The sequence below is a fragment of the Oncorhynchus kisutch genome, linkage group LG29 (genome assembly GCF_002021735.2).
Source record: "Oncorhynchus kisutch isolate 150728-3 linkage group LG29, Okis_V2, whole genome shotgun sequence".
In the NCBI taxonomy this organism is placed as follows: Eukaryota; Metazoa; Chordata; class Actinopteri; order Salmoniformes; family Salmonidae; genus Oncorhynchus; species Oncorhynchus kisutch.
In genome coordinates, this window is record NC_034202.2 from 26,350,311 (window position 1) to 26,410,391 (window position 60,081).

General features: G+C 42.4%; 2 protein-coding genes across 5 annotated transcripts; one reads left to right on the forward strand and one right to left on the reverse strand.

Moving 5' to 3' along the window:
• The first annotated feature begins 1,940 nt into the window (after nucleotides 1-1,940).
• Nucleotides 1,941-5,683, forward strand: LOC109873768 (FHA domain-containing protein FhaA). Of its 2 annotated transcripts, none has more exons than XM_020465473.2 (2): nucleotides 1,941-2,079; nucleotides 2,753-5,683. In XM_020465473.2, exons 1-2 carry the CDS (start codon nucleotides 1,956-1,958, stop codon nucleotides 4,477-4,479), a joined length of 1,851 nt encoding a protein of 616 aa, XP_020321062.2. In that variant the 5' UTR covers nucleotides 1,941-1,955; the 3' UTR covers nucleotides 4,480-5,683. The 2 variants fall into 2 exon arrangements, with proteins under 2 accessions (XP_020321062.2, XP_020321061.1); XM_020465472.2 differs by having other exon boundaries at nucleotides 1,943-2,079; nucleotides 2,748-5,683.
• Nucleotides 5,684-32,195: 26,512 nt separating this feature from the next.
• On the reverse strand, nucleotides 32,196-59,602 carry LOC109874376 (calsenilin-like). 3 transcript variants are annotated; one of them, XM_031808676.1, is made up of 10 exons: nucleotides 59,456-59,602; nucleotides 49,694-49,874; nucleotides 48,158-48,160; nucleotides 37,359-37,483; nucleotides 36,437-36,506; nucleotides 33,617-33,687; nucleotides 33,404-33,511; nucleotides 33,130-33,234; nucleotides 32,835-32,897; nucleotides 32,196-32,546 (listed from the first exon to the last, which is right to left on the reverse strand). In XM_031808676.1, the coding sequence occupies exons 1-10, from the start codon at nucleotides 59,459-59,461 to the stop codon at nucleotides 32,499-32,501; spliced, it is 780 nt and encodes a 259-aa protein (XP_031664536.1). In that variant the 5' UTR covers nucleotides 59,462-59,602; the 3' UTR covers nucleotides 32,196-32,498. The 3 variants fall into 3 exon arrangements, with proteins under 3 accessions (XP_031664536.1, XP_020321847.1, XP_031664535.1); XM_020466258.2 differs by lacking the exons at nucleotides 48,158-48,160; nucleotides 49,694-49,874; nucleotides 59,456-59,602 and adding an exon at nucleotides 38,302-39,869; XM_031808675.1 differs by lacking the exons at nucleotides 48,158-48,160; nucleotides 49,694-49,874; nucleotides 59,456-59,602 and having other exon boundaries at nucleotides 37,359-37,766.
• Nucleotides 59,603-60,081: the final 479 nt, after the last annotated feature.

The following is a 60,081-nucleotide window of genomic DNA, read 5'->3' on the forward strand; positions in this document are numbered from 1 at the left end:
TGCCATCCCTAGGAGGGGTGCGTCACTTGAGTGGGTTGAGTCACTGGCGTGATCTTCCTATCCGGGTTGGCGCACCCTCATGGGGGAGATCTTCGTGGGCTATACTTGGCCTTGTATCAGGATGGTAACTTGATGGTTGGAGATATCCCTCTAGTAGTGTGCTTTGGCAAAGTGGGTGGGGTTATATCCTGCCTTTTTGTTCCTGTCCAGGGGATTGTGGGACGGGTCCACAGTGTCTCCCGACCCCTTCTGTCTCAGCCTCCAGTATTTTTGCTGCAATAGTTAATGTGTCGGGGGCTAGGGTCAGTCTGTTATATCTGGAATATTTCTCCTGTCTTATCCAGTGTCGTGTGAATTTAAGTATCTTTCTTTCTTTCTTCCTTTCTTACACATCCAGTTCTTTCTCCATTTGTAACTCACCCACCAAAAATCACAATATGCTGTTTTACATGTATTATTTGTGCTGGTCTAATTCCTAAAATGGAAAAGCAGAAGAATCTGTGTGCTCTTCGATAGCAATTAATAGTTCATATGGTGCTCTTCAATGTCCCAGGTTTGTGGCATTGATGAATACATTGAAATCTGACCATGGAGCCCCTTCCAGTACCCCCCTGGGGGTCCACGGACCCCACATTGGGAACCCCTGCTCTAGTCTACACATCAGTACTTCATCCACAGCCTACAGATATGGAGAAATGCTCTTTCAACTGACTGCATAAATCTAGCTCTATGCTTATTTCACTGTTTTGCATGATTCATTTTAGGCCTAACTACTTCACACAGTAGTTTGGATTGCAAAATATAACAAAAGGCCTCATTGTCTTATCAGGCACAAAATACACACTTCAAGCGACTTCTGTCAATATGTTTGTACAGTTCATCAAAACATTTTTATTTCCCCAACTCCATGTATGACCTGGGAATAATTCGTCGAGCACAAAAATTATACATTATATATCCATTTGTCGCCATCTGGTGTCCACAACCTAGACAATGAGGCCACAGAAAGAACCATACGCAGTTGTATTGGGTTCTACTGTGAATGAATAAATGACATTTTATTTCCGTGTCAAATCGCCAGTTGGCAACCCACCCCTTACGTGTTTAATTGACACATAAACAAACGTTACAATAATTCACTGTGATAATTCAGTGATAATTATCCCGTTCTGTTCAGTGCGCAGCACATAAACAGTGAAAAGTAAATCAATACATAATAGTAAATAAGGTTATCCAAGCAATTATATCCCAAAGCAGTTGAAAATTAGGATTTTCCATTACTTCAGGTTGTATGACACACATACACGATACAGTTAAATCCATTGGATTTGAGCTGAATCATCCATTGGAAGTGAATTGGATTTGCGCATAAATTCCCATTACAAGCGTTCAATTTCAAATCGATTGATTAGCCTAGCCTAAATTTGGACAAAATAAAATATTAATGAAATAGCTTATTACAGGGACAGAATGTGTTATATACAGAATGCGTTATCCTGTATAGCCTATCAATGACTCACTTACTTTCTCGTGTTCTTATTTCTATCTCGTGTGTTTTTGTTCTAATTGACTTGTTTATTTATATTTTATAGTAACGTTAGTACTGAATTGCTGGGAAAGAGCAAGCAAGAAAGGCATTTCACTGTAGGCTACGAGTACACGTGACAAAAAACGTGAAAATATATTATATGATTAACAAACCAATACAAAAGTAAATAGGGGAACACAAGTATATACAAAGGACAATTGGGCTAGGGGGTACAATATCACATTACACAAGGACTTTATGGGACATACACACATTTGTAATTATAACAGCTTTTTTGTTGGTAGAGTATTTAATTGTCTTAAAATATAGTTCAATTTATTTTTGTAAGGTAAGAAAATGTGGTGTTTTAGCTAGGATTGCTATGATGAGAGGCTAGCCTGGCTACGTCACTCATGTTCGGTGATCCATGATAAATAGGAACCCCTCCCCTCCGAATGAAAGCAGTGAGCGAACGACACAGAACCATAACAGAGAAACGGATGAAAAATACAACCTTTCTACAGGAACAAAATCGTCTCGAATCTCCAACGGTAGGTTATTTTACGATATTCACATTAGTTGTAAAGGGGTATCAGGTGGCCATACAGCCCGGGCTGTTCTGCGTGAGAGTGCTAAGAGCGCCATTTTATTGAATAAGACCATTACATTTATGCGAATAACGGGTCCGGTTCTGAAAAATAGAACTGCGCATATAGCCTAATTTGCCTTCACGTCTAGTTATATGTAGCCTATGTCATATTTTATTTTTCATAAAACATCCAAGCTGTCCCTGGATATGTGTTGTCTTTTATTCCACCGTGGTAGCCTATTTTCTTTATTATGTTTAGTTTACTGATTGGCCTAAATAAAAGCTACAAAATATAGGACTAACTACTGGAATTTTCTGGAATTCTATACAGCGTATTGAACATTCAGGGAAAATCTTATCCCTAATAATATTATGTTACATGTATTTTCTGTTAGGCTACTTTTAAGGATAATCTTCCAGAACATAATATGGTAGGCGTTGGCTTATACTTGATATCCAGAAAACGAATTAAGCAAATAAATTCTACAGTCCATGACAGGAGTGTCAGTGACATGAGAGGGTTAGCTCAGATTTAAGTAAACAGGAATTAGATTAGATGAGGCTTCAGAAAAACGATTGGACGAAGTCCAAGTACTTACTGTTAATGACATCACCATATTTTTCCCCCAGGGCAGTCATCATGGGAAAGCTGTGTGAGCTGGCCCTGGTGTCTCTTGTCCTCCTGGTTCTGCTTCATACTGACTCTACATGGGCCAAGAGAAGTGGCAGCAGCAGCAGCAAAAAGCCATCATCCAGCAACAGGGGCTCAGAAAAAAAGCCGTCGAAAACATCAAACACACAGACGGGAAGCTACCCTAGACAACCCCAAAGCCCCAATAGGAACCCCAACCCGTACCCAGCAGGAGGTAGTTATCCAGGGAGAGGTACCAATCAGAATCAGAACCCAGCCGGTGGATACCCTGCAGCAGGTGGAAACCCCAACCAGCAGTATCCAGGCCGGGGAACCAACCAAGGAGGATATCCTAACCAAAACCCTGCTGCTGGTGGCTATCCTGCTGCAGGTGGCTACCCCAACCAGCAGTATCCAGGCAGAGCCAATCCTGGGGGATATCCAAACCAGAATCCTGCAGCTGGAGGTTACCCAGCCGCTGGTGGCTATCCTGCAGCAGGTGGTTATCCCAACCAGCAGTATCCAGGCAGAGCCAATCCTGGGGGATATCCAAACCAGAACCCTGCAGCTGGAGGTTACCCAGCCGCTGGTGGCTATCCTGCAGCAGGTGGCTATCCCAACCAGCAGTATCCAGGCAGGGCAAATCCTGGGGGATATCCTAACCAGAACCCAGCAGCTGGAGGTTACCCCGCCGCGGGTGGTTATCCTGCAGCAGGAGGCTACCCCAATCAGAACCCAGGGAGAGGAGGAGTCAATCCGGGATACCCAGCCGGAGGTTACCCTGCTGGAGGTTACCCAGTAAGAGGGGGAAATACTGGCTGGGGGCAGGCAGGGGGCCACCCTGGTGGAGGGATGGGAGGAGGTTACCAACCCAACTGGAACCCAAACAATAAGATCCTCAGTCCCCGCTATGGTGGAGGCTATGGTTATGGAGGTGGGCACGGAGGTATGGGAGGTGGCTCTCCCTTCTCACGTTCAGTTCAGGGAATGGGGCAGTACCCCTCTACTCAGTCCAAGGGGTTTGCTAAGAAGGCTTTTATGGCTGCAGGGGTTGGGGCCGTGGCAGGGATGGCGATTGGCTATGGCCTTGGGCGTTTCCCTCGTCCAAACTTCAACTTCCGCAACCCTCAGGAAGAGCAGTCCTACAACAACTACATGTACAAAAAATACGGCGAACGCTCCACAGACGAAAACGACTATGGCCGGGACTACACCTACAAAGTACCTCCACGGGCAGAGTCCTACGACAGCTTCATGGATACCTGCATGAAGAGGAATGACCTTCTGCAGGACCAGGGCAGAGACTCCCAGGCTACACCTAACAACCAGAAGAACAACCCTCAGGGAGCCAACAGCCAGAGCATGCCCATCACTCCTGAGGTGGGGAACAGCAGTCCAGCTAGCAACCAGGAGGGAACAGACAAAGTGAAGCCTCTCACCCCTGCCCCTGGCGAGATAGCTGGAGAGGGTAAGGAAGAGGCTGATGGCCCCACAGTGAGCATTGAAGAGATTGGTTACCCTGCATTGGTGGAGCAGCTGAAGAACCGGAAGTGTGTGGAGCTGTACATAAACCACTCAGAGCGCTTCCTAGAGAAGCAGACAGCCGAACGCAGCAGTGGCAACAACAACAACAAAAATCTGAACAGTCGCAGCAACCCCCTCGGTCAGGGGCTGCTACAGCTGATAACCAGTCTCCTCATGGTCCTGAGCAGCACTCTTCTACTACACTGAGACATATAGTAGGTGTGTCCCAGTCGTCTGGAATAGCTTAATTTCATAGTCCCCCTTTCTCATCATGCCACTGATATCTTGTACGGATAGGTTAATTAAGTAAGGTGGAGATATAACCAGTACTTTCACTTATCAGTGGTCATGATGGTAAGGAAGCAAGTGGAAAATAACTTCCAGGGACAAGGGTGCACGATAAGGTCCATTTCCTCCACATTTTATGGTGCCATTTGAGCTTAAACATAGTTTTACTGTTTGTCTATTGGCCCATCTCATTTGTGTCTCTAACATTTGCACTGATCTGTCAATTTGGACCTTCGCTGTAGTACTTCTAGACTTCGTTTCTATTGCAATTTTTGTTTTCATTGCATTTTTTTTCAGAGCAGTTTCTGGTAGAATACTCTGTTGATCACTGTATTTTGTTCTGCAAAACACAAATTTGTTCAGGTCATGGCAAATGCATGATGCTTTAATATTGTATCTCCGCATCTATTACGATATCTCTGTATAAAACACTAACACACAAACACTACAAGTACATACAGTATAAAGCTTACTATTGACTCTGGATATCTATCAGGTTGTACGTAGGCACTAACCAATTGAAATTTTTGCTAATTGTAAACTCTTATGTGTTATTATGTGATGAGGCAACTATCATCTGACTGGGTATTCAGTGTCTTTTTGCCAGTGTGGTTCCACATGAAGTACATAAAGCATTGTCGCCTGTATGCCAGATATTAGCTGGAAATCAATTTGCTCAGAATAATTTTTGGGTGAAGTAAACAGTACATTATACTCTCCTGTGATATTTATATTTGTACTGTAAAGAGTCCATCTTATGTCGTCTTCAGCAATTGGTTTTAAAAGTTGCCTGTTCCTATTTTTCTTTAGTTCTCTCTTGTCCCATACCTCTCTACCTCCCCATCTAGTCTCCCTCTCCATTTCCTCCTTTCCCCTGGTTATCAGAAGTGCACTTATTTATCTTGCCGAATGGATATAAACAACTCTTCTTTTCCTTTTTTCCCAAGCATGTATTTAGTGATGAACATAAAACATGCATTGGTTTAATGTGTTTTGGAAATGTAAAATAACCCCTTTGCCATGCTAGAACTAAATGGTAAATATTACTTGGCATTTAAATATCGCAAAAGTCTTCTTCCATTTTCAAGGTACAGGATGAATAAAAACAAAATATATCACATGATTGGCCATTCTCTCTTTTAGAAAACATGAGGGCAGTTACAGTGACAATCTCACAGAGCACATTGAAGCTTTTAGAGACACATCTGTTGCTAGGAGTCTAATTGCCTCAAGGGAAATTGTTACAGAACAGTCACTACAGTGTGAGAAAATCGAACAGACAGGGTTTCTGCCTGCAAGTTGGCAGCATTACAATTCCCGTTACTGTCTATTAAATGATCCTTAAGCTATCTTTACAACAGAACACAAAGATCTCAACTCATCTCATACACAAAAACATGTATTTTTTTGTGAACTAAGGCCCTATTATTAAATCAAAACCAGTTTTTGTGTTTCTGGGATACTTTTAAAATAAAATCATGTTTTCTCTTCGGCAGAAGCCTTGTACACAAGGCTTATATTTGAAAGTACTATGTTGTGAGTTTTCCTTACATTCTTTTATTATTTCTTTGAATCCAAATGTAGAGGGGAAACACTTTTTATTTCATATTTACTGCTCCCCTTTACTTATCCATGTTGTCTCTATATGGTCCTGAACTTAACTACTGTCACATGCATCATAATGAACGTAATAAAGCAACACACACTGTCACGATCGTCGTATGGAATGGACCAAGGTGCAGCGTGGTGAGTGTACATTTTTCTTTATTTTGCAAATGTCGCCAACAAAACAATAATACAACAAAAAACGACCGTGAAGTTCCGTAAGGCTTTACATGCACAAACGAAGACAACAACCCACAACCACCAAAAGGAAAAAAGGCTGCCTAAGTATGATTACTAATCAGAGACAACGATAGACATTTGTCCCTGATTGAGAACCATACCCGGCCAAAACAGAAACAAACAACATAGAATGCCCACCCCAAATCACACCCTGACCTAACCAAATAGAGAAATAAAACGTCTCTCTAAGGTCAGGGCGTGACACACACACACACAAATATCTATTTTATTAGTGGACCAGAGTAGGTAAAGCAAGTATTATGAAGAATCCCATATTACCAAATCCATAGAAAATAATATTAAATTTGTTGATATTACTTTAATATGGGTTACAAAACAAATGTTTGCTATTTGCAGATATAAAAGCTAGTGAATAATGACACATTTATTGCCATGGCCAAATATGAGTAATAACATTAGCAAAATCACAGCAAAGTAGATGTTAATAGGAACATGTATTGTTTGCAGCCTCCTACCTTAGTTCATCCAGTTATTACAGTGGATGAAACTGAAAAAGGATCTAGCACAGTCCATTTTGACAGTAACAAGTGACACATGATTTTACAACACAATAAGATAGGAGCCCCCATCCGTAATGACGTTCCAATGAGTATAGCTTTGTAAAGGTGGTGGTGGGCCTATGCCAAAGGACAACAAGATCAGGACTTATTTAAAATAGTTTTGAAGTCCACTCACTGGTCTTTCGGACCAGTAATTCAGATAAATAATTTCCTAGGAAGTAGATTCTATGACCAGATTCCCCTTATCCAGTCTCCAAAAAAGAATGGTACCATTGATCCCAGTGTGAAGAGGATGTTACTCATGGGGCCATGTCCGGGGCCAGCAGCGTTTCTGTAGCGGCGCCAGGATTGTAGAATCTCTGGTCCTCCTCAGACGAGAATGCGTCGTAGCCATACCCACGCCCCCCGTTGCCATGTCTTGGCCTACCGAGTGACCCCAGCCCGTATTCAATGGCAGCTTCACCCAGTGCCCCGGCGGCTGCTGCCCCTGCTATCTTCAGCCCCTATCTGGAGGAGCCACCGCTCTTGGAGGTGGGCACTTTGCCTCATGTTTTGCTACCATGTTGTGCTGCTGATGTTGTTGTCTTAGGTCTCTCTTTATGTAGAGTTGTGTTGTCTCTCTTGTCGTGATCTGTGTTTTGTCCTATATTTTAATGAAATCTATTTTTAATCCCAGTCCACGTCCCCGCAGGAGGCCTTCTGCCTTTTGGTAGGCCGTCATTGAAAACAAGAATTTGTTCTTAACTGACCTGCCGAGTTAAATAAAGGTATAAAAAAAATCCCTGTACATTCTTTCCCCAGCCCCTGAATCCACCTCACGTTTGCATAGGGCACCTGGGTACAGCGCTGCCACCAGCAATGTCCATGCCCACAGGAGGAGAAACTGCTGCTGGCCAATCATGACTTGAGATTCCTGCAAAGACAAAATACACTGGTAAAATGTTATGTAAGCAAATATGAGCACAGTGTATTGTTCAAGTGTTAGAAAATCATCCCAGGTAAACATTCTAATATACTGTATTTCTTTTGGAGTTTTGTCAATTGTATCTTCTGAATGAGATGAAGGCACAGGAACAGTAGTAATGCACAGCTCAATTCAATGTACTATAGCTGTTGGGAACCAAAACAAACTCAGCACCACAGAGACCATCCATCAAGTCCATTGAAATCTATGTTATTCAGACAGGCATTAAAGCCGAGGATTATACACCCCAACAAACAAGCAAGACAATAAATGGCACCTCATCCAATGTGAGTTCTAGAACATGCCCTATGTTCTGCCAACACCAACACTACTATACAAGTGACCTCTTTGCCCAGTTCCAATCAACAGGTTAGGAAAGAGTATTTTGACTAATGAAAAATGTAGAGGTAAGTACACACACTAAGTAAAGACAGAGAAGATGCTCAACTCTAAATCCTCTTGTATAAACAAGTAATGTGGGTGCTTGGAACAAATGTATCAATCATATAAAAAATGGCAAAAGGCCAGAACTCATTTGAACATGATTTGCAATTGAAGCTTCTATTGCCAATCATATTCAATAGAAGCTTAAATTGCAAATCATATTCATGTGCGTGCTGACCTTTTTTAATTTGTAAGTGCACACACTAATCCTAGTCATGCTAACGTTTAAAATATATTAAGTCTGTTTTGAGTTTCCATCACAATGTGTCTATTAAAAACACAACATTTTGTGCTCTACAAAGGTTTTTCAGGACACAGCTTTGACCTACTACAGTAGCTATGTTGGTCTATTACTTCAAACAATGTGCATGCAGGTTTCTTAGGATTCAAACCTTCTCAAACATTTGTACCCCAGACAAGTTAGAGTATTGGATTCTTCATACCCGACACTAATCCCATTCCACTACCCTTTCAAGTTTTTTTTGTTATATGAAAACAAGCCACCATGCTTGATTGAGCGAGCTGTTTTGTCTTGTAGTAATGTGATGCCTGTATGTATTTACTTAAACCTTTTTTATTTAGCAATACATGTCTTTGAGATTTTTTTTCTTTCATAAAATAATTTTTGGGGGTTAGTAGGTGTCCAAATGCCTCTCTTTTCCGGCTTCAGACCAGTGCCTACTTCTCACTTAAAACGTAGTTTTACACCGGAAGGTGATTATGCAAAATTATTCTGCAACATTATAATACAGTATAACACAGTAATACAAGTAAAGTAAAAATACACAATATTGACAAATGGCAACAGAAAATTCATGAGCGTTCCAGTGCAGTAGGTGGCGGTAATGCGCTATAATGATGGATGCCAACATCCCGTGTGGCTCAGTTGGTTGAGCATGGTGCTTGCAACACCAGGGTTGTGGGTTTGATTACCACGAAGGACCAGTACAAAAAAGTATGAAAATGTATGCAGTTGCTACTGATAAACGCCACAGAAGAGTCAGGGGCAACAACACCGGTAGCTAGGGACAACGGTCGATGGTTTCCTTTGCCTCTCATGTCAGGCAATGGTTTCCCTCAGTTCTGTTAATGAGGGCAGGCGTTAGCAAAGGACACTGGTTGCTGGCTAGGACTCTGGTGCACAGCAAGCGGTATAGGTAGCTAGCTAACGATAGCCACTGGTAGACATTGTCCTTTGCACCAACCAGTCGGGCTCAACTTTCCCGCAGTTCTTATGACAATGGCGAGGGAAGGTGTTCAGCAGGCAGGAGTGATGGACACTGGGTGTTAGCTAGATAGCTAGCTAGGAGGACTCCGGGACACAGCAGTAACTTGACACTGTGTTAATCATTCAGCACACATTTCCCAAAATGTGAACTTAGTTAGCTGTGCTTTGTGGAAGAATGTTGGAGATATTGTCAACATTGAGTTGTGCATCGCGATCTGTCCGTACAGCTAATGTTACAGCCTTGTTGGTTTGTAGCTAGCTGGCTATAGCAGCCAATGACATTCACTATCTTACTTGCTTGTGCTCTGATTACACTTAAGAGTCAAGGCCAACATTTTACACAGATGACTTCAGCCATGTGAAAAACCTTCCATAGCAAAATATAGTTAGCTTCCTATGCTTGTAGCTTGCCTCTCATCCTACCAGTGCTATTGCTGCACAACCCAAATGCTTTGGTCCAGTTTAGAACTCTTAGAGTCGGCTGAAAAGATGTTAGCATTGTCAGAAATGATACAAAAAGGTAGCACGTTGGTTCTTATTGGACAGAAATTAGCATGTGAGAGCAATACATTTTTTATTTAATCAAAACTGTTGCCCCTACAGAAGTATTCAGTCCGAAAGGTGGCAAGTCTAATGGTCACTTTATGGATGCTGTAGTCTCGTTCTTATCCGATGCCTAGATATTGAGCTACGTCTGGGCAAGAAATTGTATTTTTTGCTAATGCTAACGACCCTGTTAAAAATCCGGTATGTGGTTCTTGGTAACAACCTGACAGCTCATGACAAGAGACGGGGAGTGTGTTTGTAACGATGTGTGCTGAGAGTCGGAAAGCAAGTTCAGGGAGTGAGGTAGTTAATGAAAAAAGGCAACATAATCCAAAACAAGAAACACGAACAATGCACAGACATGAAACAATGATGCCTGGTGAAGGAACCAAGGGGAGTGACATATACAGGGCAGGTAAAGGAGGTGGAGGAGGTGATGGAGTCCATGTGAGTGTCATATTACACTAAAGCCTGTAACGATGGTTACAGGTGTGCGCCTTAACAAGCAGCCTGGTGACCTAGATGCCGGAGAGGGAGCACACGTGACAGTACCCCCTCCCTGACGTGCGGCTCCAGCCTGATCCTCGGGATCGTCGTTGATTGACGACCAAGATGGCGATCCCGAGGTTCAGGAGCGGACACCTCTGCTAAGGCGCAGGAACCTGTCGATCCAGCTGAGGCACAGGAGCATGGCAACCTAGAGCGCCGGAGCGAGAGCATACGTGACAGTACCTCCTCCCCGGCGCATTCGGCTCCAGCGGCAGGACGCCAACCACAGGGACGATCCCGGGGATCAGGAGCGTACCGGTCGCCTCGGCTGAGGCGCAGAAATCTGACGAACCGGCTGAGGAGTGAGAGCCTGATGAGCCGACTGAGACCTCCTTGGTTGCCTTGGTCCTGACACCCGGACCCGACATCACCTCCAACACAAAAACAAAACAAATCCCTGATACTTCCCTTTGGTGAGGCGTCATTCTGTAACGATGTGCGATGAGAGTCTGGAAGAAAGTTCAGGGAGTGAGTTTGTTAAACCTCTTGAAGCAAGGGGGCAGTATTTTGATGTTTGGATATAAAGCATTCCCAAAGTAAACTGCCTATTTCTCAGGCCCAGAAGCTAGAATATGCATTTAATTGGCAGATTAGGATAGAAAACACTCTAAAGTTTCCAAAACTGTCAAAATATTGTCTGTGGGTATAACAGAACTGATATTGTAGGCGAAAACCTGAGGAAAATCCAACCAGGAAGTGCTGTTTTTCTGAAACTACTCTGTTCCATTGCAATCTTCCATTTAAAGGGATATCAACCAGATTCCTTTCCCCATGGCTTCCACAGGGTGTGAGCAGTCTTTAGACATAGTTTCAGGCTTTTATTCTGAAAAAATTTGCAAGAATGATCACATCGCGTCAGTGGATAGCCAGATGTCCTTAGATTTGTTCATACGCGCGCCACTGGAGCGAGACCTTTTCTTTCTCTCTTGTATTGAAAAGTTTACCGTCCGGTTGAAATATTATCGATTATTTATTGTAAAAACAACCTGAGAATTCATTATAAAAAATGTTTGACATGTTTCTACGAACTTTACGGATACTATTTGGAATTTTCGTCTGCCCGTCGCGACCTGCACAAGCCTGTGGATTACTAAACAAAACGAGCCTACCAAATGGAGGTTTTTGGATATAAAGAGAATCTTTATGGAACAAAACAAACATTTATATTGTAACTGGGAGACTCGTGAGTGCAAATATAAGAAGATCATCAAAGGTAAGCGATTCATTTTATTGCTTTTCTGACTTTCGTGACCAATCTACTTTGCTGCTAGCTGTTTGTAATGTTTTGTCTGCTGAGAGCTGTCCTCACATAATTGCATGGTTTGCTTTCACTGTAAAGCTTTTTTGAAATCTGACACACCAGGTGGATTAACAACAAGCTAGGCTGTGTTTTGGTATATTGCAGTTGTGATTTCATGAAAATTAAATAAAAATGCAACATAATCCAAAACAAGAAACACGAACAATGCACAGACATGAAACTGAAACAGAAACAATGAGGCCTGGGGAAGGAACCAAGGGGAGTGACATATAAAGGGCAGGTAATCAAGGAGGTGATGGAGTCCAGGTGAGTGTCCTATTGTGCTAATGCACGTAACGATGGTGACAGGTGTGCGCCTTAACGAGCAGCCTGGTGACCTAGAGGCCGGAGAGGGAGCACGCGTGACAGTGCTGTGTACCCCCAATCAAGTTGATTTGCACATTTTCATCGATGTTGGTGTCATGTTGGCTTAGATATGATGGTAGGGAGATTTGAATTAAAAATGTAACAACTTCAACCAATGTGTAGACTATTGTGGGGGATATTGTCCTCCCCAATAATTTATGCATATGTACTGTAAGGGACCTTTTGTACACACATTCTGTATTTGGATTTTGAACATATATCAACATTTTTTGGGGAAAAATCTTTCCTATTGTATTTTCTTTCATAGTAGCAACAGTACTACAGTGCCTTGCGAAAGTATTCGGCCCCCTTGAACTTTGCGACCTTTTGCCACATTTCAGGCTTCAAACATAAAGATATAAAACTGTATTTTTTTGTGAAGAATCAACAACAAGTGGGACACAATCATGAAGTGGAACGACATTTATTGGATATTTCTAACTTTTTTAACAAATCAAAAACTTAAAAATTGGGCGTGCAAAATTATTCGTTGCAAGGCTCTGTGCACAATTCCTGGAAGCTGAAAATGTCCCTGTTCTTCCATAGCCTGCATACTCACCAGACATGTCACCCATTGAGCATGTTACCCATTGAGCATTGGGACAACATTCCACAGCCCAAAATCAACAGCCTGATCAACTCTATGTGAAGGAGATGTGTCGCGTTGTATGAGGCAAATAATAGTCACACTAAATACTGACTGGTTTCTCAAAGTAACCACCCTTTGGACAAATTTGCACACTATTGGCATTCTCTCAACCAGCTTCATGAGGTAGTCAACTGGAATGCTTTTTCAACAGTCTTGAAGGAGTTCCCACATATACTGAGCACATGTTTGCTGCTGTTCCTTCACTCTGAGGTTCAACTCATCCAAACCATCTCAATTGGGTTGAGGTCGGGTGATCTAATGCAGCACTCCATCACTCTCCTTCTTGGTCAAATAGCCCTCACACAGCCTGTAGGTGTGTTTTGGGTCATTGTCCTGTTGAAAAACAAATGATAGTCCCACTAAGCGCAAACCAGATGCGATGGCATGTCGCTGCAGAATTCTGTGGTTGCCATGCTGGTTAAGTGTGCCTTGAATTCTAAATAAATGACTGACAGTGTCACCAGCAAAGAACTCCCACACCATCACATCTCCTACTCCATGCTTCACGGTGGGAACCACACGTGCGGAGATCATCCGTTCACCTACTCTGCGTCTCACGGCGGTTGGAACCAAAAATCTCCAATTTGGACTCATCAGACGAAAGGACAGATTTCCATCGGTCTAATGTCCATTGCTCCTGCTTCTTGGCCCAAGCAAGTCTCTTCTTCTTACTGGTGTCCGTTAGTAGTGGTTTCTTTGCAGCAATTCAACCACGAAGGCCTGTCTCACGCAGTCTCCTCTGAACAGTTGATGTTGAGATGTGTCTGTTACTTGCACTCTGTGAAACATTTATTTGGGCTACAATCTGAGATGCAGGTAATTGCAGATTTGAGGCTGAGGCTGATAACTCTAATGTGGTCCCAAGTGGCGTAGCTGTCTAAGGCACTGCATCTCAGTGCTTGAGGCATCACTACAGACACCCTGGTTCGATTCCAGGCTGTATCTCAACTGGTTGTGATAGGGAGTTCCGTAGGGTTGCTCACAATTGGCCCAGTGTCGTCCGGGTTTGGTCAGTGTAGGCCGTCATTGTAAATAAGAATTTGTTCTTTAACCGAATTGCCTAGTTAAAAAGGTTAAATATAAAATATATTAGCAACTGAGACTGAGGAGCTGGCCGTTTACAATGGGCACCTTTTCATCCAAGCTACTCAATACTGCCCCTGCAGCCATATGAAGATAAATAATAATGAACTTATCCCCTGCAGCAGAGGTAACCCTGAGTCTTGTTTCATCATAGCGCTGGATGGTTTTTACCTCTGCACTTGAAGAAAGGTTCAAAGTTATTGACATTTTCCAGGTTGTCTAACCCTCATGTCTTTAAGTAATGATGGACTGTCATTTCTCTTTGCTTATTCGAGCTGTTCTTGTCATAATATGGACTTGGTCTTTTACCAAATGGGGCTATCTTCTGTATACCAACCCTACCCTGTTACAACACAACATAAACGCATTAAGAAGGAAATAAATTCCACAAATGAACTTTTAACAAGGCACACCTGTTAATTGAAATGCATTCCAGGTGACTACCTCATGATGCTGGTTGAGAGAATGTTAATAGTGTGCAAATATGTAATCAAGGCAAATGGTGGCTACTGTGAAGAATCTCAAATATATAATATATTTTGATTTGTTTACACTTTTTTGGTTACTACATTATTCCATGTGTTATTTCATAGTTTTGATGTCGTCACTACTATTCTACAATGTGGAAAATAGTACAAATAAAGAAAAACCAATGAAGGAGTAGGTTTGTCCAAACTTTTATTTATATTTTTAATTTAAAAAAAATGTACCCCCTTTTTCTCCCCAATTTCGTGGTATCCAATTGTTAGTAGCTACTATCTTGTCTCATCGCTACAACCCCCGTACGGGCTCGGGAGAGACGAAGGTTGAAAGTCATGTGTCCTCCGATACACAACCCAACCAAGCCGCACTGCTTCTTAACACAGCTTGCATCCAACCCGGAAGCCAGCCACACCAATGTGTCGGAGGAAACACCGTGCACCTGGCAACCTTGGTTAGCGCGCACAGCGCCCGGGCCGCCACAGGAGTCGCTGGTGCGCGATGAGACAAGGATATCCCTACCGGCCAAGCCCTCCCTAACCCGGACGACGCTATGCCAATTGTGCGTTGCCCCACGGACCTCCCGGTCGCGGCCGGTTACGACAGAGCCTGGGCTCGAACCCAGAGTCTCTGGAGGCACAGCTGGCGCTGCAGTACAGCGCCCTTAACCACAAACTTTTGACAGGTACTGTGTATCTTCAAGAAATCTATGCAAACTGGTATTGTTCCTAAAGATTTGAACATTTCCAAAATTATCGACCTTCATCAATCTGGGGATCCAAGATCTTTTACAAATTATTGCCCAATTTCTTAAAATTCCTGGAAAAGTTTGTTTATAAGAGAATGTTGAAACATATAAATAAATGCTGTATCCCACATGAGCAGAGCCGGTCCTGACCTCCCTGGGGCCCTAAGCAAAATTCTGCTAAGGGGCCCTCCAACCTGACCCGTGAGCCATGTAAACCATTTGACATTGCAACACAGTCACACCTGACACCCGAGGGCTCCCACTACAATCCTCCCTCCTTTAGAACAGTTTGCTCCATCTGTCGGTCTAAGAATAGTTGACCTCTACAGAACGAGGTATAAACAAACAATATTTATTGAATATAGTATTTTTTGTTATAGAATCATAAGATAGTATTCACTTAACATTAACAAGAAAATGTAGAAAATATAGAATGTAAAAAATAATCTAATATAATTATGCCTTGTAGTTAGTCCATTCCTCACAATATTATACAATTAGCTTTGTCTATATTATGTAAACATAAGCCTATAGGCTATGGCTGCAGCTATATGTCTCAAAATAGTCCAATAAAACCTATACAGCTGTATGATAAACTTTGGTTCCCTCTATAGCCGGGGCATTTTCAGCATCAGCATGGGCACCAGTCTATCTGGACTGTCTGGAAGAAATTGAGAACGTATGTCACATAGTTAGTTAAGCAGTCATTTACACAAATTCACTTCTGCCACACAATCTTAAATGTTACTAAGTGTGTAAACATTTGAATGTTTAAATTAAAATCTTACCATCAAAATATTCCTCTTCTGCACTTTCTTGAGGCAAAATAATCAATGATGTCATCATAAGACATGTGTATCCCCACGTCATGATTTATGCTCATGATGGCCAGACCACTCAAACGTTCCTGTGACATGGAAGACCTCAGGTAGCTTTTGATGAGCTTTTATTTTGAAAAGCTCCTCTCTGCCGATGCTACTGTTACTGGTGGGGTGCCTGCAATTCCTAGGGCTTTCCAAAGATTAGGATAGAGTTCCTCCAGGTTTTTCTCACAGAGAAAGGAAAGCAGTTCAAAGGCAGTCATCTTATCTGATGGCAGATTAGGTAAATTCTGAATCTCGTGTACCAGATCCATTCCACTGATGTCACAGTCATCTCTGAAGGTTAGAGTGTTTAACTTCCATGCAGTGAGCCTTTAAAGATTCACTGAGGCAGTGCTGAAGTTCAGCAGCACTCCATATTTGCTTTTCACCTGGTTGAGTGTTTCAGATCTCTCATCCATGGATGTCACAGCAGAGTCGACCACAATGTTGAAGTAGTTGACTTCAAGGGTTTTCAGTGCATCAGTCATGGGTTCATCAGGAGCCTCATAGCTGAAATGCCTCTTGCTGTTTCTCAGTCTCTTCTCTTTCAGAACAGCCTCCACATTCATTTCTTCACAAATGCTTTTGGCTGATGTCTGGGCCAACCGATGGTATGTAGTGAGGGAGTGCTTGTGCCTCCACTTTGGCCACAGGATCGTTGATCATCTGTCTGACTTCCAGTAATGTCTCCTTAACCTCAGAAGCCTGATATCTGATTGCATGAACACTTTGGAGCCTACTCTCCCATCTTGTGTCACTCCATGACTTCGCGGTTATGTTCACGTGTTTCTTCAAAACACTCCATCTTTGTGTGCCAGCTGAAAAGAAGGTGAAGAGCTTTTGCACATGCCCATAAAACCCATCTGCATCTTTTGAAGATTTGGCAGCATCTGCCATGACAAGGTTTAGAGTATGTGCTCCACATGGGACCAACACAGCTCTGGGATTTTTTTAGCACTCTGGCTTATACTCCTTGGTGCTTGCCCTTCATGTTGGCCCCCATTATAAGCTTGCCCTCTGCAATCTAAGATGACAGTGGACAGATTCAGGCCTGTTGTAACCTCAACATTCACAAAGCTGAGGAAGTGCTCCTTGTTCTCTGGCTTTCCCTTTAAAGCCACGCTTCTTAGATTAATGGACATTTGCTCCTGGTGACTAATGTCAGGTGTACAGTCCAAGATAATGGAGAAGTACTTTGAGTCCCTTACTTGAGTCACTATTGCTTCCAGAATCTTGTCACTCACAATCTGTATCAGCTCATTCTGTGTGTGCTTCCCAAGGTAATGAGCATGTTTCTCTCCATCTTTAATTTTGCTGAGATGATTTTCCATAACAGGGTCAAATGTACCTCTTTTTTTCAAATGTACCTCTTTCTGGGTCCTAACCCATGTTATGGGTTAGGACCCAGATTGCAGTTCCTATAGCTTCCACTAGTTGTCAACAGTCTTTAGACATTGTTTCACGCTTGTATTCTGAAAAATTGGGAAGTGGACTGTAGAATGAACCAGAGCTGTTTGGCGCGCGTGAATGATTGCTTGCCGTTCGTTGTTTTTCCTTTGTGATTCCTTTCTATTGTCCAGTTGAAATATTATAGATTATTTAGACAATAGACTACCTGATGATTTAATTAGAAACATCGTTTGACATGTTTCGACGAACTTTACCGGTACTATTAGGATGTATTCGTCTGCCTATTGTAACCGCCTTTGAGCCAGTAGGTTACTGAACAAAACGCGCCAATAAAACAGAGTTTTTGGGACATAAAGAGGAACTTTATCGAACAAAACAAACATTTATTGTGTAACAGGGACTCTTGTGAGTGCAACCAGATGAAGATCAAAGGTAAGTGATACATTTTATCGCTATTTCTGACTTTTGTGACTCCTCTACTTGGCTTAAATGTTTGTATGCTTTTGTAAGCGGGGCGCTGTCCTCAGATAATCACATGGTATGCTTTTGCCGTAAAGCCTTTTTGAAATCTGACACAGCGACTGGATTATCAAGAAGTTAAGCTTTATTTTGATGTCTGACACTTTGTATTTTCATGAATGTTAAATATGACTATTTCTGTCAATTTAATTTGGCTCTCTGCAATTTCACCGGATGTTGTAGAGGTGTGCCGCTAGCGGGACACCTATTAACTTGGGTCAAACGTTTCGAGTAGCCTTCCAGAAGCTTCCTACAATAAGTTGGGTGAATTTTGACCCATTCCTCCTGACAGAGCTGGTGTAACTGAGTCAGGTTTGTAGGCCTCCTTGCTCGCACACGCTTTTTCAGTTCTGCCCACAAATTTTCTATGGGATGGCCACTCCAATACCTTGACTTTGTTGTCCTGAAGCCATTTTGCCACAACTTTGGAAGTATGCTTGGGGTAATTGTCCATTTGGAAGACCCATTTGCGACCAAGCTTTAACTTCCTGACTGATGTCTTGAGATGTTGCTTCAATACATCCACATAATTTTCCTACCTCATATTCCATCTATTTTGTGAAGTGCACCAGTCCCTCCTGCAGCAAAGCACCCCCACAACATGATGCTGCCACCCCCCATGCTTCACGGTTGGGATGGTGTTCTTCGGCTTGCAAGCCTCCCCTTTATCCTCCAAACATAACGATGGTCATTATGGCCAAACAGTTCTATTTTTGTTTCATCAGACCAGAGGACATTTCTTCAAAAAATACGATCTTTGTCCCCATTTGCAGTTACAAACCATTTTTTTATGGCGGTTTTGAAGCAGTGGCTTCTTCCTTGCTGAGCGGCCTTTCAGGTTATGTTGATATAGGACTCGTTTTACTGTGGATATAGATGTTTTTGTACCTGTTTCCTCCAGAATCTTCACAAGGTCCTTTGCTGTTGGTCTGGGATTGATTTGCACTTTTCGCAGCAAAGCACATTCATCTCTAGGAGACAGAACGCGTCTCCTTCCTGAGCCATGTGACGGCTGCGTGGTCCCATGGTGTTTATACTTGCGTACTATTGTTTGTACAGATGAACGTGGTACCTTCAGGCATTTGGAAATTGCTCCCAAGGATGAACCAGACTTGTGGAGGTCTACAATTTCTTTTCAGAGGTCTTGGCTGATTTATTTTGATTTTCCCATGATGTCAAGCAAAGAGGCACCGAGTTTGAAGGTAGGGCTTGAAATAAATCCACAGGTACACCTCCACTCCAATTGACTCAAATAATATCAATTAGCCTGACAGAAGCTTCTAAAACCATGACATAATTTCCTGGAATTTTCCAAGCTGTTTAAAGGCACAGTCAACTTAGTGTATGTAAACTTCTGACCCACTTGAATTGTGATACAATGAATTATAAGTGAAAAAATCTGTAAACAATTGTTGGAAAAATGACTTGTGTCATGCACAAAGTAGATGTCCTAACCAACTTGTCAAAACTATAGTTTGTTAACAAGAAATTTATGGAGTGCTTGAAAAACCTAAGTGTATGCAAACTGCTCACAGAACAAGACCGCCGAGTGCTGAAGCGAGTAGAGCGTAAAAATCATCTGTCCTCTGTTGCAACACTCACTACCGAGTTCCAAACTACCTCTGTAAGCAACGTCAGCACAATAACTGTTTGTCAGGAGATTCATGAAATGTGTTTGTGTAAAGCTCACCGCCATTGCACTCTGTAGCTGTGGAAATGTGTTCTCTGGAGTGATGAATCACGCTTCACCATCTGGCAGTGAGAGGGACGAATCTGTGTTTGGCGGATGCCAGGAGAACCCTACCTGTCCCAATGCATAGTGCCAACTGTAAAGTTTGGTGGAATAATGGTCTGGGGCTATTTTTCATGGTTCGGGCTAGGCCCCTCAGTTCCAGTGAACGGAAATCTATAAGTTTCACCATACTATGACATTCTAGATGATTCTGTGCTTCCTACTTTGTGGCAACAGTTTGGGTAAGGCCTTTCCCTGTTTCTGCATGACAATGCACCTCCTGCACAAAGCAAGGTTCATACAGAAATTATTGTTGAAGATCGGTGTGGAAGAACTTGACCTGGGCTGCACAGAGCATTGAACTCAACCCCATTGAACACCTTTGGGATGAATTGGAACGCCGATTGCGAGCCAGGCCTAATCATCCAACATCAGTGCCCGACCTCACTAATGCTCTTGTGGCTGAATGGAAGCAAATCACTGCAACAATGTTCTTATATCTAGTGGAAAGCCTTCCCAGAAGAGTGGGCAGGGTGGCTCTGAAGCTGTGGAAGAGCTAAATTCATGCCCAGATGAGGACAGTAATTGTTGAAGATATGTATGATGAAGGGCAGCCCCACAGTAGCAAGTCCCACTCCTGTATACAGTGCCTTGCGAAAGTATTCGGCCCCCTTGAACTTTGCGAACTTTTGCCACATTTCAGGCTTCAAACATGAAGTTATAAAACGGTATTTTTTTGTGAAGAATCAACAACAAGTGGGACACAATCATGAAGTGGAACGACATTTATTGGATATTTCAAACTTTTTTAACAAATCAAAAACTGAAAAATTGGGCGTGCAAAATTATTCAGCCCCTTTACTTTCAGTGCAGCAAACTCTCTCCAGAAGTTCAGTGAGGATTTCTGAATGATCCAATGTTGACCTAAATGACTAATGATGATAAATACAATCCACCTGTGTGTAATCAAGTCTCCGTATAAATGCACCTGCACTGTGATAGTCTCAGAGGCCCGTTAAAAGCGCAGAGAGCATCATGAAGAACAAGGAACACACCAGGCAGGTCCGAGATACTGTTGTGAAGAAGTTTAAAGCCGGATTTGGATACAAAAATATTTCCCAAGCTTTAAACATCCCAAGGAGCACTGTGCAAGCGATAATATTGAAATGGAAGGAGTATCAGACCACTGCAAATCTACCAAGACCTGGCCGTCCCTCTAAACTTTCAGCTCATACAAGGAGAAGACTGACAGAGATGCAGCCAAGAGGCCCATGATCACTCTGGATGAACTGCAGAGATCTACAGCTGAGGTGGGAGACTCTGTCCATAGGACAACAATCAGTCGTATATTGCACAAATCTGGCCTTTATGGAAGAGTGGCAAGAAGAAAGCCATTTATCCAAGATATCCATAAAAAGTGTTGTTTAAAGTTTGCCACAAGCCACCTGGGAGACACACCAAACATGTGGAAGAAGGTTTTCTGGTCAGATGAAACCAAAATTGAACTTTTTGGCAACAATGCAAAACGTTAAGTTTGGCGTAAAAGCAACACAGCGCATCACCCTGAACACACCATCCCCACTGTCAAACATGGTGGTGGCAGCATCATGGTTTGGGCCTGCTTGTCTTCAGCAGGGACAGGGAAGATGGTTAAAATTGATGGGAAGATGGATGGAGCCAAATACAGGACCATTCTGGAAGAAAACCTGATGGAGTCTGCAAAAGACCTGAGACTGGGACGGAGATTTGTCTTCCAACAAGACAATGATCCAAAACATAAAGCAAAATCTACAATGGAATGGTTCAAAAATAAACATATCCAGGTGTTAGAATGGCCAAGTCAAAGTCCAGACCTGAATCCAATCGAGAATCTGTGGAAAGAACTTAAAACTGCTGTTCACAAATGCTCTCCATCCAACCTCACTGAGCTTGAGCTGTTTTGCAAGGAGGAATGGGAAAAAATGTCAGTCTCTCGATGTGCAAAACTGATAGAGACATACTCAAGTGACTTACTGCTGTAATCGCAGCAAAAGGTGGCGCTACAAAGTATTAACTTAAAGGGGCTGAATAATTTTGCACGCCCAATTTTTCAGTTTTTGATTTGTTAAAAAAGTTTGAAATATCCAATAAATGTCGTTCCACTTCATGATTGTGTCCCACTTGTTGTTGATTCTTCACAAAAAAAATACAGTTTTATATCTTTATGTTTGAAGCCTGAAATGTGGCAAAAGGTCGCAAAGTTCAAGGGGGCCGAATACTTTCGCAAGGCACTGTATGAACAGAACTAAATATGTAGTATACTGCATAATGTTTATACAGATTTGCTGGTTTTCTGTTACTTGTGGTCTCTTGATTTAAAACATAACTGATTTTAATTGGTTTGCCAGTTTCATTCAGTTGATACTGTACAACATATTTGCATGGATTTTTGGTATCTGAAGGATATGAGCACCCACTATTTCATAGATCTAATCCAATTATGGAAACACAGTATACTGTTATGTTGACCTAGGGACGAGGTGAGACACACAACTTAATAGCCTGGGGACAACTATAGAAATACGTAAGCTACTCTTGTTTCATGCACTATGGCAAGAAGTTAACCCACCTTTCAAAAAGGGTTTTATTAATACATTTGATAGATTGATTAACTGTTAGGTTGTGAAGAGAGCTTCTATTGGTTCTTTTCTTCCTTACAGTCGTAGCCAAAAGTTTTGAGAATGACACAAATATTAATTTTCACAAACTCTGCTGCCTCAGTTTGTATGATGGCAATTTGCATATACTCCAGAATGTTATGAAGAGTGATCAGATGAATTGCAATTAATTGCAAAATCCCTCTCTGCCATGCAAATGAACTGAATCCCCCAAAAACATTTTCACTGCATTTCAGCCCTGCCACAAAAGGACCAGTAACTTCATGTCAGTGATTCTCAGGTGTGAGTGTTGAAGAGGACAAGGCTATAGATCACTCTGTCATGCTGATTGAGTTCGAATAACAGACTGGAAGCTTCAGAAGGAAGGTGGTGCTTGGAATCATTGTTCTTCCTCTGTCAACCATGGTTATCTGCAAGGAAACACGTGCCATCATCATTGCTTTGCACAAAAAGGCTTCACAGGCAAGGATATTGCTGCCAGTAAGTTTGCACCTAAATCAACCATTTATCGGATTATCAAAAACTTCATGGAGAACGGTACAATTGTTGTGAAGAAGGTTTCAGGACGCCCAAGAAAGTCCAGAAAGAGCCAGGACCGTCTCCTAAAGTTGATTCTGCTGCGGGATCGGGGCACCACCAGTACAGAGGTTGCTCAGGAATGGCAGCAGGCAAGTGTGAGTGCATCTGCACGCACAGTGAGGCAAAGACTTTTGGAGGATGGCCTGGTGTCAAGAAAGGCAGCAAAGAAGCCACTTCTCTCCAGGAAAAACAACAGGGACAGACTGATATTGTACAAAAGGTAAAGTGATTGGACTGCTGAGGACTTGGGTAAAGTCATTTTCTCTGATGAATCCCCTTTCCGATTGTTTGGGGCATCCGGAAAAAAAGCTTGTCTGGAGAAGACGAGGTGAGCGCTACCATCAGTCCTGTGTAATGCCAACAGTAAAGCATCCTGAGACCATTCATTTGTGGGGTTGCTTCTCAGCCAAGGGAGTGGGCTCAATCACTATTTTGCCTAAGAACACTGCCATGAATAAAGAATGGTACCAACACATCCTCCGAGAACAACTTCTCCCAACCATCCAGGAACAGTTTGGTGACGAACAACGCCTTTTCCAGCATGATGGAGCACCTTGCCATAAGGCAAAAGTGATAACTAAGTGTCTCGGGGAACAAAACATTTATATTTTGGGTCCATGGCCAGGAAACTCCCCAGACCTTAATCCCATTGAGAACTTGTGGTCAATCCTTAAGAGGCAGGTGGACAAACAAAACCCCACAAATTCTGACAAAAGAATGGGCTGCCATTAGTCAGGATGTGGCCCAGAAGTTAATTGACAGCATGCCAGGGCGGATTTCAGAGGTCTTGAAAAAGAAGGGTCAACACTGCAAATATTGACTCTTTGCATCAACTTCATGTAATTGTCAATAAAAGCCTTTGACACTTATGAAACTGTCACAATTTTGTCATCACCGGCTTTCTAGACATTGCTACTCCATTTTTCATGTATCCATTTGTTTTGTCTTGTTCCCTGCACACCTGGTTTTCATTCCCCAATCAATTCATATTTCGTATTTATTCCTCTGTTCCCCATCATGTCTTTGTGTAAGATTGTTTGTGTTACGTGTATTTTGATATTGTGGATATTGTTATGCGCGCAACTTTTTGCCTATGTTCCGTGTTTTGGGCACATTTTATGTTATTTTGTGCTGTAATTTTGACCGGAATAAAAAGTGCTCCTGTTCACTACACTCTGCTCTCCTGCATCTGACTGCACCTCCAATACACACTCCTAACAGAATCCTACACCAACCATGGAGTCAGAAGAAGCAGGTACCCCGGTCAGAGGAGTTGAGGAACGCGTCCAGGAACACACGGCTATGCTACATCATCTCGGTGCAATGATGGATCGCGTTGTCCAGACCATGGGCCGCTGGGAGAGACAGGACGTCTCCCCAGCGCCTCGACCAGCTCAACCGGGGTTATCTCTACCCGTCCTGTCCGGATCCAGCTCCAGTGGAATGCGTCTCTCCCTTCCCAGGGAGTATGATGGGACGGCCGCACAGTGCCAGGGGTTCCTTTTACAACTAGACCTATACCTAGCCACTGTTCACCCAGCTCCCTCAGGAAGGGAGAGAGTATCTGCCCTCGTCTCATGCCTCTCGGGGAGAGCTCTGGAGTGGGCAAACGCCGTGTCTTCCTCTCCCCACACTCCCGTGTGGGGAGAGGAAGACACGGCGTTGGATCACTTCGAGGAGTTTACCCGCCGTTTCTGGGCCGCCTTTGACCATCTGCCCGAAGGTAGAGCGGCGGGTGAACGACTCATCCATTTGAGGCAGGGGATGGGGCAGGATTTTGCGCTGGAGTTCCGGACCTTGGCCGCCGGAGCAGGATGAAACGACAGGGCCCTCATTGACCACTATTGATGCAGCTTACGTGAGGACGTCCGACGGGAGCTGGCCTGCAGGGATGCCACCACCACCTTTGACCAACTGGTTGATATGTCCATCCGGTTGGATAACCTGCTGGTCATCCGTGGACGTCCTGAGCGGGCTCTATCGGTTCCATCTCCCAGCACGTCCGCTCCGGTGCCCATGGAGTTGGGAGGGACTGCGCGTAGGGAGGCTGGAGGAGGGGCCTTCACGTGCACCATCTGTGGCCGCAGAGGGCACACTGCCGGTGTGTGCCTGATTGGTCCTTCTGGGAGTCGAGGCAGCAGGTAGGGCACTCTGACCTCACCCCAGGTGAGTATGCATCTCCCTGGCCATGGAGACACAGGGGGGCCGCGATGAGAGAATCAGTCTCTTTCTCATTGACTCTCCTGTGTTTCCCGTGGTTCTAGATCATCAAATCAAATGTATTTATACAGCCCTTCGTACATCAGCTGATATCTCAAAGTCCTGTACAGAAACCCAGTCCAAAACTCCAAACAGCAAGCAATGCAGGTGTTGAAGCACGTTGGCTAGGAAAAACTCCCTAGAAAGGCCAAAACCTAGGAAGAAACTTAGAGAGGAACCAGGCTATGAGGGGTGGCCAGTCATCTTCTGGCTGGGCCAGGTGGAGATTATAACAGAACATGGCCAAGATGTTCAAATGTTCATAAATGACCAGCATGGTCAAATAATAGGTCTGGGACAGGTAGCACGTCCGGTGAACAGGTCAGGATTCCATAGCCGCAGGCAGAACAGTTGAAACTGGAGCAGCAGCACGGCCAGGTGGACTGGGGACAGCAAGGAGTCATCATGCCAGGTAGTCCTGAGGCATTGTCCTAGGGCTCAGGTCCTCCAAGAGAGAGAAAGAGAGAATTAGAGAGAGCATACTTATATTCACACAGGACACCAGATAAGACAGGATAAGTACTCCAGATATAACAAACTGACCCCAGCCCCTCGACACATAAACTACTGCAGCATAAATACTGGAGGCTGAGACAGGAGTGGTCAGGAGACACTGTGGCCGATGATACCCCGGACAGGGCCAAACAGGAAGGATATAACCCCACCCACTTTGCCAAAGCACAGCCCCCACACCACTAGAGGGATATCTTCAACCACCAACTTACCATCCTGAGACAAGGCCGAGTATAGCCCACAAAGATCTCCGCCACGGCACAACCCAAGGGGGGCGCCAACCCAGACAGGAAGATCACATCAGTGACTCAACCCACTCAAGTGACGCACCCCTCCTAGGGACGGCATGAAAGAGCACCAGTAAGCCAGTGACTCAGCCCCTGCAATAGGGTTAGAGGCAGAGAATCCCATTGGAAAGAGGTGAACCGGCCAGGCAGAGACAGCAAGGGCGGTTCGTTGCTCCAGAGCCTTTCCGTTCACCTTCCCACTCCTGGGCCAGACTACACTCAATCATATGACCCACTGAAGAGATGAGTCTTCAGTAAAGACTTAAAGTTTGAGACCGAGTTTGCGTCTCTCACATGGGTAGGCAGACCATTCCATAAAAAATGGAGCTCTATAGGAGAAAGCCCTGCCTCCAGCTGTTTGCTTAGAAATTCTAGGGAAAATTAGGAGGCCTGCGTCTTGTGACCGTAGCGTACGTGTAGGTATGTACGGCAGGATCAAATCAGAGAGATAGGTAGGAGCAAGCCCATGTAATGCCAGTGTAGGGAGGCTAGCACTGGAGTAATATGATCACATTTTTTGGTTCTAGTCAGGATTCTAGCAGCCGTATTTAACACTAACTGAAGTTTATTTAGTGCTTTATCTGGGTAGCCGGAAAGTAGAGCATTGCAGTAGTCCAACCTAGAAGTAACTAAAGCATGGATGAATTTTTCTGCATCATTTTTGGACAGAAAGTTTCAGATTTTTGCAATGTTACGTAGATGGAAAAAAAGCTGTCCTTGAAACAGTCTTGATATGTTAGTCAAAAGAGAGATCAGGGTCCACAGTAATGCCAAGGTCCTTCACAGTTTTATTTGAGACGACTGTACAACCATTAAGAGTAATTGTCAGATTCAACAGAAGATCTCTTTGTTTCTTGGGACCTAGAACAAGCATCTCTGTTTTGTTCGAGTTTAAAAGTAGAAAGTTTGCAGCCATCCACTTCCTTATGTTTGAAACACAGGCTTCTAGCGAGGGCAATTTTGGGGCTTCACCATGTTTCATTGAAATGTACAGCTGTGTGTCATCCACATAGCAGTGAAAGTTAACATTATGTTTTCGAATGACATCCCCAAGTGTTAAAATATATAGTGAAAACAATGTGGTCCTAAAACGGAACCATGAGGAACACCGACATTTACTGTTGATTTGTCAGAGGACAACCCATTCACAGAGACAAACTGATATCTTTTCGACAGATAAGATCTAAACCAGGCCAGAACTTGTCCGTGTAGACCAATTTGAGTTTCCAATCTCTCTAAAAGAATGTGGTGATCGATGGTATCAAAAGCAGCACTAAGTGCTAGGAGCACGAGGACAGATGCAGAGCCTCGGTCTGATGCCATTAAAAGGTCATTTACCACCTTCACAAGTGCAGTCGCAGTGCTATGATGGGGTCTAAAACCAGACTGAAGCATTTCGTATACATTGTTTGTCTTCAGGAAGGCAGTGAGTTGCTGCACAACAGCCTTTTCTAACATTTTTGAGAGGAATGGAAGATTTGATATATGCCGATAGTTTTTTATATTTTCTGGGTCAAGGTTTGGCTTTTTGAAGAGAGGCTGTATTACTGCCACTTTTAGTGAGTTTGGTACACATCCGGTGGATAGAGAGCCATTTATTATGTTCAACATAGGAGGGCCAAGCACAGGAAGCAGCTCTTTCAGTAGTTTAGTTGGAATAGGATCCAGTATGCAGCTTGAAGGTTTAGAGGCCATGATTATTTTCATCATTGTGTCAAGAGATATAGTACTATAACACTTGAGTGTCTCTCTTGATCCTAGGTCCTGGCAGAGTTGTGCAGACACAGATTTAAAAAGGAGTCCGTAATTTGCTTTCTAATAATCATGATCTTTTCCACTAAGAAGTTCATGAATGTATTACTGCTGAAGTGAAAGCCATCCTCACTTGGGGAATGCTGTTTTTTACTTAGCTTTGCGACATTATCAAAAATACATTTTGGATTGTTCTTATTTTCCTCAATTATGTTGGAAAAATAGGATGATCGAGCAGCAGTAAGGGCTCTTCGATACTGCACGGTACTGTCTTTCCAAGCTAGTCAGAAGACTTCCAGTTTGGTGTGGTGCCATTTCCGTTCCAATTTTCTGGAAGCTTGCTTCAGAGCTCGGGTATTTTCTGTATACCAGGGAGCTAGTTTCTTATGAGAAATGTTTTTAGTTTTTAGGGGTGCAACTGCATCTAGTGTATTGCGCACGGTTGAATTGAATTCCTCAGTTAGGTGGTTAACTGATTTTTGTCCTCTGACGTCCTTCGGTAGGCAGAGGGAGTCTGGAAGGGCATCAAGGAATCTTTGTGTTGTCTGTGAATTTATAGCACGACTTTTGATGCTGCTTGGTTGCGGTCTGAGCAGATTATTTGTTGCAATTGCAAATGTAATAAAATGGTGGTCCGATAGTCTAGGATTATGAGGAAAAACATTAAGATCCACAACATTTATTCCATGGGACAAAACTAGGTCCAGAGTATGACTGTGACAGTGAGTAGGTCCAGAGACATGTTGGACAAAACCCACTGAGTCGATGATGGCTCCGAAAGCCTTTTGGAGTGGGTCTGTGGACTTTTCCATGTGAATATTAAAGTCAACAAAAATTTGAATATTATCTGCTATGACTACAAGGTCCGATTCAGGGAACTCAATGTGGAACGCTGTATATGGCCCAGGAGGCCTGTAAAACAGTAGCTATAAAAAGTGATTGAGTAGGCTGTATAGATTTCATGACTAGAAGCTCAAAAGACGAAAACGTAATTTGAAATTTGCTATTGTAAATGTTAGCAACACCTCCGCCTTTGCGGGATGCACGGGGGATATGGTCACTAGTGTAACCAGGAGGTGAGGCCTCATTTAACACAGTAAATTCATCAGGCTTAAGCCATGTTTCAGTCAGGCCAATCACATCAAGATTATGATCAGTGATTAGTTCATTGACTATAATTGCCTTTGAAGTAAGGGATCTAACATTAAGTAGCCCTATTTTGAGATGTGAGGTATCACAATCTCTTTCAATAATGACAGGAATGGAGGAGGTCTTTATCCTAGTGAGATTGCTAAGTGGGTTGTCCCTCTGTTTGTATCTGACAGGAATGCTGTCAGGCCAGTCTGGCTAAGTCATTCTGCATATGTCAATGTTGGTCATGGTGTTTGTAACTTAAAGATCCAATGGAACCTTTTCTATCCGAATATCAAATCATTTCTGGGTAACAATTAAGTACCTCAGTGTGATTGTTTTCCATTAAATTTGTAAAACATTTTGTGAAAAAACGTGTTCTTAGCAAAGAGCAATTTCTCGCACAATAATTTATCTAGGACTCTCTGGGAGTTTAGTTTTTAGGATCCCCATTCGCTACTACTTTTCTGGATTTATTTTTCTCATTTTGTCTGTCGTTGTTGTAGTATACCTATGATGAAAATTACAGGCCTCTCTCATATTTTTAAGTGGGAGAACTTGCACAATTGGTGGCTGACTAAATACTTTTTTGCCCCACTGTATAGGAAAGACACCAAGAGACAGCAAAAATAATATTTATACTCAGAGTGGTCTGAGTGGGGAGGGGAAAACTGAAAACAAACTGTTATTGGCTGAAAAGTTACTGAAAACTACCTGTTATTGGCAGAGAGGGTTGGAACTTTCTTTTTATTGGTCTATAAACTAATTTACTGCCTGGTCACCAGGCAGGCCAAAACTCCAAAACAGGCAGCAATTTCAGGCAGTCTTTTCAAACAGCTCTTACATTAAAAGGGCATTACCATAATTTTCACAATTTTACAGTATTATTCCAAACTCATAGTGTGAAAACATATACAAGTCATGCTTTTGACTGTACTGGGCATTTAAATGGTTCAAGAGCAGTGGTGAACGTAAAATGTACCATTATTGCCTATGGAGCATTTATGCAAATGCGAAATGGTTATAATTCAAAAAGTAATAATGAACTAGTAAAGAGCAACAAGAATCCAAACGTTTATTTGTGACAAAGACTTGAAGCAACATTGAAAACCACCAAAGTATTTTTTATTCAAATTGAATTTTCACATTTCAAAAAAGTATGCTTTTCTGTGTCTTTGCTACTTGCTAGTTAGGTCTGCTTTACTGTTCTAAAATGCAACAAAACAATATTCCAATGCACATATAATGCACCAATGCACCACATATGCACCAATGCACCATATAATGCAGCAGAGCATTACTTTTTTGTTGTTGCGGCATTTGAGAACAATCACTGACTCAACTTGTTAGTAGAAAACAGCCTTGACTTTATATATGAGCCAAAGCACGGGTCATCTTCAACTGTACAAATTACATTGTAATTCATAAACATTTTAGGCCACAGGAAAACTATTTTTAGGAAAGTGATAAACAATTACATATCAAATTATCATGCGATGTGCAGGTTCCTTTTTTATTTAGAGTGATATTCAACATTTTGAAATACATTCTCTCTCCAGGTATGCAGTTAGTTTATGACATAGGCTGTAGAGGGGTGGTTTGGAGTATGGCGGTATGATAGATGATTGCATGTACTGTATGTAATGGTGCGAGTAGCTATATGATATGGCAACATCAATAAATCCCACCTTCCTATCATAATGCTGATGAGCTATAGGTACACTATACATGAGGGTACAGAAATGTAAAAAACTTTAACATTTCTAAGCTGTTGTGTGCACAGGAGACTGCTGACGGGAGGATGGCTCATAATGATGGCTGGAATGGAATGGTAGCAAAACACGTGTTTGATGTGCTCGATTAATTTCCATCTATTCCATTCCACCCATTACTATGAGCCCCCACAACACACACACAAACAAATACAATAATATTTGTTTCAGGCTACTCAATAACAACATTCATACTTACATTCAACTGTGTTAACATTAACTTACACTACTCTCAGGCAAACATGCAAAGGATCATAATCGGTTCAGGCATGAGCAGTAGACATGCTACTGCACAGTGTACTAACATTTCACTTCTTATGTTGCCATTCGTATTTCTATTTGTATTTATTATGGATCCCATTAGCTGCTGCCAAAGCAGCTGCGGCCAAAGCAACAGCTACTCTTCCTGGGGTCCAGCAAAATTAAGGCGGTTTATCCAATTTTAAAAACATTACAATACATTCACAGATTTCACAACACACTGTGTGCCCTCAGGCCCCTACTCCACCACTACCACATATCTACAGTACTAAATCCATGTGTATGTACGTATAGTGCGCATGCTATCGTGTGTGTGTGTATGTATGTGTGTGTTGGTATATGTCTGTGCCAATGTTTGTGTTGCTTCACAGTCCCCGCTGTTTCATAAAGTGTTTTTGAATCTGTTTTTTAAATCTAATTTTACTGCTTGTGTCAGTTACTTGATGCGGAATAGAGTCCAATGTAGTCATGGCTCTATGTAGTACTGTGTGCCTGTTCTGGACTTGGGGACTGTGAAGAGACCTCTTGTGGCATGTTTTGTGGGGTGCATGGGTGTCCGAGCTGTGTGCCAGTAGTGTAGACAGACAGCTCGGTGCGTTTAACATGTTAAAACTTCTCATAAATAAAAGTATGTAAGTGATATGTAAGTGATGAAGTCAATCTCTCCTCCACTTTCAGTCAGGAGAGATTGACGTGCATATTATTAATATTAGCTCTCTGTGTACATCCAAGGGCCAGCCGTGCTGCCCTGTTCTGAACCAAGTCCTATTTTGTGGCACTTGACCACACGACTGAACAGTAGTCAAGGTGCGACAAAACTAGGGCCTGTACGACCTGCCTTGTTGATAGTGTTGTTAAGAAGGTGGAACATCGCTTTATTAAAGACAGACTTCTCCCCATCTTAGCTACTACTGTATCAATATGTTTTGACCATGACAGGTTACAATCTAGGGTTACTCCAAGCAGTTTAGTCATCTCAACTAGCTCAATTTCCACATTATTTATTACAAGATTTAGTTGAGGTTTAGGGTCAAGTGAGTGTTTTGCTCCAAATACAATGCTTTTATTTTTAGAAATATTTAGGGCTAACTTATTACTTGCCACCCGCTCTGAAACTAACTGCAGCTCTTTGTTAAGTGTTGCAGTCATTTCAGTCGCTGTAGTAGCTGACGTGTATAGTGTTGAGTCGTCCGCATACATAAACACTCTGGCTTTACTCAAAGTCAGTGGCATGTCGTTAGTAAAAATTGGAGAAAAAAAATGAAAGGAAAGTAGAACTGTCAGCAGGGCCATTTTTAGGGATTGTTTTCCCATACATAGTGGAGTCAAACGTTTAGAGTCACATTTCCCTATTGTGTGTCAATAATCTTCTATTATCCAACGGTGAGGGGCAAGGTACGGAGGGGCTTGTAGGGTCTGCTATTGGAATCAATTAAAGGTCATCTTGACATATATCTGTGTTCTCTGTCCAGTCCTAGACCTAGATTACATTCTCAAAGAGCTTTATGGAGGCCATTATATCTTCATCCTGGTGAGAGAAATTAAGAGTTAAGGAATTTGTTGTTTTGGACACAATGTCAATTGAACACTACTTATGGCAGTACTGTTCTTAGCTTTTCATATGTTGTGTGCTCTTCTGACATGTTGTGCAGGTTCTGTAAGACAAAACTGACAGAACTTGCTATCTACCAACTACAGGAATACCTGGAATGTTAACCAGGCAGGTTAAAACCATGCAATAACCAGCGGCTTGTCCTGGCATTTTTAATATCAGATACACATTTTCGCCAGTAAAGATTGTGGAGAATGTGTTTACCTTCTGACAGGTCTCTATGAACTCATCAATGGTCACCACCCCGTCTCTGTTCCGATCCATTTTCTGAAAAAGGTGGCCATTAAAGATCTTGTATGATTACATACCGTATACTACTAACCTCCACAGTGACACAATGTGAAGCTTTAAGGTTGTGAAAATTCAAACCGACCAGAGTTCTCATCAAACAACAATAAAGCCTTAGGACAGAAACAAACAAACAGAAGGACAGAAGGTGTTAAACAACATGTAAAATGTCAGACATGGGAGGGGGTTACATGCTGGGGGGTTTATGTACCTGAAAGAACTTGTCCACATGCTCAGATGGGTCATCATCTCGTACACTGGGAGAGGTATACCTGCCCATCATGTCATAGATGGACGTCATTATGGCCAACATCTCCTGTACACAGGTGCACACAATACACACATATACACACACAAAAACACACACAGTTGCACGTACACACACAGTCATGAGTCAGTGCTATGTCTTGCAGTGTTACGTCTAGCAGTAGAACTCTCTCTATGCAACAGACAGGAAAGTTTGAAGGCAAGGCCTTCCACTGTACCTCCTTGGTGATGCAGCCATCCTTGTTGATATCATACAGATTGAAGGCCCACTGGAGCTTCTCTGTTTCTGAACCTCTGAGCAGTACAGATAGGCCAATCACAAAGTCCTGGAGGGGGAGGATGAGCAGGTTATTGGGATGGCTAAGATTGATTGTTCAGGAAGGTTTTATGCGAGAGAAGAAATTACCTTACTTTAAAGGAGCTCTGCTTACCTCAAAACGGATAGAGCCTTTTCTGTCCATGTCAAAAGCATTGAACAGGAAATGTGCATATGTGGTGGCATCTGAGTAGTGATACCAATAATGTAGTTAACATCAGGCAGGCGTACAGTAGATGACAGTTGGTTATTTATTCAGTTGGTTACTCTTTTCACTTTCATCCATTTTGACGGTTGCTCAGGGTGAAATGGGTCAGTCTTTAAAGCATCTACAGGGCATTCGGAAAGAATTCAGAACCCTTGACTTTTCACATTTTGTTACGTTACAGCCTAATTCTAAAATTGATCAAATATTTTTTAACACCCCATAATGACAAAGCAAAAACACAGAAATGCCTTGTTACCATAAGTCAAATCAAATCAAATCAAATGTATTTATATAGCCCTTCGTACATCAGCTGATATCTCAAAGTGCTGTACAGAAACCCAGCCTAAAACCCCAAACAGCAAGCAATGCAGGTGTAGAAGCACGGTGGCTAGGAAAAACTCCCTAGAAAGGCCAATACCTAGGAAGAAACCTAGAGAGGAACCAGGCTATGTGGGGTGGCCAGTCCTCTTCTGGCTGTGCCGGGTGGAGATTATAACAGAACATGGCCAAGATGTTCAAATGTTCATAAATTACCAGCATGGTCGAATAATAATAAGGCAGAACAGTTGAAACTGGAGCATAAGCATTCAGATCCTTTGCTATGAGACTCAAAATTGAGCTCAGATGCATCCTGTTTCCATTGATCATCCTCGACATGTTTCTCCAACTTGACCACAGTCCACCTGTGGTAAATTCAAATGATTGGACATGATTTGGAAAGGCACACCTGTCTATATAAGGTCCCACAGTTGACAGTGTATGTCAGAGTAAAAACCAAGCCATGAGGTCGAAGGAATTGTCCGTAGAGCTCAGAGACAGGAATGTGTCGAGACACAGATCTGGGGAAGGGGACCAAAACATTTCTGAAGCATGGAAGGTCCCCAATACCACAGTGGCCTCCATCATTCTTAAATGGAAGGCATTTGGAACCATCAAGACACTTCCTAGAGCTGTCCACCCGGCCAGACTGAGCAATCGGTGGACAAGGGCCTTGGTCAGGGAGGTGTCCAAGAACCCTAACTATATCACTCTGACAGAGCTCCAGAGTTCCTTTGTGGAGATGGAAGAACCTTCCAGAAGGACAGCCATCTCTGCAGCACTCCACCAGGCCTTTATGGTAGAGTGGCCAAATGGAAACCACTCCTCAGTAAAAGGCACATGACAGCCTGCTTGGAGTTTGCCAAAAGGCACCTAAAGGACTCTCAGACCATGAGAAACAAGATTCACTGGTCTGATGAGACCAAGATTGAACTCTTTAGCCTGAATGCCAAGCGTCACACCTGGAGGAAAGCTGGGACCATCCTTACAGTGAAGCATAGTGGTGGCAGCTGTGGGGATGTTTTTCAGCGGCACCGACTGGGAGACTAGTCAGGATTGAGGGGATGATGAATGGAGCTAAGTATATAGAGATCCTTGATGAAAACCTGCTCCAGAGCGCTCAGGACCTGAGACTGGGGCGAATGTTTACCTTCCAACAGGACAACGACCCTAAGCACATAGCCAAAATAACACAGGAGTGGCTTTGGGACAAGTCTCTGAATGTCCTTGAGTGGCCTAGCTGGAGCCCGGACTTGAACCCGATCTAACATCTCTGGAGAGACCTGAAAATAGCTGTGTAGCGACGCTCCCCATCCAACTTGAAAGAGCTTGAGAGGATCTGCAGAGAAGAGTGGGAAAAATTCCCCAAATACAGGTGTAACACGCTTGTAGCATCATACCCAAGAAGACTCGAGGCTGCAATCGCTGCCAAAGGTGCTTCAACAAAGTACTGGGTAAATGGTCTTTATACTTATGTAAATGTGATATGTGTTTCACATTTACAAATTTCTACAAACCTGCTTTTACTTCATCATTATGGGTTATTGTTTGTAGATTGATGAGGGGAAACATATTTAATTCATTTTAGAATAAGGCCGTAAAGTAATAAAATGTGGAAAAAGTCAAGGGGTCTGAATACTTTCCAAATGCACTGTAAATATCAATAGATGAGGTTCTGAGTTGTCAGAATCTTGCATCTACTGATCAAATTTTCATTCAAAAACAGTAAGACAATGCTCTATCAAATAACAGTCCATTGAAATAGCCAGCCTGTCCTCAAGGACATAATATAGTAAATGTAAATCTGTGACACTCAAATTAGTACGATATGTTACATTGGGTATTGTTACTTAAGCCAAAAATTAGGTTGGTCGGGGAGGATGGGTGGGCATATAATGCAAAACTCTAGCAACCCAAAGGCGTCACGGGCAACTTTAGCATTTTAGCTAATAAGCAACTTTGCAACTACTTACTTCTTCTTAGCTACTTTGTAACTACTTAGCAGGTTAGCTAACATAACTATTAACCTTAACCTCTAACCCTAACACCTAGCTAACTTGATCTATCTAGCCCCCTTGCTAACATTAGCCACAACATGTCATACGTATTGCACATTTGTAACGTATTGCACAAATTGCATAACATAACATAACATAACATTCAATATCATATGAATTGTAATTCGTAACATTTCATATGAAATGGATAATGGACATCCACAAATGAATACCATACAAAACATATCATACTCATTTGAGTGTCACAGATATACATTTGCTATGTGAGGTCTACCCCTGAGTCCAGGTTGAAATTGCTGATAACAGTAGGGGCAGTTAAAAGGGCGTCTCCCACCCATCTGCTATCAACCATGGTACCTCCCTTGCATCTCTTGAGGGGAGAGAATCCTACCTCCCTGGGGGAAGAACTGTGAATAGATGGTCTTGAACGTCTCCTCATCCACCAGCCCGCTAGGACACTCCTGTTCAGAGAGACATGAAAATATCTTGAATACGTTTGTCTTACTTAACTTGTATGTATTGTACGCATTAATGTGGTTAAATATCTGTGCAAAGAGGTGTGTCTAACGGCTTGTAAATGGCTAATATGCAGGTAACTGCCAAAATAAAGGAAACACCAACATAAAGTGTTTTAATAGGGCGTTGGTCCACCATGAGCCAGAACAGCTTCAATGCACCTTGACATAGATTCTTAATAGTGTCTGGAACGCTATTGGATGGATGTGACACCATTCTTCTGTGAAAAAATGACATCATTTGGTGTTTTGTTGATGGTGGTAGAAAACGCTGTCTCAGGCACCGCTCCAGAATCTCCAATAAGTGTTCAATGGGTTTTAAAACTGGTGACTGAGATGGCCATGGCATATGGTTTACATCATTTTCATGCTCATCAAATCATGCAGTAACCACTTGTGCACTATGGATGGGGGCATTGTTATCCTATGGAGGCATAGCCATGGCTGCCAGAATAATGGCCAAAATAATGGCCTGCCCATCATTTTTATACAGGACCCTAAGCATGATTGGATGTTAACTGCTCAATTAACTCAGGAACCACACCTGTGTGGAAGCACCTGCTTTCAATATATGTTGCATCCCTCCTTTACTCAAGTGTTTCCATTATTTTGGCAGTTACCTGTATGTCTAAAAGGCTTGAAGTGTGTGTAAATATCTGTGTAAATGTATGTAGCTATGTAAGTATGTAAAACATATTGTGAGATGATATCTTTGGAGTCCTTCAAGTCCCTGACTATGTTGATTTAAGCACCCCACTCCCACTCGGTGCTCTAAGCCCAGCCAAGTCCCAGTCGCACATTTTTGAAGCCTCTGTAGAGCGACTGCAGCTCTTTCCTGGTAAACTGGGTCTGGGCCTGGAGCTGTTCTAAGCCTTCGGGCTGGTGACGAACAGTAGAAAGCTCCAATTCACAGTCACTACTCTCTGTTTGAGAGAGAGGAGAGGGAGAGAGGGAGAGGAGGACAACCCAGGGAAAGGAAGGAAAGTCGGGAGAAGGGGTGAGGTGAAAGGGAGAGGAGAATGCGGATTCAGGGAGAAGCAAAAATAGGACAGGAATGGATGAGAAAGGTTGAAATCGGGAGAGGAAGATGTGAGGATAATCAAAAGAAGTTGGGAGGGAGAGACATTTGTGTGGTGGGTAACATAAATGGGATTGGATGACAATGGTGTACAATAACATTTTTAAAAGCAAAAAGATGGTGGATAATAAAGTAAGAGAGGATGATGAGTGGAAGACAAGCAACCCTCAGAGAGACAAATATATATATATATATATATATATATATATATATATATATATATATAATGAGAGAGTGGGGCACAGATTAAAACATACATAATCAAGACAAAATGAAATGAAGAATACATGGAGTTACTACTGTGTGTGTGCTCACCATCTATGATATACAAACAACCAGAGAGAGGAAACGGGAGAGGAAGAGATTGAAGTATAGGGAAGTGAGGAGGTGAGAAAGGAAGAAACACACAATCAGGTTAAGTCAGGTGGCCACAGTGTTGTCTTTTCTATTTCTATCTATCAGTAATAAGACATGAGACCTTCGTGTTTTGAGGCATTGTGTCTTGATATGCAGTGGAAGCCAGCTGTCTCTCATAAGTTGACAACAGTGAAATCATGTAGCGTCAACTATCAACAACACAGTACGAATAGCTTATGTCTATTTGTGAGGAATATGATGGCCTTGATCAGAAAAGAGACTGGGGAGTCTGTTCCTGTTACTTACCATCTAATGACAAGGGCTCCCAGACACCAAACTGCTTGAACATTACAAAAAAAAGGCCAATGACTACAGTAATTGCAATCAGTTCCATGCCATCCAGCACCATGGCTGACTGATTTGAGTAAGAACCTTTATATGCTTTCTATTGGCCAGCCCTGGACATATAGGATGTGTATTCCATAACTTTACAAATGTTTGCTGCTGTAAGTGTGTGTCTAAAAAACATCCTATCAAAGAATTGAAGAAGATGCCTGAAAAATAGCGGCAAACACTGAAATCTATTGGTCACTCTTTACTCCCCCCATCCTCCCACCCACACACATTGTTAAAGCAGGTGAAATCTGCAAGTGACGATGCTCTTCATGGGTGAACAAGGTAAAGATCCCGTAACAGTCACTCTGTTTCAGCTGCCATTCATTTAACCCCTTGATCTCCAGCGAAGGCAAAAAAGGTGAGTTTGTTGATAATATTTTGTCTTCCAAAAGTCCCTCTAAATCCAGGTCCAGTGCATGGTTTTGAGTAAAAAAACAACAAAGGTATACTACTTAATTCCTCATCTCCCAAATCTCCTTTGTGAAGTATCCTCTGTAGTAAACATTCTGTCCCAGTTAAGGGCTGAACCCCCTGTGTCTCCCTTTTTGGGTAAGTCCGTCCCACAGGTCCATCAAGACAGGAATTCTCCTTCTAGTGCAGTCTCCGGTTTGAGTGAGCGAGAAAGATGAGTGAGAGAGGGGGGAGGAGGGCAGCGAGTCCGGAGGGATGATGTGTGTTTTTTACTAATAGTTTCTGATTGACCGTCTGAGCGTTTCCTTGTTTGCCCAGGCATTTTAAGGATGATGTAAAGCTGTAAACCAGGCATTGATCCACATCCGCTGATGGCTGGAATATGACCAGCAGCACTTAGAGTGAAGGAGTCTGCCCTAGCCTGTGTGGCGCTGCCTGTGTCTACCTCCCATTGACACATATAGCACAAAAAGGCAGACTCACATCAAACATAACACTGGATGGATTCACAAAGAAACCTCACATTGTGTTTCTAATTCAACAAACTAATATCAAGGGACTTTAAATTGGGGGAAGAGGGGCGGTAGACAGAGTGCCCTAAGGTTTTTCCCATCCTATTCCTCTTTAAGTCTCTGTCAAGTTTTAGCATCAATGCTCTCCATTAATTTACACTCCACCAACACTTTCATGATATCAGTTGTGGTAGAGTGCATGACTGTGAGGGCGTAAACAAGACAAAGAGAAGAGACGAACTTGGGTAGAGTTCATAACTGATGAGTGTGCACATCTTAATGGAGTGAGTTTAAGCAGAAGCTGAGAGAGAGGGGGGGGGGTAAATCAATCATTGAGATGCAAAATGCTGGTCTTAGGACTGGAATGGGAACAGGCCAGAAATGCATTTTACCAAAGAGAGAGAGAGATTTAGATGGAGTTAGTCACTTGACTCTCTCTTCTAAGTGCCCAGAGATGCTGCACATAAAGGTGCTGCACCTTGTGGATACTATAGGGAAAACACTTAAGCAGCACTGACCACTGCATGGGGAAGACAGTCTGAGGCCCCACCCACAACTGAGCCTGTGTTCATCATTTCAAATCAAATCTAATTTTATTAGTCACATCCCCCGAATACAACAGTGAAATGCTTACTTACGAGCCCCTAACCGACAGTGCAGTTTAAAAAGATACAGATAAGAATAAGAGATAAAAGTAACAAGTAATTGAAGAGGAGCAGTAAAAAATAACAATATATACTGGGGGGTGCCGGTACAGAGTCAATGTGTGGGGGCACCGGTTAGTTGAGGTAGTATGTATATGGAGGTAGAGTTAATTAAAGTGACTATGCATAGATGACAACAGAGAGTGGCAGTGGTGTGGAGAGGGGAGGGGGGCAATGTGAATAGTCTGGGTAGCCATTTGACTAGATGTTCAGGAGTCTTATGGCTTGGGGGTAGAAGCTGATTAGAAGCCTCTTGGACTTAGACTTGGCGCTCCAGTACCGCTTACCGTTTGGTATTAGAGAGAACAGTCTTTGACTAGTGTGGCTGGAGTCTTTGACAATTGTCAGGACCTTCCTCTGACACTGCCTGGTATAGAGGTCCTGGATGGCAGGAAGCTTTGCCCCAGTGATGTACTGAGCCGTTCACACTCTGTAGTACCAGGCAGTGATGCAACCAGTCAGGATGCTCTCGATGGTGCATCTGTAAAACCTTTTGAGGATCTGAGGACCCATGCCAAATCTTTTCAGTCTCCTGAGGGGGAATAGATTTTGTCATGCCCGCTTCACGACTGTCATGTTGTGCTTGGACCATGTTAGTTTGTTGGTGATGTGGACACCAAGGAACTTGAAGCTCTCAACCTGAGAATGGGGGCGTGCTATGTCCTCTTTTTCCTGTAGTCCACAATCACCTCCTTTGTCTTGATCATGTTGAGGGAGAGGTTGTAGTCCTCTCACCACATGGCCAGGTCCCCTCCCTATAGGCTGTCTCATTGTTGTCGGTGATCAGGCCTACTACGGTTGTGTCGTCTGCAAATTTAATGATGGTGTTGGAGTCGTGCCTGGCCGTGCAGTCATGAGTGAACAGGGAGTTCAGGAGGGGACTGAACACGCACACCTAAGGGGCCCCTGTGTTGAGTATCAGCGTGGCAGATGTATTGTTACCTACCCTTACCACCTGGGGGCGGCCCGTCAGGAAGTCCAGGATCCTGTTGCAGAGGGAGGTGTTTAGTCCCAGGGTCCTTAGCTTATTGATGAGCTTTGAGGGCACTATGGTGTTGAACGATGAGCTGTAGTCAATGAATAGCATTGTCACATAGGTGTTCATTCTGTCCAGGTGGGAAAGGGCAGTGTGGATTGCAATAGAGACTGCATCATCTGTGGATCTTTTGGGGCGGTATGCAAATTGGAGTGGGTCTAGGGTTTCTGGGATGATGGTATTGATGTGAGCCATGATCAGCCTTTCAAAGCACTTCATGGCTATAGACATGAGTGCTATGGGTCAGTAGTCATTTAGGCAGGTTTCCTTAGTGTTCTTGTGCACAGGCACTATGGTGGTCTGCTTAAAACATGTTGGTATTACAGAGTCGGACAGAGAGAGGTTGAAAATGTCAGTGAAAACACTTGGTCAGCGCATGCTCGCAGTACACGTCCTGGTAATCCGTCTGGCCCTGCGGCTTTGTGAACGTTGACCTGTATTAAGGTCTTACTCACATCGGCTGCGGAGAGCGTAATCACAGTCTTCCGGTACAGCTGGTGCTCTCATACATGTTTCAGTGTTATTTGCCTCAAAGCAAGCATAGAAGTAGTTTAGCTTGTCTGGTAAGCTCGTGTCACTGGGCAGCTCTCGGCTGTGCTTCCCTTTGTAGTCTGTAATGGTGTCCAGGCGCTGCCACATCCGACGAGCGTCAGAGCCGGTGTAGTATGACTCGATCTTAGTCCTGTATTGACGCTTTGTTTGATGGTTCGTCGGAGGGCATAGCGGGATTTCTTATAAGCTTCTGGGTTAGAGTCCTGCTTCTTTAAGGCGGCAGCTCTAGCCTTTAGCTCAGTGAGGATGTTGCCTGTAATCCATGACTTCTGGTTGGGGTATCTACGTACGGTCACTGTGGGGACGACGTCATCGATGCAATTATTGATGAAGCCAATGACTGATGTGGTGTACTCCTCAATGCCATTGGAGGAATCCCGGAACATTCCAGTCTGTGCTCGCAAAACAGTCCTGTAGCTTAGCATCTGCTTCATCTGACCACTTTTTTATTGATCTTGTCACTGGTGCTTCCTGCGTTCATTTTTGCTTGTAAGCAGAAATTAGGAGGATAGAATTATGGTCAGATTTGCCAAATGGAGGGCGAGTGCTTCTTTGCAAACACATACAAGTTGAAATACTAAGAGTAAAAAATGCCTTTTAGGAAAAGTTTCCTCACTGTCAATTCTATTTCCACAGGGAGCAAACCACTACTATCAGAATGATCACAGAACATATTTAGTCCACTGATTATTATTTTTTTTACCTTGTGGGTTAACTGCCTGTTCAGGGGCAGAATGAAAGATTTGTACCTTGTCAGCTTGGGATTTGAACTTGCAACCTTTCGGTTACTAGTCCAACGCTCTAACCACTAGGCTACCCTGCCGCCCCAGATGTCTCTATAACCATGTGAACTGCCAGAACAGTACCAGGCAGACCCTTCTATCCATGCATATGGTATAAGGTTAGCTCATGTAATAGACCATTTAAAAAAACTGAGTGGCTGCGGTTATGGATTTTCTGAAATCAGACTTGCCTTGGCTATTCATATGGAGATTTCTGCACATGTGCAGGATTTTTCTTTTACTGTAATTTCTGCTCAGTCTCCCCACTGCCGCATCTCCGTCATTGACATGGAGGGGACAACTTTATGTTGTAGGGGAGAGCAGGGATTAAAGCAACACGGTGCGAAAGTAATGCTCATTTTCTCATGTAACACAGAAGCTAGAATGATGCACAGTGAGGTCAGTGCATTCCTAATGGGGAGGACGACCTCCCTGCAAAACAACAGCCCATTCCGACCATGTTTCACCGAGTTATCAACAAAAAGGGGTTTTGAGCTAAAACAGACCTGAAGTGTTTTTCAGTTGTAGAGTTGTGTTTAGTTGTTTAAGGTTCCAAACATGTCATTTTCTTATCCTATCTAGTTACTAAATGACAGCATAGGTTTCAAGTATCATGCTAGCTAGTCTTGGGTGTTAGCCTGGGTGAAATTACAGTAAAACAATGTAAACTGATGACTGGGAATAAAACAAAAGAAACATTTATGCACAGGCCCTTGTCTCTGCTAGTTCATATTGCTTTTATAATGTTAGCAATGTATCAACAAGTGGCAATGTTTGAAAATGATATGATGTCATTAGAATTATGCCTTAATCAATTGACTTGATGGATCAGCTTCTCACATAAGCTTTTAAATGCAGGTTAGTGGTTAAAAATATATTTATAATTCTGGAGGTCAAATACCTTATGTAAAGCCAAGGAAATTTGATAAGCATGATGAGTTTGCTGTTTGTGAAGAGAATAAAGCCGTTTATTTTCTTAAGACAAGAGGAGCGCGCGTGACAAGGACAGCTAGAGCGCACATAATTGGTCCAACTAAGCATGAATAATCATTGAAAATGGTGAAAAACATCTCCTACTACATTCCAATTAAAGTGAGATAAGAACATGATTGTTAATGTAGCTATTATGTGATCCATTTTAGTCTGATTCATATTGTAAGGCAAAATATTGTGGTTGCGTAACATTACAATGTTGATGCATGGTTCATTTTCATACATTTCGAACCTATAGGATAAATTATTCAAATCAACACAAACATGAAATGATGGCTTACTGTTGTAACAGTATTGCAAACATAAGCACAAAACAAAGGTAGTCTGTTTCAAGCAAGACAGAGACAGGCAGTCTCTCAAATTCATTGCAAACTTTGGCTAGTTCTTTTTTCATCAACTCTCGCTAAAACATGGCAGCATAACTATGAAGATTATCATCACAAATAGTAGGCAGTCTAAAGCAGTAGTTGACAAACGACATAAGGGTGCCGGGTGATGCAGACTTTGGTTACCTGTAGGGATACACATGCTCAGCTGCCTATAACATTCGGCTGCACAGAGGTGGAACAGCTTGGTAGCCTACTCTTCCGTACTTGCATGATCATTAAGAAGCGAAAAAGCAGTTAGAAGGGATGGTGTTGGTTAACATATGAGGAGACATAGGCTACAACATCATGGTTCAGAGGAGGGTGAGTAAAGACAGGAAGTAAAGGAAGTGGCAGTTTGAGCAGCAGCTACGTAGTGTGCGTAAAAAAACACGGCCTTGAAACAAAGACAGCAGTACAAAGTGCTGATAGATCTTACGTTAAAGACAGATGTTGATGGCATATCGGCATTAACATACTCTTCGGATCAAACATTAACAACTGTAATAAGAGCAGCATTAAGGCCAATAGGCCCAAACAATTACAGTACAGCTCTATGTCTCAATTTAATGTAAATTTTAGGGGCTTTATTGGCATAGGAAACATATGTTTACATTGATAAAGCAAGGGAAATAGATAATTAACCAAAGTGAAATAAACCAAAAAATTAACAGTAAACATTACACTCACAAAAGTTCCAAAAGAATAAAGACATTTCAAATGTCATATTATGTCTATGTTTTTCCTATTTTGTTGCATTACAACCTGTAATTTAAAATAATTTTTATTTGGATTACATGTAATGGACATACACAAAATAGCCAAAATTGGTGAAGTGAAATGAAAAAAATAACTTGTGCGTGCATAGGTATTCCCCCCTTTGCTATGAAGCCCTTAAATAAGATCTGGTGCAACCAATTACCTTCAGAAGTCACATAATTAGTTAATTAAAGTCCACATGTGTGCAATCTAAGTGTCACATGATCTGTCACATGATCTCAGTATATATACACCTGTTCTGAAAGGCCCCAGAGTCTGCAACACCACTAAGCAAGGGACACCACTAAGCAAGGGGCACCACCAAGCAAGCGGCACCATGAAGAGCTCTCCAAACAGGTCAGGGACAAAGTTGTGGAGAAGTACAGATCAGGGTTGGGTTCTAAAAAAATATCTGAAACTTTGAACATCCCACGGAGCACCATTAAATCCATTATTAAAACATTCAACCACAACAAACCTGCCAAGAGAGGGCCGCCCACCAAAACTCACGGACCAGGCAAGGAGGGCATTAATCAGAGAGGATGCAAAGAGACCAAATATAACCCTGAAGGAGCTGCAAAGCTCAGTGGAGATTGGAGTATCTGTCCATAGGACCACTTTAAGCCGTACACTTCACAGAGCTGGACTTTACGGAAGAGTGGCCAGAAAAAAGCCATTGCTTAAAGAAAAAAATAAGGAAACACGTTTGGTGTTCGCCAAAAGGCTTGTGAGAGACTCTCCAAACATATGGAAGAAGGTACTCTGGTCAGATGAGACTAAAATTGAGCTTTTTGGCCAACAAGGAAAACGTTATGTCTGGTGCAAGAGAACACCCCAAGAACACCATCCCCACAGTGAATCATGGTGGTGGCTGCATCATGCTGTGGGAATGTTTTTCATCGGCAGGGACTGGGAAACTTGTCAAATTGAAGGAATGATAGATGGCTCTAAATATAGGGAAATTCTTGAGGGAAACCTGTTTCAATCTTCCTGAGATTTGTTATGCACACTCAAGTTTTCTGTTTTTTGTTTGTTTCACAATAACAAATATTTGCATTAAAGTGTCTCACATCCCGGTCCTGTGGAAAGAAATGTGTGTTTTTTGCCAATTTTAACCACACACTTTCTGTTTGTGTACATGGATTTTATAATGTTGTATGTTTTTCCCCCAACACCACTTTCCATCAATTTGTATAGCAGGCCCTCATGCCAAATTGAGTTGAAAGAGTCGAAAGACTTTGCCTTTGTTTTGGTTTGTTTGTTTGTCAGTTAGGGTGTGTAGGGTGAATACGTGGCCTGTCATACGGTAATTTGGTAAAAAGCCAATTTGACATTTGCTCAGTACACTGCTTTTGCTAAGGAAATGTACCAGTCTGCTGTTAATGATCATGCAGAGGATCTTTCCAAGGTTGCTGTTGACGCAATTATGTAGTTACCAGAACCCACTGGATTCTCCAGTCTTTAATAGCTGATTCTAAGATTTGTATTTGATCATGTATATGTTTTTGCTGTTTGGATACGTTTCTCAATTTCTTTCTTGGGTTTTTTCATTCTTCATCAAACCATTTGTCAATTTTGTAAATTTTCTTAGGTTGTCTGCTTGAAATTTAACTTTTTTAGGATTTCTACTGCCAAGTTTCACCTTCACTATTACAGTGAAACCCTTTGTCCAAGAAATTGTCTTGAAGGGATTGAATTTGTTGTTGAGTAATTGTTTTTTGGTAGATTTCCACACTATTTTCCTTCGATCTATAGCATTTCTTAATATTATTCAGTTCCTTTGGCTTTGATGCCTCATGATTGAGCATAGCTCTGTTCAAGTAGAGTGTGATTTTGTTGTGATCTGATAGGGGTGTCAGTGGACTGACTGTGAATGCTCTAAGAGACTCTGAGTTGAGGTAGGTGTTTGTCCCCTTGTGTGCTGAGGGTGTCAGGTTCTTGTCCAGTTCTGGCATTTAGGTTGCCACAGACTAGTACATGTCCCTGGTCCTGGAAATTGTTGATCTCCCCCTCTAGGATGGAGAAGCTGTCATTGTTAAAGTATAGGAATTATATTGGGGGGATATAGGTAGCACACACAAGGACATTTTTCTCTGTGATCATTTCTAACCAGATGTAAAATGTTCCTGTTTTGACTAATTTAACAGAGTCGGTTAGGTCTGCTTTCTACCAAATTAGCATACTTCCTGAGACAATGTCTGTATATCCAATTTATTTGATGAAGTCTCTCCCCCCTCTCTCTCTCTCTCTCTCTCTCTCTCTCTCTCTCTCTCTCTCTCTCTCTCTCTCTCTCTCTCCATCACTTAAACAATTCTGAATAGTTCTGAGACTACCAGAAAGAGTGAGTGTACCATCTGGTGTGCATAGAGAGTACTTCTACTATGTCATGTAATGAGTGATACTATCCAGCAGATGTAGATCCCTAGACATGGTTGTATTTGGGGTTCCTTACTGGAGTAGGATGAGTTGAGGCAGGGCAGAAGGGCGATGAAGGGGTTAATTTGGGGGCGGGATGGGTGTTTGGGGGTAGAGAATGGGTAAGGGTCTCTTAGCTCCGGTGAGTGCACGTGCAGATGTTAACCCCATTCTGCACGCACAGAAGGGCAATGTCAATAATTTAGATAGGTAGAGAAAATGAGGGCTAACGGGGTATAAGCAGCAACAGACACTCTACTATTCCCTCCATACTCAGCTCATGCTTTAACCCATAGTTCAAGTGCTGGATAGAAAAGTGAAAAACATATTCTTTCTTCAACAGGCCCTATTTATTTAACAATAATTTACATAGCCTTGGATGTCTCTCTATTTGCATGTGTTGTACTTGGTAAGAGTATGGGAATGATTTGAATCGAAATAATCCACCAAGGCTTTGAATCGAAAATCATCGATAATCGAATAAGATCAATTGACAAAATGACTGGCTATAGTTTCTGTCAGGAGGCAGCTCTTCTCTATCTGCTGAGAGATGACAGGTATATTACTGTTAACACTGGCATTTTTATTTCAGTAATATTTTTAAGCTTCCTACACTGAACAAAAATATAAACGCAACATGCTATAATTTCAAAGATTTTACCGAGTTACAGTTCATGTAAGGAAATCAGTCAACTGAAATAAATACATTAGGTCACAAAGGTAGGGGCGTGGATCAGAAAACCAGTCAGTATTTGGTGTGACCACCATTTGTCCTCATGAAGCGCGACACATCTCCTTTGCATAGAGTTGATCAGGCTGTTGATTGTGGCCTGCGGAAGTCCTCTTCAATGCCTCTGCGATGTTGTTGGGTGTTGGCCTGTACTGGAACACGCTGACGTACAGGTCGATCCAGAGCTCAATTGGTGGCATGTATGGTGAGTATGCAGGCCATGGAAGAACTGGGACATTTTCAGCTACCAGGAATTGTATACAGATCCTTGTGACATGGGGCCGTGCATTATCATTCTGAAATACGAGGTGGTGGTGGCAGATGAATGGCACGACAATGGGCCTCAAGTTCTCATCACGGTATCTCTGTGCATTCAAACTGCCATTGATTAAATGCAATTGGGTTCGTTGTTCGTAGCTTATACCTTCCCATACCATAACCCCACAGCCACCATGGAGCACTCTGTTCACACTGTTGACATCAGCAAACAGCTCGCCCACACAACACCATCTGCCCAATATAGTTGAAACCGGGTTTCATCCGTGAAGAGCACACTTCTCCAGCATGCCATTGGTGAGCATTTGCACACTGAAGTCGGTTACGATGCCAAACTGCAGTCAGGTCAAGACCCTGAGGTGGACGACGAGCACGCAGATGAGCTTCTCTGAGATGGTTTCTAACAGTTTGGGCAGAAATTCTTTGGTTGTGCAAACCTACAGTTTCATCAGCTGTCTGGGTGGCTGGTCTAAGACAATCCTGCAGGTTAAGGAGCCGGATGTGGAGGCCCTGGGCTGGCTTGGTTACACGTGGTCAAAGGTTGTGAAGCCTGTTGGACATACTGCCAAATCTCTAAAATGACATTATGGTAAAGAAATTAACATTCAATTCTCTGGCAACAGTTCTGGTGGACATATCTGCAGTCAGAATGCCAATTGTACGCTCCCTCAAAACTTGAGACATCTGTGGCATTATGTTGTGTGACAAAACTGCACATTTTGGAGAGGCCTTTTATTATCCCCAGCACAAGGTGCACCTGTGTAATGATCATGCTGTTTAATCAGCTTCTTGATATGCCACACCTGTCAGGTGGATAGATTATCTTGGCAAAGGATAAATGCTCACTAACAGGGATGGAAACACATTTGTGCCAAAATGTTTAGAGAAATAAGCTTTTTGTGCATCTGGAACATTTCTGGGATCTTTTATTTAAGCTCATGAAACATGGGATCAACACTTTACATGGTGTGTTTATATTTTGTCAAGTATAAATGCCTCCTAAAACCATTTCTAAGAATTGAGAGAAAAATAAATAGTCAACAATAAAACATTTAAAAAAGACCATTCAAAAGAATTATGAAAGGAGAGATTGGAAGAGTTTACAGGAACAAACTCAGCAGTAACCCTACAGCAATCAGTTTACTGTGACTGTGGAGGGAGCTAGAATGAATAGAGATTTATTGATAGATTGAGTGGCTGGTATACTGAAGTGACACAAAGAGAGGAGAGGCTAGCACAGCAGAAGTCGAGAGAGAGAGAGAGAGAGAGAGAGAGAGAGAGAGAGAGAGAGAGAGAGAGAGAGAGAGAGAGAGAGAGAGAGAGAGAGAGAGAGAGAGAGAGAGAGAGAGAGAGAGAGAGAGAGAGAGAGAGAGAGAGAGAGAGAGAGAGAGAGAGAGAGAGAGAGAGAGAGAGAGAGAGAGAGAGAGAGAGAGAGAGAGAGAGAGAGAGAGAGAGAGAGAGAGAGAGAGAGAGAGAGAGAGAGAGAGAGAGAGAGAGAGAGAGAGAGAGAATAGAGTTTTAAATATAGTCCTATAAGTTAGGGTAGATGCATCAGAAATAATCATCAGAAATAATCAGTAGTATAGGCCAGGGGATTGAAAGACTGCATCCCCTCCCCCTCTACTCTGCCTTCATCTTCACTCCGCCCCAGCTATCCCAAACAGGGTAGGGCACATACAACATTGTGGCTGGGATGACTGAGCCTCATATTAGTTACAGTAGTTAGTAGTTAGTTGGGTAGTTAGTTCTGCTCTGTCCCATACCTACCTGGCCCATGTGCTCGTGTTGTGTTGTCGATGATCCATTTGACGAGACAGCACTTCATCAGAGATTTACGACTGATCCGCGGCTTCTGCCATTTCCCTCTGTCCTCCCTCTGTCCTCCCGGGCTGGGCTCTGTTCCGTTGGCATCAGGCAGGAGGCCACTGTCCATCCCCTTCCCATCAGCCTGGGGGACAGAGAACTGGGTTAACAGATGACAGAGAAAAGGGGAAGGACACGACAGAAAGGACTGTTAGTACAGACAGAAAAGAGTTGTTAGTATACTTCAGAGAGGGTTGTTGGTACAGAAGGGTTAGTGAATACACAGAGGAGAAATCATGGGCTGGACAGAGAGGGAGGAAGATAACACGATTTCAAAATAGAAACACAATTGTGCAAAGAACCCCACAAGGCTTAAAATCAGCCATTCCTAAGCAGACTTAAGTTGTCAATTCCTTCAACTTGCCACCTATAAGAAAGAGTGATAAAACAAGGGAGGCAGGAGGCTGGTAATACAGGATGTTGTGACTGAAGATAAGAGGAGGATGGGTTGTAGGATGAAGAAAATAATAGAGAAGGAAAGAGGTAGCATCAACCCCGTCTGAATGGAGGAAAACCTACTATGTATTCAGTAGTACATTTGGTTCCTTGAAAGTTGTGAAAACATGTTTTTTTCTGGTTTCACATTGGTTGTAGTAACGACGCCATACATTTCCTGACTGGTAAAAGTGAACGTTTTTTAAAATATGTTTTGAATTTCTCCTGTTCTGTTTATTTTTAGGTTTCAGGGAGGTTCTGAGAACATTTAACTCTGTTTCCTTGAAAGTTTTCCTGGGAGGTTTAATTCACGGAAATTAACGGAAATTCCCTGAGAACGGAAATTCTCTATTAACACCTCACGGCACAATGAAAATCCCCTATTTGACCTAGAAAGTTTGTGTGTATGCATTGATATGTAGGCTACATGTGCCTTTTACATTTTTTATGTAGTTCTTGAGCTGTTGTTGAGCTGTTGTTGAGCTGTTGTTGAGTTCTTGAGCTGTTGTTGAGCTGTTGTTGAGCTGTTGTTGAGTTCTTGAGCTGTTGTTGAGCTGTTTTTGAGTTCTTGAGCTGTTGTTGAGCTGTTCTTGTCTATTGATGTTCTTTATTATGTCATATTTCATGCCAGGAATCGTAGCTGCTGCTTTTGCAACAGCTAATGTGGATCCTAATAAAATACCAAATACCAATAAGTTATTTGGAGTTTTTTTAATAGCTTCCTTAAAATGTTTACTGAATGTTTCAATAACACTGCTAGATGACTTTGGGATAACTTTGTTTTAACTCCAAGGACAGATAGGACACATGGAAATTAATTTCCTTCGGCATTAATCATTGTTTATTGTGACGAGCCATCAGTGAGTTTCAAACCTATAATCTTCTGTTCTCTATCCATGGAATTAGTCCACAGTGCCACAAGGATAGAGCTATCATGCTTTTTACGCATACAAAGCTGTTCATTTTAGTCTATTCCAGGGGCCGTGTGTGTGTGTGTGTATGTGTGTGTGCGCGTGTGGCCGCGTGGTGTGGATTCTTGTTTTGTTACAGTGTTTGAAGAGAGAATGGAGCAAAATATCGAGGGAGATACCCAGCCCCCTCATCATCTCTTCCTCTCCTATTTGAATATGAAAGGAAACCAAGGCACACAGAGCATTGAGAAATTCAGAAAACAGCATCAACATAAGATCAGCGTCAGGGTGGGATGAGTACTGGCCATGCGTTGAACACCCGGACATATAATTAAATGTATTTATAAAGCCCTTTTTACATCCGCAGATGTCACAAAGTGCTTATACAGAAACCCAGCCTAAGACCCCAAAAGAGCAAGGAATGCAGATGTAGAAGCATTGTGGCAAGGAACAACTCCCTACAAAGGCAGGAACCCAGGAAGAAAACTAGAGAGGAACTTGTCACATCTGCTCCCACTACGCCCTCTGGTGTCTATCCGGTGTTGTCCTAACCTTCAGTTTTCTCCCTATATAGTCTCTCTCTCTCTCTCTCTCTCTCTCTCTCTCTCTCTCTCTCTCTCTCTCTCTCTCTCTCTCTCTCTCTCTCTTTCTCTCCCTTGGTGTGATTGTGTGGATGGAGACAGATGTGCTGGAGTCAGAGCTAATCCCTACCAGCTGCATATCGTCCCATAAATCAAGACCTCTACATATACTCATTCCTGCCATCTCCACGCTGCCAGATCATAATCTATTATCTGTTAGTTATGATTCTAGCCTTTTGTCTTTGCTCTAGATCCTGTTTGCTCTGCTGTGCATGTTTCCCTGCCTTACATCATTTTTGTCCTCTCCTTGCAGAACCGCTCTGTCTCTGTCTCCTGTCTCCTGTTCCACATCTCACCACCAACCACCTTGCTCTGGATATTACTCACCACCATTACCTTGGATTCCCCCCAGGACTCATCATAACAGAACTAGGCTCTGAGGGGTGGGCAGTCCTCTTCTGAGAGAGAGAGAGAGGGTGGGGAGAGGGAGATAGAGGGTCAAAAACAACAGGTCTGGGACAAGAGAGAACTGGCATACTGGACACCCCACCAGCCCCCGCAAACTCTGGGGGCCCATGCGCTGTCATCGATGTCTATTTTGTTTTATATTTAATAAATCATTTTAGACAGTAACCCTCCAAAAAGTCATTCATAAACCTTTTTAATCTCCATATGTACTAGAAAGGTAAGTGCTTCGGGAATGTGACTGAAAAAGTGAAGAAAGAAATGTGCTGATTGAAAGTATAAGGGGACATGAGTGTACAAATGCTGTGGTCAAGTCTACGACGGTGCCAGTGCAATGACTTACAGGTGGTCAGGTGTTCAAAAGCACATAGCAGACCGGGAGCCTAATGATTCTTAGGTAATTCTTTATGAGTTTTAGTTGAGTAAACACTCTCTGTAGAAGCAAAATTTACAGGGATGGTAAAAACAGCTTGATTGCCGTAGCAACATCAGGGAAACTGGGCAGAAGGGAGTTGTACTTCAAATACACCAGTTCTGCAACATCTTCAATTGAGCCTCTCATTCTCCTTTATTGCCAGTCGCAACATATTACGTAAAGAGATTAACTGAGAGTGAAATCCACAGTCCCTTATCTCTGGTATATTTTGGAATGCATCATTCAAGACTAGTTTAAATTGTGTGCAGCGCAATGGACATATATTGCACAATGTCTCAGGAAGGTCTGAGTTGGCAATATTCAGTATAGAAAACAGTCGGGTCCGCAACACGGACCTACAAAAAGACACCAGGGCATCTCTCAAGTTAGATTTTATTTTATTTTATTTACAGTAATTTGCCTTGAATATTGCAGCCTGTTTGTGTAGGTTATTAGCCAGACAAAACTGCTGAGTTCAACAATAAATAGTGGCTGAATTTATCCTCAAGCCGACTATTTATTCCTCAGTGTTAGGCTATTTGACATGTAATTTTGTAAAAAGTTTCTAAATAGCAGCTAAATACGGTACATAGTTATAGATAGTACACTGCATAATGAAACAATCCTCAGTAAGCTAGTGTTTTTAGGGTGGACTGACTGTATTATTTGGCATTAACGGACTGGTTTTAAGCACAACAACTTTCTATCCAAGCTGGGAAAGAGCACGAGGACAGTTCATGTCACGCAGGTTCAGGTAGCCTATACAGGACAGTTGTATATTCAACTAAATCAATTGGTAGCTGATTAGTATGCTGTTGCATCAAACATTTATTTTACAATCTGCAAGGTTTGCATTTCATTGCATACATTATTTCCATCAGCCAGCAGTCTAAAAATGGCAGCATTGTGACACTGTGTGTAGCTTAGTGAAATTATTGTTAGGCTTAACATGAGAAAATTATGCCCAAATAGGCCTATAAATAAACATTTATCCATTAGCTAAAGCAAAGCTATACATGCCCTGGTACCACAGAAAGTCTATCAATGTTTCGATAGGCATGCAGTCGCATAGACATGTTGCAATTGCAGCACCATGGATAGCGATCAGCAGTCAATACTTTTATTTTTTCCATATTGACGTTAAAATGTTAAAAACTAAAATGTTAAACATTTCTTTGGGCTAGGCGTTCTGCCAGCGGGACACCTGCCGACAACCTCCGGTGAAATTGGAAGGTGCGCAATTCAAATAAATAATCATGGGTATTATGGGTATTAAACATCTATGTACATACAAGTGCCTTATATCGGTTAAAGCTTAAATTATTGATAATCTAACTGCATTGTCCGATTTACAATAGGCTTTACAGCGAAAGCATGCCATGCGATTGTTTGAGGACGGCTCTCCACATCAAAATATTTTTCAACCAACACAGGCTTCATAAAATCACGAATAGCGATTAAATATTCACTTACTTTTCGTAAATCTTCCTCTGATTTGCAATCCCAAGGGTCACAGCTACAACATGCATGGTCGTTTTGTTAGATAAAATCCTTCTTTATATCCCAAAAGGTCAGTTTAGTTGGCACCATCGATTTGATTCCATTCAGCCACAAGAGCATTAGTGAGGTCAGTCACTGATGTTGGGCAATTAGGCCTGGCACGCAGTCGGCGTTCCAATTCATCCCATAGGTGTTTGATGGGGTTGAGGTGATGGTCTGTGCAGGCCAGTCAAGTTCTTAAACACAGATCTCGACAAATCATTTCTGTATGGACCTCGCTTTGTGCACGGGGCATTGTCATGCTGAAACAGGAAAGGGCCTTCCCCAAACTGTTGCAATAAAGTTGGAAGCACAGAATTGTGTACAATGTCATTGTACTGTATGCTGTAGCCTTAACATTTTCCTTCACTGGAACAAAGGGGCCTAGCCCGAACTGTGAAAAACAGCCCCAGATCATTATTCCTCATCCACCAAACTTTACAGTCAAAATTATGCAATGGGGCAGGTAGCATTCTCCTTGCATCCTCCAAACCCAGATAGTGAAGTGTGATTCATCACTCCGGAGAACATGTTTCCACTATTTCCACTGAGTCAAATGGCAGCAAGCTTTATACCACTCCAGACGATGCTTGGCATTGCACATGGTGAAGCTCGCGACAAACAATTCTTGTGCTGATGTTGCTTCCAGAGCCAGTCTGGAACCGAGGACAGACCATTTTTTACTTGTTATGTGCTTCAGCACTCGGCGGTCACGTTCTGTGAACTTGCGTGCCCTACCACTTTGCGGCTGAGCCGTTGTTGTCCTAGACGTTTCCACTTCACAATAACAGAACATACAGTTGATTGGGGCAGCTCTAGCAGGGCAGAAATTTGGCGAACTTACTTGTTGGAAAGGTGGCATCCTATGACGATGCCACATTGGAAGTCATTGAGGTCTTCAGTAAGGACATTCTACTGCCAATATTTGTCTATAGAGATTGCATGGCTGTGTGCTCGATTCTATACACTTCTCAGCAACGGGTGTGGGTGAAATAGCTGACACTACTAATTTGAATGGGTGTCCACATACTTTGTATACAGTGCCTTGCGAAAGTATTCGGCCCCCTTGAACTTTGCGACCTTTTGCCACATTTCAGGCTTCAAACATAAAGATATAAAACTGTATTTTTTTGTGAAGAATCAACAACAAGTGGGACACAATCATGAAGTGGAACGACATTTATTGGATATTTCTAACTTATTTAACAAATCAAAAACTGAAAAAATTGGGCGTGCAAAATTATTCAGCCCCTTTACTTTCAGTGCAGCAAACTCTCTCCAGAAGTTCAGTGAGGATCTCTGAATGATCCAATGTTGACCTAAATGACTAATGATGATAAATACAATACACCTGTGTGTAATCAAGTCTCCGTATAAATGCACCTGCACTGTGATAGTCTCAGAGGTCCGTTAAAAGCGCAGAGAGCATCATGAAGAACAAGGAACACACCAGGCAGGTCCGAGATACTGTGAAGAAGTTTAAAGCCGGATTTGGATACAAAAAGATTTCCCAAGCTTAAACATCCCAAGGAGCACTGTGCAAGCGATAATATTGAAATGGAAGGAGTATCAGACCACTGCAAATCTACCAAGACCTGGCCGTCCCTCTAAACTTTCAGCTCATACAAGGAGAAGACTGATCAGAGATGCAGCCAAGAGGCCCATGATCACTCTGGATGAACTGCAGAGATCTACAGCTGAGGTGGGAGACTCTGTCCATAGGACAACAATCAGTCGTATATTGCACAAATCCGGCCTTTATGGAAGAGTGGCAAGAAGAAAGCCATTTCTTAAAGATATCCATACAAAGTGTCATTTAAAGTTTGCCACAAGCCACCTGGGAGACACACCAAACATGTGGAAGAAGGTGCTCTGGTCAGATGAAACCAAAATTGAACTTTTTGGCAACAATGCAAAATGTTATGTTTGGCTTAAAAGCAACACAGCTCATCACCCTGAACACACCATCCCCACTGTCAAACATGGTGGTGGCAGCATCATGGTTTGGGCCTGCTTTTCTTCAGCAGGGACAGGGAAGATGGTTAAAATTGATGGGAAGATGGATGGAGCCAAATACAGGACCATTCTGGAAGAAAACCTGATGGAGTCTGCAAAAGACCTGAGACCGGGACAGAGATTTGTCTTCCAACAAGACAATGGAATGGAACAATGGTTCAAAAATAAACATATCCAGGTGTTAGAATGGCCAAGTCAAAGTCCAGACCTGAATCCAATCGAGAATCTGTGGAAAGAACTGAAAACTGCTGTTCACAAATGCTCTCCATCCAACCTCACTGAGCTCGAGCTGTTTTGCAAGCTGTTTTTTCAGTCTCTCGATGTGCAAAACTGATAGAGACATACCCCAAGCAACTTACAGCTGTAATCGCAGCAAAAGGTGGCGCTACAAAGTATTAACTTAAGGGGGCTGAATAATTTTGCATGCCCAATTTTTCAGTTTTTGATTTGTTAAAAAAGTTTGAAATATCCAATAAATGTCGTTCCACTTCATGATTGTGTCCCACTTGTTGTTGATTCTTCACAAAAAAATACAGTTTTATATCTTTATGTTTGAAGCCTGAAATGTGGCAAAAGGTCGCAAAGTTCAAGGGGGCCGAATACTTTCGCAAGGCACTGTATATAGTGTACTTGAACAAGCAAATACACTCTCTTATAGAAATACATCAAACTGCCTCCATAGTCCCTATACACCCCTCCAAGTTGTCTCTTCCTCTCTCTTCTCCCATTGGCATGATCGTTAAGAAACCCCACATGCACTTCCTCAGATAAAACAGATTCCACGATAGGGGAGAAAGGGGTGTGGGGTGACCTCTCTTTTATTTGCCTGGATGAATTGTTCAATGAACAATTCAATTTAAGTTACAGTGTGGTTACATTTCAATCTTATCAAATTGCCCTCTGCGTCTGCAATCACAATGTATGAAAGTCCCTGCTTGGATCTATAGACCCCAGGGTTTCCTCAACTACTGTATTGTGTGGACTTTGGGGAAATAGTTTTTACATTACAAAAGCCCATATTTCCTAACTCAAGCAATTGTAGCTATCCATTCTGGTATTGTGTTATTTCCTGAGAAAGGGACTGGCAGTTGAGAAGTTTTAGGGTACAGTGCTGCTGGGTGGTAAATCACAGAGCCTCTAGGGTTCAATCATGCCTGTAATGCCTTGCTGCATGGAACAGCTGGGACTCAGCTGATTATTGTCACAGAGGGATGCACTGTATCACAGAACACTATTAGTATATTGTATCTCTGTGCACTGTATCGCACATGCACCGTGTCTCTCAGAGTCGAAATACATTACAGTACAGACTGAGACAACTACATTGAAAATGGTTAGATCCTAAGGCTCCCTCATTGGTGTTGTTGGGCGGACGGTCCCAAGACATGAGTGAATGCCAAAAAATTGTTTACCATCGCTGTGTGTGTGTGTTGTATAAGGGGGTGGGGGGTGGGGAGGACTACTACCGCACTTTTTTTTCTTTCAAAGCAAGAGAACATTTCAGCTCCATACTCCGTACATATTTTCCAGTCCAACAAGTAACACATTGAGCTTTTCCAACGTGTCGTCTTAACCAACATCATTTTATGCCAGGTCTCAATGTACGACTCCAAACAGTGAGGCAACTGCAGAACACATGGTGAAATTCCAGCAATGAGTGATGTCTACATACTGTATCTGACAGAATGCTCAGCACTTCACTCAACACACTCAACTATTGCACTCATAAAAAGCTTTTTGCAGCTTCTAGACTTCTGTCTAGCACAATCTCTACAATGGGTTGAACAGTCCGTCACTCTATATATCAATATGGACACCATTAGTTGATTAAATGCATTACATTATATCTGAATGCTTGCCTTTTGACAATGGCTTAACTTTAAAACATTTATAGTAATTGCCTGCCTGAAATTGATACACATAATTTAGTAATACATGGTTACAACACAGTTAAAGGGGCAATCTGCAGTTACATAAATTGTGATATTGTCACGATCATTATAAGGACCGGACCAAGGCGCAGCATGGTATGCGTACTTTCTTATTTATTTAAAGAATGAAACACTGAACAAACTACAAAAATAACAAAACGAACCATGAAGCTATACAAATGAGTGCTGACAGGCAACTACACATAGACAAGATCCCACAAACACCAAAGGGAAATGGCTACCTAAATATGATCCCCAATCAGGAGACAACGATAAACAGCTGCCTCTGATTGGGAACCATATCAGGACATATCAGGACCATATCATAGACATACAAATCCCCTAGACCCACGAAAACCCTAGACATACAAAAAACCCAAGACAATACAAAAACTAGCGTACCCACCCTAGTCACACCCTGACCTAACCAAAATATAAAGTAAACAGAGATATCGAAGGTCAGGGCGTGACAGATATGTACCCGTTGATTCTTAAAGATTGTAACTTATACATTTCTCATGATCTTAGTTCAACTGTTGTACCACATCAGAACCCAAAATATAAGCTGGTTTTACTACAAGGTTTGTAAACAAAGTAAATGTAAACAAACGCCATATAGCCTCAAAACACAGTTAAAATTAGATTTTTGATATCATGGATGGTCAGTCCTTGCATCCAGAGACCTGTCTGTGAGAGTGGTTAAGTTTCTCCAGCCCCATCCCTCAGTTTGTTATCGAAGGCGGAGAGTATGCTTTAAAATGAATTAAACTGCTGATACCGCTTTAAACTAAGACCTTGGCCATGACCCCACTCTCCAAGGGTGTTTCAGGGGGAGTTGGGATATGCAAACATTTTTTTTATCCAATTCACACATGTACTAATACACATGTACATGAGTGAAATAGGACAAATATAAGCACCCACCTAATAATTATTGTTATTATTGTTGTTGTTGCTAAGATAGTGACATACAATACTGCAGACAGTAATAATTACTATCAATAAGTTTAGCCTAGCCATTGTCACAAAATGGCATAGAATAGAGGCATCGTCAGAGCAGGTACAATATCAGTGACACCAAGTAGCTGACATTACCTATTTTCCATGGCAGTTGGTTACTGTTTCATTTGATTGATTCAACAACACTCACATTAAAATAATAAAAAATATAATACCAATTGATTGGATGTATTTATTTGTCCACTGTATGACATGTTTTGCAATAACTCAATGATTATTTTCTGCCATAACTGTTATTCCACGAATGACGTGGGCTGAACTCAAAACTCTGCAGCAATTTGTTTAGGCTATTCCAACAATTAAAAAACCCACAACAAATACAACAAAATATACATGCTATCTTTTCAATTTACCTGCATGGTGTTATTGTGTTGATGTCTTGCTCTTTACAGTAAACCACTCTGAGGCGTTCCTTTAGCCGCGTGCACTTTCTTTCTGAGGATCTTGATGTAAGTGGTAACCTTGTGAGATATAAACTTGCGCATTTCAAAGCACCGCGCACGAGAGAGAGAGTGAGAGAGTGTGTGTGTGTGAGAGAGAGAGAGAGAGAGAGAGAGAGAGAGAGAGAGACTGGCCCTCTCGGTAAGCCTTCTTTAAGTCGCTGTCCGTGGTCCTGAAGTCACTGTGGGGTTTCTCTGGTCTAGATTCTTACCGCGTGCGCAAGATGTCTTTCCCTATCTAATATAAGACAGTCACAAACGGAACCTGGCCAACAATCTGTTGGTCACACACAGGGAGCTGGATTTGTAGGACTCAAGATAAAAGCCATATTGAGCTCATTGGGGATATCTTACTTTGATGTTTTTTTCTGTAGGCTTTTGGACATTTTGCTGATCATGATGAAAAGCAAAGAGGACAGATACATGTACATTGTAGATTGTTATGCAGGCTAAACAACTAAATACATAGCCTTTAACAGATAAAACAATGATTTCATTGAATAAAATACTTTTTAGCTTGAGTTCCCTAAATATGTAAA

Bases quoted from the DNA above. Each gene is read 5' to 3' on its own strand.
- LOC109874376 (XM_031808675.1), bottom strand. From the start codon at position 37,739: ATGTTATTGTACACCATTGTCATCCAATCCCATTTATGTTACCCACCA. The intron at 33,512-33,616 runs GTAAGCAGAGCT...CTCCCCCTCCAG, and splicing joins AAGGCTCTATCCGTTTTGAG to GACTTTGTGATTGGCCTATC. The intron at 32,898-33,129 runs GTACATAAACCC...CACCTTTTTCAG, and splicing joins ATGTGGACAAGTTCTTTCAG to AAAATGGATCGGAACAGAGA.
- LOC109873768 (XM_020465473.2), top strand. From the start codon at position 1,956: ATGATAAATAGGAACCCCTCCCCTCCGAATGAAAGCAGTGAGCGAACG. The intron at 2,080-2,752 runs GTAGGTTATTTT...CCCCCAGGGCAG, and splicing joins ATCGTCTCGAATCTCCAACG to TCATCATGGGAAAGCTGTGT.